Source organism: Diospyros lotus, chromosome 13, assembly GCF_014633365.1.
Source record: "Diospyros lotus cultivar Yz01 chromosome 13, ASM1463336v1, whole genome shotgun sequence".
Taxonomy (NCBI): domain Eukaryota; kingdom Viridiplantae; phylum Streptophyta; class Magnoliopsida; order Ericales; family Ebenaceae; genus Diospyros; species Diospyros lotus.
Genome location: NC_068350.1, coordinates 27,647,510 through 27,719,598, shown reverse-complemented (window position 1 = coordinate 27,719,598; position 72,089 = coordinate 27,647,510). Strand labels below are relative to the sequence as shown.

Here is a 72,089-nt window from a genome sequence, read left to right as displayed (position 1 = left end):
TCAGTATTTTTCCTTTGAAGTTTATAGCCTATGATGAATTTTTGTGGAATTAGATTTGAGAAAAAAAGTCTCGATGGTATTTATTGGGATTTTTAGAAGAAAAAATGAGAGAAAATGAAGGGAAAATAAAATAAATGGAATATTGAGGATATTTAGTGATTAAATAACATTTTGATGATTGAGGTGATCGACATAATGTGATTGATGTAACTTTTGAGAGTTGGCACGAGAATCGAGGTCGGGCACATATATTGAGGCAATGCGCACTTTTCGAGGTGTCTTGATCTTTGGGCAAAAGTGAGTTTTCCTATCCTAATTATGGTTTTGTGAGTGGTTTTCTCACAAGAACTTATATTCATGATATGTTTGTTATATATGCATGTTGTTATGAATGCAATATTCATTTTGACATATTACATGGAAAGTCATGATAATTGCATGACACGATATAATTGTTACATTGATATTTGTGCATGGGAATGGGATGTTGCCCCCAGAGTATAGTGATCGAGGCTGTCGAACCGACTAGATTAGTGTATGTATTAGGATTGGTTTGTAGCTAGGATGCTCCCCAGGTCGTCTCCCAACGAACTATCAACGAACTGTCAAAACAAGATTAAACGAGGGGGGTTGTGATGAAAATCGAACTTAAAAACGCTCAAGAATGAAACAAAGATGAATTCTGAACCAACTAAAACGTAACCCGCTACAAACCCTACCTCCTTACCACGGTAATCCCCGTCTCACTTATGAAAATAATCTGTTTGGTTTGATTTTTGAAAAACTCTTCTACAACCGTGAAAGATTAAATCAAAACGAGCAATCGCTCATACAATTTATAATATACCGTTTCTTTCTAATCAAAGCCTCAACCGAGCACGTCAATTAAACCCATAAAAGAAACATACATAAACTTACATAAACTTAGAGAAGGAAAAGAAACATACATAAACTTAGAGAAGGAAAAGAAACGAAATCATCAATAAAAACATGAGAATCAAGTTCCAAACCAGATTCGACTATATGACCGAGACTCAAACCGAGCAAGGGGTACGGGAATGTAGCAGATTACAAGCGAATTAGCCTTCCATAGCTTCTAGGTTGAAACCATGAGAATCCTCCAAAATCGGCCGCCCTAATGCCCCTTAGCTAGCTCTTATTTATAGGGTTTTGGAAAAGAAAAACCTAGGCTAAATGGGCTTAGGGTTTTTTTAATACATATGGCCCATAATTTAATTAATTAAAAAGGGTCCAATGGATTCTAAATTTGCCCATAACCCATAATGAAGTATGGTTGCCTCTTTCAGACTTGATGTCCGTCCACCTTGCGAAGCCCACTTACGCCTCTATCGAAATAGCTCAAATCTGCGACCCAAATCTGCCAAATAAGAATAAAAATAGTGTGAAGCCCAATAAAATAAAATAAACACAAGACAAATGAAATAACCTAAATAGAGTGCAATGAAGATGGAATAAGAGGGATAAATAATATAAAATATGCGCGCCATCATGTAGGCATAATTCCCCTAGGGCAACGATGGAATAACATTAGGCTTATCTTATAGAGGTTCGGGATTTGTCTAGGATTCTGTGCCGGGCTAGTGGTCCTGGGAAGTTACACTAAGGGCAAATATTGTTCATGTTATCGCATCATGCATTCATATATATGTCGTTGGACCCTCACTAGAAGTTTTATCTTCTAATGGGTTATGCCCCTAGAACATTCAACGTTCTAGTTTAGACTTGCAGCTTAGGCAAAGAGTAGGTTGAGATGAGACGGCACGTGATGGCGTGGCCAATGGACTCAGCGAGTTGATTCGGATATGTTTTAACTTATGTTTTATTGGTGATTAGTCTTGTTAGAATGTTTATGGAATCTCCATGTATTTTATATTTGAGAATATGATGTAATATATGGTACAGATTCTTTATGATATAATATAAGGTGAATTTAGGTATGTACCATATCAGGTTTTGATTATCGCTTCCGTATATTGTGAATGATTTGCTAGGGGTTTTGTTTGGAATTCGGTACTTAAGGTTTAAGTTATGTACCGAGAAAGAAAGAAAAATTATTTTATGTATATTTTGAGCCCCAGCATAGTGACACGCTCGGTAAGAGAAAAACAGGGTGTTATAATATGGTCTTGTTGCTTGCTTTGGCTTGTCTGTTTACCTGTGGGTATGCCACGGATGTCATTCTCAAATTGATTCCCCATCAATGACAAAAAGATCTGAATGCGTCCGAGTCGAATTGTGTTCCATGATTTGTGTTGAGTATACGCGGCACACCAAAACGATAAATAATATCTTTCCACACATCCCCTCCACTTTCTTTTCAGTGATGGTTGCCAAAGGTTTAGCTTCTACCCACTTCGTGAAATAATTTGTAGCTACCAGCAAGAATTTTCTTTGAGTGGATGCCACCGGGAGTGGCCCCAGTATGTCTATCCCCCATTATGCAAACGGTAGATGTTAGAATATCGATTGGATGGGGGCAAGAGGCCTTATCATCAAAGAAGCATGTTTCCGACACTTGTCACAGGTTCGAACCTTCGTGTTTGCATCTTGCCTTAGTGTGGGCCAAAAAAAACCAACTCACAAGATTTTTTTGACTAACACTGTTCCCCCAAGGTGTTCGTCACAGTCTCCCTCATGCACTTCTTCCAAGGCTTGTTGTGCTTCCTTGGGCCCCAGACATTTCAGTAGCGGTATGGAGTATCATCTTTTGTACAGTTCCTAACCGATTACTGTGAAACGAGTTACGCTGGTTTTTAATCTCCTTTCTTTTGTGGGGGTTTCTGGCAGTTCTTGATAGAGCAGATACTTCAATATCAAGCTTCTCCAATCTTCGATCCCCATAATGCAATGCACTGCAGCATTTCTCTCTCCCACGATGGGCTGTTGGAGGGCTTCCATGTGGATTAGGCGTCCGGGAATGTCTCGGGCAGAAGCTAATTTTGACAACTCGTTTACGTGCTAATTGAGGGACCTGTTAATCTGAATTAATTCAAAATACTAAAACCTGTGGGAAAGCTCTTTCACTTTCTTTAGATAACGGACTAATACCGGCTCCCTCACTTCGTAAGTGCCTTGGAACTGTTGTACCACCAACTTAGAATCGTTGTGGGCTGTCAGGCTTTTTACTTCCAATTTTCTACCAACTTCATTTCGACTAGCAAAGTCTCATACTCCGCTATGTTGTTCGTACTAGGGAAGGTGAAGCGGAGTAAGTACTCCAAGATCTCATGTTCCAGGAAATCTGCACTACCCCTGCCCCACTCCCTTTGGCATTTGAGGCCCCATCGACAAATAATATCCACTTGTTATCACAGGCTTCTTCCATTATAGGCGAGTGAGTACATTCTACTATGAAGTCTGCCAATACTTACCCCTTTATCGCCTTTCTAGGCTCGAAGCTGATATCGTACTCACTAAGTTTGATAGCCTATTTGGTTAGCCTCCCCAAACACTCAAGCTTTTGCAAGACCTACCTTAATGGTTGGTCTGTCAATACCATTACAACATGCGCTTGAAAATAGGGTCTCAATTTCCTTGCCACTCTCTCTAATGCTAGAGCTATTTTTTCAGCATAGGGGTATCATGACTTTGCCCCTAACAACACTTTGCTTACATAATAAACAGGCCTATCAGCCTACTCCCCTTGTCTGATAAGAACTGCACTTGTTGTGTGATGGTTGATTCCCAAATATAGACATAGCTTTTCTCTAGTTTCTAGTTAGGTCAATAAGGGAATCTCTTTTAGGTACTCTTTCAATTCTTGAAAGGCTTTCTCGCACTCGACAGTCCCCTAAAAATTTATGCCCTCTTTTAAGGCCTTGAAGAAGGAAAGGCTGCATTCGATATATTCCGAGAGGAATCTGCCCAAGGTCGTTAGTGTGACCAGTCAACCTCTGAACCTCATTTACTAAGGAGGGGGACTGCATATTGATTACTGCTTGTATCTTTTTCGCGTTAGTTTCTACACTCCTGTAAGTAATCATGTATCCCAGGAATTTTCCTGATTTTACCCCAAATGTGCACTTATCTGGATTTAAGCACATATTATTCTCTCTAAACACAGTAAAAACTTTTTCTAGCTACTCGACGTGTAACTCGCCTTGCTTGTTTTTTGCTATCACATCATCCACATAGGCTTTCATTACCTTCCCAAGTAAGTCTTTGAATACCTTATTGACCATTCTCTAATATGTGGCCCCTGCGTTCTTTAAACCAAAAGGCATCACCCAACAGCAGTATGTTCCATTTTCTGTGATAAAGGCCTTTTTCTCAGCATCGAGTGGATACATATTGATCTGGTGGTAACCCGAGAATACATCTAGAAAACTTAGTATGACGTACCCGGAGGTGTCAGCAACCAGCCTATCTATTCTAGGGAGTGGGTAAGAGTCTTTCAGGAAGGCCTGGTGGTAACCCAACCTGAGAATACCTTATTGAGATTGGTGAAGTCGATGCACACTCATCATTTTTCATTGGCTTTTTTTACCATCACGACATTTGCTAACCACTCGGGGTATTGGACTTTCCTAATGAATCCTGCCTCAAGGAGTTTGTCTACTTCTTCTTCCAGACACTTCAATCTCTTTGGGGCGATATGTCTCTTCTTCTGTTTGATAGGTTAGGCCTCAGGGCGAACATTCAATCAGTGGGATATGATTTTTAGGTTAATCCCCGGCATGTTGGCTAGCGTCCAAGTAAATATATCAACATAGGATCGTAGGCACCTGACGACCTCTTCTCTTTTTGGGCCCTCCAATTGGCTGCCCACATACACCTATATTTGGTCATCACCAGGAATCAAAGGGATGGCTTCAAGCGTTTCCGCTGGTTGGGGTTTGTTGGTTTCGAGAATCTACTCACTGATCATTAAGGTCTCTTTAGTCAATTTTTCCTTTCCCTTGGTGCCTTTGGTAGAGCTCACATAGCATACCCTGACTTGTTTCTGATTACCTCTCACCTGACCTACCCCACTGTGGCATGGGGAATTTCATCAATGAATACACCAAGGAAATGACTACCCTTATGGCATTAATGAGGGAGCGCCCCAGGATCACGTTGTAGGCAGGGGAAAAAGTCTTGACTACTATAAAGTTAACCTACCGGGTGATCACTTGGGGGTAGTCCCCAAGTGTAATGGGTAACTGAACCGATCCAACCATGGGTACAGCTTCTCCCATAAAGTTATACAGAGGGGATATGACTGTCTTTAGTCGGTCATGGGCAATATGCATCTTCTCAAAGCAATTCCAGTATAGTAGGTTGACAAAGCTTCCGCTATCCACCAGTATTCTCTCAATAGAGTGCTTGGTAATAACGACAGAGATAACCAAAGGATCATCGTAAGGAAACAACACACCCTTTTGGTCTTCAGGTGTGAAAATGATGGGATCCTCGTTTTCTTGGACTTTTTTTTTACCGAGTCCATGACTGCTACGCTACCTTGCACATTTATTCATCAAAACTACAACCAAATTCATCAAACGTAAATCCACTTATTAAAGCAGGTGTAGGGCGATTATACTCGCCAATGTGCGAGTGTGCGTGTAGTACAATTTTAAATTTATATTTTGATGAGTCCGAGTTGGTTCATAGGGAGATTATTTATGGATGAAAATAAAAATCATAGAATATTTGATTTTAGGAGGTGATTAAGATTATCTAAAGGCAATAATTAAAACTAAACTAACACTGAATTTAAGCAGTTTGGGTTAAGACAATTTCAGTGTCAAAATCAATTAATTCTCAATTTAATAGAAAATATCAGTAATATTCATCTGAATTAAGTTTTGCAGATCTGTCAGTAATTTTAGTTCAAGATAATGATAATTCTTGTTTAAACAATTTTCATACATGACATGGAAATTCTAAATTAAGTAATTATCATAAATTGAATTATATTCCACAGACAGAATTTATAGATACAGATTAATCATTTGGGCTTGGGTATGAAAACATTTCCAGGTCTAATAATCTGCATATGTGGCATGGAAATTCTAAGTTAAGCTTATGCTCCAATCCAAACTCAAAGATACACTATACCAACACTGCTTAAATTAAATCAAATTAATATTACATATTTGAAGTGCAGCTTTCTTTGGGAATCATTGGCTTGGACACTATCCTTGCCTTCACCCAAGATTGGATTTAGCTATTAATTTTTATTTAAAAATAAATTAGCAGGAATTTAAATGACGGGAATTAAAATTGCAGAAATTAAAAGACAGTATTTAAAAGACAATATTTAACCGACCATATAAATGGTGGGTAATTAAAAGACAGTATTTAAAAGATCATATTTAACTGACCATATAAGCAGTGGATAATAAAGAAACAGTAATTGAAAGATAATATTTAACCGACCATATAGCTAGTGGATAATAAAGAGATAGTAATTGAAAGAAAATATTTAACCGACCATATAGATGGTGGATAACAAAGAGACAGTAATTGAAAGACAATATTTTGTAACGGCTTGCTCCCACTTCCGGGCGCTACCAATGAATAATCACCCAAATTACTCACCCGACAAATCACAACTGAAGGGTTGGACTATATTTCAACAGAAAACGCCCTAGGTGGGGATTAGGCTTTGTCCTTCCCTTCGCTCCACTCGAGGAATCAGTTCTAAACACAGACAAGAAAACACAACGGACCAAGACCTGAAACCCGAGTGAGCTTCACCTTTCTTCAACTCGCCTCATAGCAAGCCAAATGTGACCCAGACACAAAGCTAATATAACAAATACTTCGCTAAGTATTGGGGATTTATGGGAACATACCTTGCTGATCTTTACGCGATCCGAACTTGACTCCAACTACTAAAGCCATATATACATCACGCAATCTCACAATCATCTATCACAGTCACACTATGATGATTACAACAACTAGATACATCTAATGCTCAATAACGCTTACATTCAATTACATGAATACATATAAGAAAATACAAGAGAATACACAACCCCACATCTTGGGCAACAAAGCTAGTTACCAAAATAGCCTCCCATCACCATCCCTGCTTGCATCTGGACTTGCATCATATACAACATAAGGTAAAACCTCATGAGTCATAGAGACTTAGTAAGGGGGCAATGCATAAGTAAATGAAGCATGAGAGAGCATGTAATGCAAAATGGAATGCAAATGGGTAGTTTTCCATGCCCTCATAACCTCCATAAGTTAAGGCATCGACCAACCCTTCCCACCATTAATCTTCCATATGGCCATAGGTACACTATAACACATATCATGTAAATGTGACCACTACATGCAACTCATTATTAAACACTTACAAATGCAAGCAAAACCCCACCACTTAGGGTCATCCCTTACCTGGCTCAAAGCCTCATTCCTGCCTCGGCACTAACTCCAGTCAGAACCTCGAACTCTTCTAGGATCACCGCCCTCCCGATCAAACCTAGATGCCACACAAACCCATTCACATCCGACATTAATCCAGAGCCTATGATTTTTCCACACACCACAAAACCACTCATCAACACTACATCCAAAACAACACCAACCACGACATAAACCAGCCATCAACAATTTCCTAACAACCCCACTCGAGGGTTCAATTCAACAACACTACACAATTCGTTATCTCACATAATGAAAATATTCTGAAAAGAATTAATTAACTTACCTCAAGACAATCTGGAAAAGAAGATCGGCTAATCGCCCACACTAGCATCGCCTATTGGACTGCCATAATGCCCTCGAATTCCCATTTCGAGCCTTCGGCATACTCTTCGAGTCTCGAATTAATTTCCAAAACTTTCCCCAATTTTTCTCCATTTTTTTCTATTTTTTTCCAAATTTTCTTTTTTTTCTTTTTTTTCTCTTCTTCTTCCCTATTTTCTTCTTCCTCGCGCGTTCGATTGTCCTTGTGCATACCCACCACTTGCGCACGTCCCTAGCCACCACCGGCTTGGCCTCCGCCGGCCCCTGGCCGGCCATCATCACCAGCGTCCCGCGCCTCCATCCCACGCGCACAGCGCCGCTGCCGCGAGCCGCTGATCAGCCGCCTTTCAAGATGCCGAAAGGCTATCGCCGAACTAGCCACCGCAGCTGCTTCAACCGCTTCCGACGTCGCCTCCCGCTGCTGCCACTATAGCTCTGCTGGCCACCACCACTGCACAGTCGTCGCCATCAGCCTCTCAGCTTCACCCGGTCTCCCTCCCTGTTGCCTTCCTCTACAACGCGTCTGCCATGGTAGCCTTCACTGCTGGCTGCTGCAACCTGTCACCACCGCGGCCTCTGATGCTGCCACCGCCATCGCCTTCTCTCGATCTCTCTTCTCCCTCTCGCGAGCTCTCTCTCGATCTCATCTCTTTCTCGGCTCTGTTCCATTATCATTTCAAATATCAAAGGGGAGGAAGTTTCCTCCCCCTTTTTGCACACACACCATATATATATATACATATATACTAATTACATATTAGCCCTTCCAAACTCTTATTAATTCCACTAGAGGAATTTAATAATTGCCATTAGACCCTCCAAGGCTTAACTAATTATCATCAAGCCACTTGCATTATTGATTTCTTCGAAAATTAATATTTGGCTTTTACTTGGAAATACCAATTTCATTCTTGCGTCTGCACGGTACCTTTATTCCATCTGAAAACACCTCAGGGTTGCCTTACTCGCAAAATCGAACCACCCCAAGGGCTGCCTCAGCTTCCCTGAGGTCCCTTGCAACCATTCAATACTGACACCCATTCGGCTTATATAGAATTCATTCCAAAAATTATTCCCGATCTAATTGCTTTCAGCGTCATTAATCTCACCTCGAGATGCTCACCAATCTCATGCCCTCTTCCTTGGACATCCAAGTCCCGAGGCACTCCCTATAATCGATTCGGCAATTTTATTAATTAATTACACGAAATCGACCCTTGGGCTTCCCGGACCACCCGAGGTTCTTCCAAAGTCACTGGAAATTATTATTTTCCAATACCATATAATATGGGGTATTACATATTTAACCGACCATATAGGCGATGGATAATAAAGATAACAAAAAGAATAACATAACACAATTATATAGAAACTAAAGTTTGAAGAATTGAGAGAGAAATTCTAAGATCACAACTATGCTTTTATTATAGAAAAATTGGATGGTTACAAATGCAACCAAGTGAGCTATTTATAGCCCACAAGATGCAATAGAGATCACACAATTATCTAATTTAATATTACAAAATATCTAATTTAAAAATACAAAGATAAACAAAATATCTAAGAAGCTTCCACAACTTGGGCCTTTACTTTTGGGTTTGGGCCTTCCTTGTTTTAGGCTTGGGCCTTCTTTGTGAAGCATGCAATCCATATATTATATATATATATATATTATATATTATATATATATTATATTCATTTCTTTATTATTATTATTATTATTTTTTTTATATATATATTTTTAAATTAATATTTTTAAACCTGCACGCAATCACAAAATACATATTAATATTCAATTTAAACCATTTTTAAGATCAAGATAAGGGTGAAATTATAATAATTTTTTTACAAAATTGATCACTAATCAGTCCACATGCAGTGCCTGGCACCCATATGCCTTTCTGGCCAAAAAAGAATCACTTGCCAAATTTTCTCCCCCTGAGATCACGTGTATCCTTTCCATAATAGGCTCTTTATTGTTTTCTCCTACACTTGGCCCTACTTCTTCTCTCCTCTGATTGTTTCTTCGTAACACCCCATGTAATACCCAAAAATTTTGTAAGTTATTGTCATTAAATAAATGAAATATCTTCTGAAAATTTAAGCGTCTCGGGATGCATATGTAATTCTTGAAAAAGAAATTTGAGAAAGGTAATGATGGTAGCCTGAATCCCAAGGGACACTTGGCGCCATGAGATGAAAATAATGATGGTGGCCAAATCCCAAGGGACACTTGGCACCATAAGATGAAAGTAATGATGACGGCCCAAATCTTGAGGGACACATTGCAATGTAGGATAAAAGCAATACGATGGCTCAAATCTCAATGACATGTGGCGAAAAACTATTCGTCGAAGGGTTTGATATGTCATGATTAGGCTCAAATCTCTAGGCCCACTTGTCACAATGGGAGAAAAGTTATGATTAGGGTACAAATCTCAAGGACAAGTGTCACCATCCTAAGGAGTTAAGTGTCACAATCCAATGGGTTTAAAGGTTCTATATAAGCATGCATTGGGCTTGGCTTTTGGTCACTAAATTAAGGGGGTAAGTAGCTCATGTAAAAGGGGAAATTCTTCTTGAAAGAATGGAGGAACCTCTGCCCGAGTTAAAGGCGAAATCAGGCCACCGATAGTGAAGAACCCGTCTCAAAATTCATGCAAAATAGTCACTAATGGGTTTAAAGTTATGATTAGGGTGCAAATCTCAAGGACAAGTGTTACCATCCTAAAGAGCCAAGTGTCACAATCCAATGGGTTTAAAGGTTCTATATAAGCATGCATTGGGCTTGGCTTTTGGGCACTAAATCAAGGGGGTAATTAGCTCATGTAAGAGGGGAAATTCTTCTTGAAAGAAGGGAGGAACCTCTGCCAGAGTTAAAGGCAAAATCAGGCCACCGGTAGTGAAGAACCCATCTCGAAATGCATGCAAAATAGTCACCAAAATTTCAAGGTAAGCTCAATTTCTTTCTGTAATCATGTAGAGGGTCGAAAGAGGAGTTTATAGGTTCAAATGGAGCTCGAATCGAAATTAAAATGAGTAAGTTATGCCATTTTTAATTTTCGATAGCGGAATCCATGGCGGCATGTGCGTCACACACGCCCAACATGGCTTGTCGTCCTAGCGCATGGCAGCCCTTTGTGGCTGCCCGTGTGGGGGCGTGAGAGCCCCTCTGGGCTTGAAATTTTGCATGGAAACTCCTATTTTTAATGGCTACCTACCTATCCAAAAATATTTCAGGTTTTATTACCAAAAAGTCTTAGTTTTTACAGAAACAACTCACTTGGAGCGATGTACGGCCCCTAAACTATGCAATCGAGAAGTGAGAAGCTTTGATGAGTGGTTTACGCATGTCTTTGGAACATATTGATCATGTTGCTTACATTTATACGAGGCTTGTGGTTGCATCTCACTTTTCCTTATGTTTCATGCATATCTTCCTTATGTTCATTTTGCTTTGCTTTATTTTGGCTGTGCCAAGTTCGGGGGATTGGCATGTATGGTTGTAGACTGTGAAATGGGATTGGTGTGATGGGCATGTCAATGCGGGGGTGATTGCAACACCCTGGCATGGGTTTCCACAGAGGGGGAAAAAAACTACATAACACCTCATTTTCTACACTTTCACACACTTAATTCTTTCACTCCACAAACCGCCTCACTTAGATATAATTATCTAACTTGAGTGTTCGTACTCTTGGGATATTCGACGTCCCAGGTAGATCTGACATTCCAGGTATCTCGAGCTCGAGTTCAGGAAAAGGAAAGAAGGTGGCAGATGTTTAGATTTTGTACTTTTAGTTTTCAATATTGTTGTGTGAGCTGTAAATTTGAATGTTGTATTATAAATAATAGTTGGGTCACTTAAATTAATATATGTACAAGACTTGTATTTTGTGGTTGTATGTGATTTATATTAAAATCATAGGAATCCTAAACACTTCAGTTTCAATCCTAGCTTCCGTATCTCAGGATTCCTTTAACACCCAAATTATGATTTCAAGCTCTCATGTATAAAAAAGCAAGGGTGTTACACCCCACTTTTCGCAGTGCATTAGAGAACATCAGATTTCAAGGATATATAATTTTTTCAACATAAATTCCACACAAATCATTCCTCGACAATCCCATTATACCTTCTCAACATACCAAAGTAAGAATCAATAAGCTAAGATAGGTAAATCATCATAAATGTGGAAGCTAGATCGAAACCTCAAACGGTACATAACTGAACCATTTTATTCATAACATGAAAATCGTATTATCGTCAAACACGACATTATCAAGATATACATCATAATCAAAAGACATGCTACGAATCACCTACTAATCTTCATCACTCCTCAGCAATCCCTTTTCCTTTCGCACTGTTGCTTTCACTTGGAATGTTTGAATATTCCAGGGACAAAGTCCAAATAAGATGCTGAATCATCTAAGTGAGAGTTCAAAACATTTTCATGAATGTATGCAAGACTATGAAACAAAACTGACATATCCCCTAACATGTCCTAGCCCAAGAGAATCCCACACAACATTTAACCCTAACTGGGGAAATGCAATCTCTCTAAAGGCAACACAACCATATCGACACATTGGCACAACACCGTCCTAGCTTAAGAGAGACAACATCAATGCATGAACCTAGGAATCACCCCATTATTATTATGTTCTCACTCAGAAGCATTCTGGACCACATCAACACAAACCCTGGCCACAAGATGATCAACACTATCCCTGAGAATCCACATCCACCTCAAAAACAATGTTACTGCTCCAAGGTGCCCCGGGGTGGTGTCCACTAGCAACCCCATCACTTAAGCCAAATTGAGGTGGTGTACACTCTCAGCCCTGCCACTTGTCGACTCACAAGGGTGGTGTCCACTCTCAGCCCCCATCACAAGTGGGAATTAATCCTTGGCACGCTTCCCTAGTGTTATCATTCAAGTGCCACATCACAAGTTAACATCCCATGTCCCACATGGACAACACAAAAACATGTTAATGCCACATACCATGAATCGATGCATCATATAAAACAACATTTCATATACATAATTTATCACACAACATTCAATGCACATGCATAAACATTTTGGGATGAACCTCCCATATGAAAATAACCATAACAGGTTAAACCATTCACATGCAATCAAACTGTTTGCATAAACTAAATCAAGTTTTGGAAGAACCAAAACCAAGTTTAAGGGTAGAACCACTCACAATAAACCAAGTTTTTAAGTAAGAACACTTATTAACCAAAACATTTATAATAAACTAAAAACCAAGTGCTAGGTCGAACCACTCACAAGTCAAAACATTTGTAATAAGCTAAAACTAAGTGTTGGATTGAACCACTCACAATAAACCAAGTTTTAACTAAGAACACTCATTAACCAAAACATTTGTAATAAAGTAAAAATCAAGTGCTGGATTGAACCACTCACCTTAAACGTCCTCAGAATGCCTCAATTTTCATTCAAATCCTCAAGTCATTTTTTGCAAAATTCTTCCCTCTTTCTTAAGAACAAGACCCTCCCATTTGTTTCCCTCAATTTGGGAGAGATTCTACTCGAAAATGTTTATAATGGTTTGTGATCAACCTAAGCCCCTATTTATGGACTTTTCCAACCAACCACATGTTGCCACCCCAAAGATCATCATGAGTCTTATTCGCCACCTCAAGGGTCATCACGAGTCTTATCTGCCACCTCAAGGGAGTCATTATGCATCATCACGAGGCCTTAACTTAGCTTCCAAGAAATCCAATGGTTGTTTGTCACGTGTCCTTAAGGATAAAATTTTGGAGACATGGAGGCTAAGCAAACTTCTATAGCCAATCATGGGTTGCCACCTTACGTGGTCATCATGAGCTTTTATCCTATCTCTAAAGTCATCATAAGTGCTCACCACATGTCCCTAGCTTGGAGACTAAGCAAACTTGGAGGCTAAGTGTAATGCCCAGCTTTTCCGAGTGTTAAATAATTTAGGAATTTCAGAAATATTTTTTTTTTCATAAACTCAATATAATCATTTCTCGACAATCTCATTCTACCTTTCCAGCATACCAAAATAAGAATCAATAAGCTAACACAGGTAATCATCATAAATGCAGAAACAATAATCGAAACCTGATATGGTACATAACCAAATTTGCTTTAATCATAACACAAGAATCTGTACCATCGTATCATCAAGTACTTAAATACATGGAGACTCATTTCTCAAAATAACTACTAAGCACCTCAAATACAATCTAATGATGCCTCAAAAATACATTAAACCGTAACAAAATATACATGATCATCAATATAGTATAATCTTGTAAACATGACTAAAAACATATCCTGAATCCTCACGAAAGTGCATATACTGGAACAACTCACCGAACCCATTGGCCACATCACCGTGTGCCGTCACATCTGAATCATCCTGTAATACCCGGTATTACATAGTGTTGAAAATAAATAATTTTTGGTTATTTTGAAAGGATCTCGGGTGGTCCGGGAAGACCAAGGGTCAATCTCGGGAAATTAATTAATAAAATTGCCGAATTTGCGGCCGATAGTGCCTCGGGACTTGGATGTCTAGGGAAGATGGCAAGGGATTGGTGAGCGTCTTGAGATGAGGATAGTGACGCTGGCAGCGATCCGATCGGGAATAGTTTTCGGAATAAATTATGTATAAGCCCGAGCGGGTGCCAATACCGAATAGTCGGAGGGAACCTCTTGGAAGCTGAGGGGACCTTAGGGGTGGTTCGATTTTCTGAGTAAGACAACCCTTAAGTGTTTTTGGGTCGAATAAAGGTCCCATGCAGGCGTAGGGACGAAGTTGGTATTCCCGAGTAACGATCGGCTATTAATTTTTGAGAAATCAATTTATTGTGGGGCTTGATGATAAATAATTTAAGGCTTGGAGGGCCCAAGTGTATTTAATAAATTCTTAAGTGAAATAATTAAGCCTTGGAGGGTCTAATGGCAATTATTAAATTCTTCTTATAGAATTAATAAGAGTTGGAGGGGTTATTATGTAATTGTATATATATGTATATATATATATAGGCGTGAGTTGTTTGCTGCCTTCCATTTTCAAAATTCAAAATCAAATCAGGGAGGGAGATTGAGAAAGCAGGGCCGAGAGAAAGCTATGGCCGAGAGGAGAGAGAGCTCGCGAGGGAGTGATGAAGAAGGCCGAAGGCAGCAAAGGCAAGCGGCCATGGCAGCAGCTTCGTTGCTGTTCCAGCCGCTGGTCAGCGTCAGGGGATGCGTGGTGGAGGCTGATGGCAAGCACGGTGGCGCGGGGAATAAATCGGAGATGGCTGGAGGCGCAGCCATGGCAGCGCGAAGCTGCTGTTGCAACAGCTAGGCGCGGCCATGGCAGCGCACAGCAACTGCAAATGGCGACGCGGGCGAGCTAAGGCAGCAGCTGAGGCGCTTGAGAAGGCCGGTCAGGGGCAGCACGGTGCGGCCGCTGGTGGCCGCCGAGGGCGGTGCTGCCAGTGGTGGCTGGCGCGAGGCTAGGCGGTGGCCGGTGTGCAGCGGGCGGCCGTGCATGAGGCTGCCTGGATGCGCGAGGAAGAAGAAGCACAGTGGCCGCGCGCGGGAGAAAGAAAGGAGAAGAGAAAGAAGAAAAAAAAAAAGAAAGAAAGAAAATAGAAAATGAGAAAAATCTGGAAAAATAAGGGAAAAATTCCGAAAAATTCCAGAAAATTGGGGAAAGGTCCTGGTAATTATATTGAGGCTCGTAGAGCATACCGGAAGCTCGAAAATGGGATTTCAGGCAAGAGATGGCAGCTCGGGAAGCAACGTCGGCGTGGGCGATTGGCCGATTCTTCCTTCCAATTGAATGAGGTAATTAATTAATTCTTTTGAATTAATTGAAGTAAATTATTTTAATTATTCTCATTATGTGAGATAATGAATTAGGTAGTATTAGTTGGATTAAACCCTATGTTCGGGTTATTTGAAATTTGTTAAGAGTGATTTTGGTGTGTGTGGCGAAGTTAAGGGCATTGGTTCAATGCCGGATGTTGATAGAATTGGGTTTGTGTGTATTTGTATCTAGGTTCGACCAGGGAGGCGATGATCCTAGAAGAGCTCGGAGTTCGGACTGGAGTCCGTGCCGAGACAGAGAGGAGGCTTCGAGCCAGGTAAGGGACGACCCCATGTGGAGGTGGCCTTGCAAGTTGGTAAATATGTCTGATAATGTTTTTATGTTGCATTGGCATGTAGTGGTTATATCTTGTGTGATGCAAGACCTAGTGGACCTATGGCCATATGGAGGACTAGTGTGGTGGGGGGCTGATAGGTTGATGCCTCAAACCTTAGTGGGTTGTGAGGATGTGTGAGCCTAGCCTCATTTGCATGCATTGGCATACATAAACATGATTATATTCATATCTACATGCATTGCACCCTTAGTGAGTCTTTATGACTCATGAGGTTTTACCTCATGTGTAGATGATGCAAGTCTGGATGCAAGCAGGGATGGTGCCGGGAGACTGTTATGGCGATTAGCTTGTTGCCTGAGATGTGTTGTGGTGTACTCTCCTGTATTTTCATTCATGTATTTATGTGATTGAATGTAAGCGCTATTGAGCTCTAGATGTGTTTAATTATTGTAATCATTATTCTCTGATAAATGATTGTGAGATTATTCATTGAATATGGCTTAGTTGGAGAAGCCGAGTTTTCGAACGAGTAAAGTTCAGCGAGGTACGTTCTCATAAATCCCCAATACTCAGCGAAGTGTTTGTATGCTAGCTTTGTGCCTGGGTCACCTCTGGCTTGCTATGGGGCGAGCTGAAGAGAGGTGAAGCTCACTCGGGTTTCGGGTCTCAGTCCGCTGTGTCTTCTTGATTGAGTTAGGACCGATTCCTGAGTGGAGCGAAGGGAAGGACGAAGCCTAGTTCCCACCTAGGGCGTTTCTCTTAAAAACATAGTCCAACCCTTCAGTTGTGATTTGATAGGTGAGTAATCTGGTCGATTATTTACCAGTAGCACCCGTAAGTGGGAGCGGGTCGTTACAGTTGGTATCAGAGCATAGCTAGCTATATGAGTGAGGAAGGCTAGCGTACTGAAGTGTCAAGTATGGTCGGTTAAGTGATTAATGTGAGTAAATGCCAAAGTTTGGAATAGAGGATGTCTGGCATGGTTGAATGCAAGTCGAAATGTCGTAACTGCTGAGTTGGGGTCGAGAACAATTGATTTGAAATTTTGAGATTTTAATGTAAGGTTGGTCCGATAACCTTGAAAGTTGGACATGTGGACCGAGGACCCTAAGGGATTGGGTCAAGTCATTGAGGCCTGCAATGGTATGTTTGGATATTCCTATTCTAGGGATGAGAAAATACCCTCGATTGAGATGATATACCTGTGAGAGGTATGCGGGTCAAGCAATGAGGAACCGAAAACCCGAGTGTGGGTGTTGGTGTCAAGAAAACTCGAATGCGGCATTTCGGGGATATGAAGTGTTTAAGGATAAGGACTCCTTGAGATTGAAGTGTTGAGGCTCGTGTGGGGACACAAAGCCGAAGCGTGACTAGTCTAGGAGGGAACTAGTGGAGCGTCCCTACGTTAGGAAATTGCCGAGCATGTTCGAGGGAATAGAGTTGTCCCTTGGAAGTGGTGCAGTAAGGCTTGTGCGCTTGAGATAAAATGAGTTAAGATGGGTGTTAGCTCGAAGCTCAAGGAAAAAGATTTGGCGTCAGGTGATGTGATCGTATTATTATTATGATGATCCCAGAGGGGATGTGCCTAGGGTATGAGTGGACCCTATTTGGTTTCGTGATGAGATGAAGTCTACCCTTGGGAATGATAGGCGTGTGGCAAGTGGACCATAGCGGGTGTTTGTATGAGATGGAAATCCCAAGTGAGTCGAGCTGGAATCCAGGAGAATCTAGATTAGGGATTAAGGAGTTGGGCGTGCGTTGATATGCGTGTGAGAGCCTTTGGGTTAGAAGTCCTAGTTGTGAAGGGCCAAAAGACCGTTCATATGATTGATGGATGAGGGGCCAATCAAAACTCTCATTATGACGCTTGGGGTCTGGTGGGACGCCTAAGGTCGGGAGATGAGAGGTGAATAGACCCTCATTATGATGCCTGGGGTCGTGATGACGCCTAAGGTCTCGAGACCCTTGATGGGAGACGAGGAGGTCACCCAATGAAGGGTATGAACGGGTATGTGGGCCTAGGGTGATGAGTTGTGGTAACAGGACATCCATAGGCAATGCGCGCAATGGAAATGCCAACTTCGGATGCCAAATGGGCAGGGGCATGGTGAGCAATGAGGAGGCCCCGAACTTTAAATTCCAAGTCATGGGAGCCTGAGCAAGGCGTGCAAGGCCAGGCCGGGCGTAGTGACTGAATGCATTCATGAGTGTGCAAGGAGAGGCGAGAGGTCTCGACTTACCTAGAGGGTAATGGTAGGTGCTCGCTGGTTATGGGTACCGGAGCTTGAGATAGGCTCAGCATGTTAGTTGTTGTTTGAGAGTCTCTTAAGCGATAAGAAATGTAGAGTCCTAAGGAGTGAGGCTTCTGGTATGAACTTGAGGTTATCAAGGCAAGGATAACCAAGTAAGTTGGCTTTGGTAAGATGGTGGCGGAACCATCGTAGCTCGGGAAGGCTTTAAGTAGCCTTGATGCTAAGGGTGCAAGGCTCGATGTGACGGATCTGATGCTATGGACCGTGTGGCAGAGGACTAATGAGTTGGCTCGCGTTGAGGGCAAGTGGCCCATGGGCCTGAGCAATTTAGTGAACTACAGGTGACGGTCAAATGCCGAAGATTCGGAGCAGTACCCTAGGAAATTTGGTCAGATGAGTCTAAGAATCTCCTACTAAGGATAGGACATCTAGAGTAGTCCTAAGGAGAAAATGTGGAACGCGGTAATGATCCGATAGATTTGTTGTCGAGTAGGACGCCTGGTAAGAATAGTGGCTGCGAGCGTAACGAGGAAGTCATGTCAAGTTCGATGTCAGAGGTGTGACTGAAAGGCTGAAAGTCACATTACGGGGTGCGAAACATATCAAAGTGGGACCTGAGCCATGCTGTTAGAAACTGTTGTTGGGCCAGTGTATGGGAGCAACACGGTAATAATGATTAGGTGTTGACTCTCTGAAGCACAGGGCAACATGATGGGGAACCAGTGTTGGGCCAGTGTATGGGAGTGACACGATGATGGTGACCAGGTGTTGGCTCGCCTAAAGCACAGGGCAACACAGTGATTATGCAGATGGTCAGGGGCTAAAGATTTGTGAAATGCGATAGGGTGACGAAAGTTGTGGCCAATTCCACAATTCAACTGCTAGTAATAAGAGTTGTCAGGGTGTGGCACCCAAGTGGGGTTTAAGCCCTTTATCTCGTTAAAGTAGTGTCAAGGCGATTTAGCGAAGTGGTTTGGCTAATGTTTGGGTGTTGTAGCGCTTCGAGATGTTTGAGAAAGAAACCCGGGGAAAAGAAACGGGTCTAGCGTGGGAATAACGCTACAGTTGATTCCTATGGTTGACGGGTCTAATGCTAAGGACCACTAGATATAGACGGTTAGTTCACGGGAGGGACTGCAGCCCTCTATGTGGAGTAACCTGTCTGCGGTGGAGACGATTAGACGTGAAGACCTGGGGTATGCTGTAAGTTATGTCTGGGCCAGACCTAAATTTCCGTGAGGGTTGAAAAAAAAAAAAATCTTCGTAGTGCCTTTTGTTGTCTTGGCAGCAGGAAGATTTGTGAATTGATTGGGTGATATCCTGTGGTATGAAAACGAGATGCGTGGCAATGCTCCCCGTTAAAGGATGCTAACGCAGTTGTGGTTGAATTTGATCAAAGTTGATCGAATAAATTGAGATGATGGACCCTGTGTGACCTTGCGGTGATGCAAGAAGATGGGTCAATTGGTGGAGTCGATAAATGACTCTAGGATGTTACGTAAGTGTCGTGAAGGGCGAGACTTACGAGTTAGAAGCCAACCATGAAATGTGAATGTTGAAGCGTGCAAAAGTTTCAAGTATGGGGATCTCTAATCCTGTGATGTGAGTTGTGGTAGGTTGAACGTGTGGCTGAGGCACGGTTTGAAAACTGTGAAGGCTTGCAATTGCACGGTCTAGTATTAGTCCTGATGTGTCGATGCGAAATTGAGGAAGTTTCTTCATGCGGCACTGGATGGGTTTCCAGTTGTCGACACAGGATTAGTTGCCAGGTGGTAGCACCTGATGGCAATGGTGAGAGCGTGAGACTCGAGGACTGTGAAGTAAAGCCTTGTTGGGTGCCGTGTATGCCTCTAATATAAAGGTTCAGCGGGTCCTGGTGGTTAGACCAGGCGAATTTTGAGAAAGAGATCCAAGGGGATAAAAGATGGTTGGTCAAGGCAAGTTGTGCCGCTTGAAGGAGTGCTACTCCGTAACGAGAGTTATAAATGGTGGAGTTGAAATGTGACCTGGGTAGAACGTGAGAGGTTCTCCCGAGAAAGGTCGAGCATAGGGCAACAACACTAGATAGACCTTCTAAGGCACTAAAACTCTATCAGAATGGATCACTTGGAGAAAGCCATCGTGATGGCAAGTGCCTGAGTAGAAAGGCAAGTCCTACAGCATCGTGTGGAAGTGTGAGTTCCATAGGAGGGACAGGGGTGATTTTCAGTGGGTGGAGTTTAAATCGAAGTCATAGTCGATGAGTGCAAGAGTAGTGCCTAGAGAAAAGTTGTGTTGGTTATGAGCCGGGCGATCCGGTTAAAGCTAATCGAGTTGATTAGATGGAAGGTGAAGGCGAATTTAAGGTGTCGCCAATGGGTGACGAGAGCTCAAAGGAAGAGCTTAGGGGACGAGATGGGTTCCTAGGAATGGTGTTTAGGTGATGAAATCACCTAATAGCTGTGAGAAATACAGCTAGAGGGATGCCTTGGAGTTTGGGCAATTAATGAGATTTAACCTCGTGGCTAAAGGTTAACGATTGTGAAAGGAAATCGGCTAGTGGAGCCGATTGGTGACTAGCTGAGGGTAGCTGATGGTGACCAAATGCGCCAATTGGTGATAGCAGCAGCGGCGAGCGGTGGCTAGCCATGGTCGTGTTGCGTCATGAGAGTAGTTGGTCAGTGGCGTTGGTGGATCTAGAGTCGCGGTTGCGGCTGGATGTGGCTCTAAGCGATGGCAAGAGATCGTCTTAGCTGATGATGATGGCGTTGAGGCTAATGTGGACACTCACTGAGTGATGTGAGCTGGTTGTAGCAAAAGTTATAAGAAACCTGGGAGAAGCCAAAGTTTCTCAGGGAATAAGCTAGCTGTTATAAGTATAGCAAAGTGATTTGTGGAAAATGGCCTAAGGGTGGGGTCGTGTTTGTTGTGATGACCAGAAAGATTCAAGGCGCAACGAGTCTTTTGAGATGACGTGGTGGTGTCATTGTCGCTGTCAGAGAATTCATTGTTGTCATGGTGTTGTCCTTACTGAGTAGGACAAAGGAAACCATTATGCATGGTTTAAATTAGGTGATTATCGCAAAATTGAGAATAAACCTGATTTTGGGATTGCCGAAAAGTTTCGTGCCTCAAGAGTAAGGGGCTCTGTCGAGGCTCTAGTGAGAATTGAAAAGTCCCAATGAAATTGAAGCTGGGCGAGTAAATTTGGCTAGAAAACCGCTACAAGAGTGGGAATGTTACCGTGTTAGCTTGTTGTGGTGCGGACCAAGGGCACGAGTCATCCTACAAGTGCGATGCAATAAGTGATTGTGCAGATGGTAATAAGCCAATCACTTGTGCCACGCACCGTGGGTGATGACGAGGTCTGATTAATGGTTTCGCGACCTTAAGCGCAATGGTAGGATCCTTGACTCGCGGTAGGGTTTAATAGCCAAGATAAGGCCTAGCATGGGGCATGATTGTGAAAGCCGAATTGGATGAAGTATTGAAGAGGGGTTACTCAGTGAAGAGTTCCCTTGTATGGGTAAGAGACCCCTACTAGCGTGCGATATCGGCTAGTAAGTATCCTTGTGTGCTTAATGCGAAGAACTCTTGGTTGGGAGATGGTTGTGGCCCGAGCATGATTAAGCTCGAGGTGAGATTGTAATAGTGCGTGCATCGCCAGGCTCGAGTTGGACTCGGGTAATGCACGTATGGTTGAAATGTGAAATTGCCTGGCATGGTGTTGGGTATGTCGATTATACATAATCGTATCGATAAACGAGGGTCGGCTGGTCAAGTAGAAGACCATGTATGAAATGGTCGAAGTTGGCAGGGTGGGCCAAATGGGTGCTTCCCATGTAGTGCTAGCGTAATAAGTTGATCGGTAATGAGGGATTGCCATGAGGATCAACTCACGCTATGCATGTGTGTGATTAATGGCGGTATGCCATGATAAATGGGTGTCTGAGTGTCTTGTGGGCGCTAAAGGAAACATTGTGGCTGATGATCAGTGCTAAAACGTTGCTAGTTGGACCAGCGTAAAATCGTGGCCATGTGTGATTGGCAGTTGGAAACGTTGTCGTGTGTGATCGGCATAAAATCGTGGTAGACTGATCAGTAATGCAATGTTAGTAAGAGTTGTTTCAGTTGATGCGAAAAAGGGGAAATGGGAAATAAACCTACAAAGCGATGCTTCGAGACAGAGAAAGTTCATCTGGAGATGAATGTCGTTGCAGTAAACATGACCAGCGACCAGTGGTGCGGTTTGGCGAGAGGCCAAAGCGGTGTTTGGTTGATAAATGTCCTCGAGAAGTGGAGGACCAAATGCCTAAGTGAAAGCTTGAGGTGAGAATGACCCGAGATAAAGGCCGAGAGATGGTTCGGTTACGAGATTCTCGAGCAGGGGATTCGGAGAGTAGCCAGAGAATGTGATTATCTTGGGTAAGAGATTTAGGTAAAGTGAATTTCGAGGACGAAATTCTTTAAGGAGGGTGGAATGTAATACCCGGTATTACATGGTGTTGAAAATAAATAATTTTTGGTTATTTTGAAAGGACCTCGGGTGGTCCGGGAAGACCAAGGGTCAATCTCGGGAAATTAATTAATAAAATTGCCGAATTTGCGGCCGAGAGTGCCTCGGGACTTGGATGTCTAGGGAAGATGGCAAGGGATTGGTGAGCGTCTTGAGATGAGGATAGTGACGCTGACAGCGATCCGACCGGGAATAGTTTTCGGAATAAATTATGTATAAGCCCGAGCGGGTGCCAATACCGAATAGTCGGAGGGAACCTCTTGGAAGCTGAGGGGACCTTAGGGGTGGTTCGGTTTTCTGAGTAAGACAACCCTTAAGTGTTTTCGGGTCGAATAAAGGTCCCATGCAGGCATAGGGACGAAGTTGGTATTCCCGAGTAACGATCGGCTATTAATTTTTGAGAAATCAATTTATTGTGGGGCTTGATGATAAATAATTTAAGGCTTGGAGGGCCCAAGTGTATTTAATAAATTCTTAAGTGAAATAATTAAGCCTTGGAGGGTCTAATGGCAATTATTAAATTCTTCTTATAGAATTAATAAGAGTTGGAGGGGTTATTATGTAATTGTATATATATGTATATATATATATAGGCGTGAGTTGTTTGCTGCCTTCCATTTTCAAAATTCAAAATCAAATCAGGGAGGGAGATTGAGAAAGCAGGGCCGAGAGAAAGCTATGGCCGAGAGGAGAGAGAGCTCGCGAGGGAGTGATGAAGAAGGCCGAAGGCAGCAAAGGCAAGCGGCCATGGCAGCAGCTTCGTTGCTGTTCCAGCCGCTGGTCAGCGTCAGGGGATACGTGGTGGAGGCTGATGGCAAGCACGGTGGCGCGGGGAATAAATCGGAGATGGCTGGAGGCGCAGCCATGGCAGCGCGAAGCTGCTGTTGCAGCAGCTAGGCGCGGCCATGGCAGCGCACAGCAACTGCAAATGGCGACGCGGGCGAGCTAAGGCAGCAGCTGAGGCGCTTGAGAAGGCCGGTCAGGGGCAGCACGGTGCGGCCGCTGGTGGCCGCCGAGGGCGGTGCTGCAAGTGGTGGCTGGCGCGAGGCTAGGCGGTGGCCGGTGTGCAGCGGGCGGCCGTGCGTGAGGCTGCCTGGATGCGCGAGGAAGAAGAAGCACAGTGGCCGCGCGCGGGAGAAAGAAAGGAGAAGAGAAAGAAGAAAAAAGAAAGAAAGAAAGAAAATAGAAAATGAGAAAAATCTGGAAAAATAAGGGAAAAATTTCGAAAAATTCCAGAAAATTGGGGAAAGGTCCTGGTAATTATATTGAGGCTCGTAGAGCATACCGGAAGCTCGAAAATGGGATTTCAGGCAAGAGATGGCAGCTCGGGAAGCAACGTCGGCGTGGGCGATTGGCCGATTCTTCCTTCCAATTGAATGAGGTAATTAATTAATTCTTTTGAATTAATTGAAGTAAATTATTTTAATTATTCTCATTATGTGAGATAATGAATTAGGTAGTATTAGTTGGATTAAACCCTATGTTCGGGTTATTTGAAATTTGTTAAGAGTGATTTTGGTGTGTGTGGCGAAGTTAAGGGCATTGGTTCAATGCCGGATGTTGATAGAATTGGGTTTGTGTGTATTTGTATCTAGGTTCGACCAGGGAGGCGATGATCCTAGAAGAGCTCGGAGTTCGGACTGGAGTCCGTGCCGAGACAGAGAGGAGGCTTCGAGCCAGGTAAGGGACGGCCCCATGTGGAGGTGGCCTTGCAAGTTGGTAAATATGTCTGATAATGTTTTTATGTTGCATTGGCATGTAGTGGTTATATCTTGTGTGATGCAAGACCTAGTGGACCTATGGCCATATGGAGGACTAGTGTGGTGGGGGGCTGATAGGTTGATGCCTCAAACCTTAGTGGGTTGTGAGGATGTGTGAGCCTAGCCTCATTTGCATGCATTGGCATACATAAACATGATTATATTCATATCTACATGCATTGCACCCTTAGTGAGTCTTTATGACTCATGAGGTTTTACCTCATGTGTAGATGATGCAAGTCTGGATGCAAGCAGGGATGGTGCCGGGAGACTGTTATGGCGATTAGCTTGTTGCCTGAGATGTGTTGTGGTGTACTCTCCTGTATTTTCATTCATGTATTTATGTGATTGAATGTAAGCGCTATTGAGCTCTAGATGTGTTTAATTATTGTAATCATTATTCTCTGATAAATGATTGTGAGATTATTCATTGAATATGGCTTAGTTGGAAAAGCTGAGTTTTCGTACGAGTAAAGTTCAGCGAGGTACGTTCTCATAAATCCCCAATACTCAGCGAAGTGTTTGTATGCTAGCTTTGTGCCTGGGTCACCTCTGGCTTGCTATGGGGCGAGCTGAAGAGAGGTGAAGCTCACTCGGGTTTCGGGTCTCAGTCCGCTGTGTCTTCTTGATTGAGTTAGGACCGATTCCTGAGTGGAGCGAAGGGAAGGACGAAGCCTAGTTCCCACCTAGGGCGTTTCTCTTAAAAACATAGTCCAACCCTTCAGTTGTGATTTGATAGGTGAGTAATCTGGTCGATTATTTACCAGTAGCACCCGTAAGTGGGAGCGGGTCGTTACACATCCCCTTGACATAACTGCAAATTCTAACTAGAACGTTTGAATGTTCTAGGGGGCATAACCCAATTAAAAAATGAATCCTTTAGTGAGGGTTTAATAATATGATACATGAGTATGTGATGCAATAACATGAACGATTACATGCCTTAGCGTAACTTCCTTGGCCCACCAGCCTGACACGAAACCCTAGGTAGAATCCCGACCTATTTTTAGGATAATCCTAATGTTGTTCCATCATTTGCCTTTAGGGAATTACGACTACACTATTAGGGTGACATCCCAATCCCATACACGAGTATCAATATGCCAATAATATCATGCTATGCAAAAACCATAATCCATCGATGCAACAATACATGTATAAATATGATAGGATGCTCATATAATACATATAACTTAGCCACTTTCATGACTATCATGCTCAATATAGGCAAAATACAACATGTATAAGCTTTTGGGGAAAAACTACTGACCTTTTGCATGAAATTCGCAGTACCTAAAAAATGCGCATCCTTTCGATTCACGTGCATGACCTTAATTTTTTGTGTGAATCCTCGATTCTTACACACCACCTCGATTCTCATGAACTACCTCAATTTTCGTGCATCGTTTAAATCCTCACGAACTACCTCGATTTTCATGCACCGCCTTAATCCTCGAAATGTGTTCCCGAACCATTTTTCTAGACAAAATCTCTGAAATATTAATAAATTTCCATATCCTATTTTTTGGGATTTTTTCTCAAATTTTCCACATTTTTTCTAATTTCTTTTTCCTTTTCCTTTATTTTCTTTTTCTTTTTCTTTTCCTTCTTCCTGTTCATCTTCTTCTCTTCTTCCTTTTCTTCTTTCCCACGGACCTGCTCCTGCGTGTGCTAACAGCGCCGCCGCCTGGCCTTCTTTTCATGCCTGCCGATCACCGTTACTCTGCCTTGCCGCCCTCGCTCCACTGTAGTTGTTGCATGTTGCCTCTTCAGGTCGCCGCAATCGGACAGCGTCGCCACCATTTTAGATTACCTCTAGGACTTCCATTGAACCCACAAATCGCGTGGCACCTCACTGCCATCACCGTGACCACTACTAGTTCGCATTAGCTTGCTCGCAGGACAGCCATGGCCACAGCTTCTCTCGTCCAACTTCCCTCTCTCGATCTCACTTTGCTCTCTCTCCCAAGCCCTTGTCTCCCTCTCTCTCATTTGCTCTAGGCCATTGTAACAGCAGCTTAAGGCTGTTACAACCACGGCCTAATTCGGCCATCTCCTTCTTTGCCATTCTCCATTGCTTCAATTTCTTCTTTATTTATAGCCAATGCATCGAATTAAATTTTCTTGGCCACCACTCTTCTCCTGACATTTCTTCCAATCTCTTATTCCAACGCCTTAATTGGTGCCAATTTGTCTCCCTCGTGCTTCACGCGCATGCCTCCACATATATATAATAATACATATTACACAATTAATCGCTCCACTTCTCATTAATTTTGCTTGAGGGTTTTATTAATTGCATTTTGACCCTCTGACGACATAATTATTTATCATCAAGCCACTCAAAACATCGATTTCCTCAAAATTAATAACCAACAATTACTTGATAAAGACTGATTTTGCCCCAGTGTCCTCACCAGGCCCTTGTTTCATCCTGAAACCACCTCAAGGTTGATCTTTACGAAAAACTGGAGCCCCCTTGGGTTTTGTTGATTTTTCAAGAGTTCCCTACGATAATTTGATTTTTCAGCCTAAATTAGAGATGTGAAATGGGTCAGGCGGCTCATGGGCCGCCTGTTAGTGTAGCAGATGGGCTAAGCCAGCCCTCCCAGCAAAATGAGGGTCATGCCAGGCCAACGATATGTGGCTCGCGGCTCGGCTCGGCTCGGCCAGGCCCACCAAAATGGCCTGTAGGTCCGCCCACCAACTAGCTCGCTAAAATGACCCGACCCGACCCACTAAAAAATAAAAAATAAATAAAAAATTATGTTTGTAATTAATAATTTTAAACATATTTTAAACATAATAATTAAAAATTATGTTAACTGTAAATATAATTTTATTGTAATGTTTGTAAACATAATTTTACTGTAATGTTTGTAAACGTAATTATGTTTGTAACAATAATGTTTATTGTAAACATTATATTTGTAAGATTATGTTTACGATAAACATAATTTTACAAACATAAAAATTATAAGTAAACAATGTTTACTTATAAACATATTTTAAAAAATATTAGTTACATTTGAGAAAAAAATAAAAAATATATTTTAAAAAATTAAAAATAAATGGCTCACGAATCGCCCAAACAGCCAGGCCCACGGGCCGGCCCGGCCCACTTTAACCCATTTATTAAGGGCCACATGGCCATGTCGGGCCACAATTTCCATTTCCCTGACCCAGTCCGTCTCCCTCGATAGCCAAATTCGGCCCAGCCCACCAAATGGGTGGGCCAAGCAAGATGCAAGCCGGGCTGGCTGGGCCCGCCCATTTCCCATCTCTAACCTAAATCATAGCTGCATTTTAGTTGTATTGAAATCGTCTCGATTCCAATTTCTTTTAATACCAAAATCCTATTTTGAGATGCTCATCGAGACCATATCTTTTTTCTTAGGCAATTACGTTCTGGGGCATTCCCTGCAATTGTTTCGATTAATTTTTTGAGTTATTTAGATACTAATCTTTCCCGAAATTTTATTTTTCTAATAAAACACTTATTCTCAAATAATCCCAATTTCTTGGGTATTACACTAAGTCTTGGACTCCAAAGTGATTCAAATGTGGATTTAATATTGTTTGAAATCTAAACCTGAATTGAAATGTAAACTCACGCACGCACCTTCTTAACTATTTACACCTTTGCCCTGCCATATCATGCTTTGATTTTTGTCCCTCATCATGACTTCTAATGGTTAGTTGGCCCAGTTCGTTACCCTAATGATCCAGTCGCGAAATTTCAAAAATTACATTTTGGCCCAAACTTTTTAGGTAATTGTATTTAGACCCTTTTCAACTTGGTCCCCGAGCTAATTTTAATTGCATTTAAGTCTTTAAAGAAAGGATTAATTATGCTAATACCCATAATTTTTAGGTAAATTACACTTTTACCCGAACCTAAAAAATTACAATTTTGCCCCTGGCTCAGAAACTGAACTTTTATCTCCAGACTTCCACAATCCCTTGAATATTCTATTTTCTAAAGTATCCAAATCTAAAAATCTCGAGTATTTTGTTCCTTTTTGACCAAAAGAGGACGATCGGAGGCGGGGTCGCAACGGAGAGCGCAGGCTCCAGCGACGGTGGGCGTCTAGGGGGCTGTTGGCACCTGCAAGCACTCCAATGCTCGAGTGAGTAAGAGAGTATGGCAAGGGTAGTGTATCAGCAGGTCAGAGGGAAGAACATACCTTGGCTCTGAGAAGAGCTGGCTGATATAGGAGGAGGAGATGTCCTCTTGCATGCATGTGTCGTGCGTTTGTAGGTGATGAGACTAACTATCCAGCATTGGTGGGGGTTCTCAAGTTGTAGCATGGTGGCGATGGGACCCTCATTAATGTGGATGGGATTCGCCATTAATGAGGATGGGATATGAGGCGATCGCGCGGATACCCAACGGAGGTTGCAATGATGCCATGATAGGTTGGTGCGGGACCAAGAGATGGGCCGAGATTGGGCCCGGATGGTGGGCTGAGATTGGGCCCCTACTATCCACAACCCCCCAAATCAGATGCTTGAGAAGTGAGCGTTCGAGTTAGAGAAGGGAAAGTTTAGGTGATTCGGCGTGCCTGTCTGATATGAGGCACGACTTTGGAAGTCGGACTGAGGTAGACTTGAGGTTCGACGTGCCTGTCTGATACAAGGCATGACTTTGGAATCGGATCAAGATAAACTTGAGGTTCGGACCGAGGTAGACTCAAAGTCCAGCATGCATTTCTAACACAAGGCAAGACTTGACAAGGCCGAGGCAGACTCGAAAGTCGGATTGAGGTAGACTTGAGGTCCGGTGTGCCTGTCTGATATAAGGCACGACTTTGGAATCGAACTGAGGTAAACTTGAGGTCCAACGTGCTTGTCTGATATGAGGCACGACTTGATAGGGCCAAGGCAGACTCGGAAGTTGGACCAAGGTAGACTCGAGGTCTGGCGTGCCTGTCTGATACAAGGCACGACTTTGGAATCAGACCGAGGTAAACTCGAGATTCAGACCGAGGTAGTCTCAAGGTCCGGCGTGCCTGTTTGATACAAGGCACAACTTTGGAATCAGACCAAGATAAACTCAAGGTTCGGACCGAGGTAGACTCGAGGTTTAGCGTGCTTGTCTGATATAAGGCATGACTTTGGAATGGGATCGAGGTAAACTCGAGAATCAGACCGAGGTAGACTCGAGGTCTGGCGTGCTTGTCTAATACAAGGCATGACTTTTGAATCTAACTGAGGTAAACTCGAGAGTCAGACCGAGGTAGACTCGAGGTCCGGTGTGCCTATCTGATACAAGGCACGACTTAACAGGGCCAAGGCGGACTCGGGAGTCGAACCGAGGTAAACTCAAGGTCCTGAGTGAACTGCGTCAGTCTGGGTCATGAGCGTAGCTTGTGGAGGATCGAGGTAACTCGAAGTCCTAAGCAAACTACGTCGGTTTGGGTCCCAAGCGCTGTTGGTGGAGGACCGAGGTAACTCGAAGTCCTGAGTGGACCGTGTCGGTCTGGGTCCCGAGCACGACTGATGGATGACGGAGGTAACTCGAGGTCTTGAGCGCTTATCCGATACAAGGCGTGGCTCGATAAGGCTGAGGCACCTAGAGTAGTGACGGGGCTGTGCCCGTGGTCCACGCTCATGTCTGCTAATACTTTTATGGAATAAGTTATTAGTAAAATGAGGGATTTTTTACTACCTTGTAGCTTTTGTCTGTTGGTTTTGCCAATGTTTTGCTTGAACGTGGTCAGGCCTATTTGATACAAGGCAGGTTAAGGCGATGCCGAGGTAACCCAAAGTCGAGGTTATACCGAGGAAGCTCGGAGTCTACCATAAAAAGAACTTAGGCTTGGACCCACGTAAAGACATAATGAGTAATAAGTGGAAGCAACTGTCTTGATTGAATGAAGCATATTTTGATTAAATGAAACAAGAAAATAATTGTTTAGCTATAGTATTTCTACAGATTGGCCACGTTCTATGATTTGGGTAGTGGTTGTCCTAGGGGTTCGATCAAGTGGTAAGTTTCGCTATCGAGGCTGTTAGTGACTCAGTAAGGTAAGGCTGTTGTGAATGACCTATTCTGGGTGGGGACCCTGGCTTACTAGACGAAGCTCTTCTGTGGGTTGGGGACGTCTATAGAGTAGGGGTGTGGGTAGCTTTGTAGTGTTGGTGGCGACTACCTTCTGCATCACAGTCAACCTGCTCATTGGGTTGGTTGTGTTGATGGCTTCGGGTCAACTCAGTAACTTGGTTATGGAGTTGTTGGACAGTTTGGAGGAGAACTTTTATGACAGTTGGATGTGGGAGATGGTTAGTGTCATTTTATTCCTAGGTGGGGGTGCTTCTGGTTCGCACCATGGCACAACGATGGGTTGGCTTGAAAGACTCTAGTGAAATTATGGGGTAGGTAAGTTTTACCAAGCCCCACGGTGAGCGCCAGATGTTCCTTCCTGACCAAAAGAAGCGAGGTCGTGACGGCAGGGCGCGGGCTTCGGCGATGATGGGCATCTGGGGGGCAGCTGGCACCTGCAAGTACTCTGATACTCGAGTAAGTAAGAGAGTAAGGAAATGACAATATATCAGTAGATTAGAGGACATAACATACCTTGGCTCTGAGAAGAGCTGACTGATATATGAGGAGGAGACATTCTCCTACATGCATGCATAGTGCATTTGCAAGTGATTAGACTGACTATCCAACACTAGTTGAGGTTCCCAGGTGGTAGTATAGTGGCGACGGGACCCTCATTAATGTGGATGAGATTTGACCTTTAATGAGGATGAGATCTGAGGCAACCATGCTGATACCTAGCGGGGATTACAATGATGCCTTGGTAAGCTAGCGTGGGCCAACAGATGGGCCAAGATTGGGCCAAGAGAGAGGGCCAAGAGATGGATCGAGATTGGGCCCAGATAGTCCAACATCCCTTATGATCATTCGATTTTTTAGGCTGAAAATTAGCTGTACCGAAAAATTGTCTCTATTTTGATTGTTTTCAATGTCATAAATCTCGTTTCAAGTCACTCATCAATGACATACCTTTTTCCTTAGATATTTACGTTTCAGGGTATTCCTTTCCATCGATTCGGCAATTACTTAACTAAATTCTCAAATCGATTTTCAATTCCTTGAACTTACTTAACATTACACAATATGGGGTATTACATTCTTTCTCCTTCTCTCTGTCAGGGCTATTAGTTCTCCTTCCCACCGTCTTCCCTACTTTATTGGTTTTTCGGCTTATCCAGTATAAATTGATCAAGCTTTCCATCTCTGATCAGTTGTTTAATCTGGTTAAGTAACTCCCATCACTGCTCTATAATGTGCCCTGGGGACTCGTGAAATTTGCAAAAAATCATTCATGTTCTTGCCCATAGGTTGGTTAGAATGTGGGGGAAAGTTAATGAGCCCTATGTGTGCGATGGAGGAAATAATAGTTACTTTCGGTTCAATAAGGGGGTAAAACTTCGAAATTGCATATTTAGGTGCTTTTCTCTCCTCTGTATCCTTACTACCCTGTTTGACCCAGCATTATTTGGTCTTCCTCTTCTTTTACCTTCTCATGCTTCTAGAATTTTCATTTAGATGATGAATTGTTCTGTTTGGGCAAACAATTCGGTCATCGAGTCTGGCTCGAAAAAGGCTAGGGATCTTCTGAGTGGGGTGTATGTAGTTTTGTTAAGCAGGGCTGATGCTGCTAACCTGATCGGGAGATCCGTTACTTCCTGCGTTGTGACTCTGAACCACTCGATATATTGCTTCAAGGATTCATTAGGCCTCTACTGCATGCTCATCAAATACATAACACTCTTTTTCTTTGGGATGTAGGCGGAGAACTCCTCTAGGAATTCTTTCTTCAACTGTTCGAATGACCAGGTATGTCTTGCTAGTAATTCAGTGAACCACTACTGAGCCTATCTTAATAGGGAAAGTGGGAAAGCCCTGCACCTAGTGACGTCATTCCACCCATGTAACATAACCACTACGACGAAGTGTTGCAGGTGCTTCTCGGGGTCCTCCTTTCCCAAGTACACCGAAAGCTGCGGCAGTTTGAACCCTAGTTGCACTGGTTACCTTTGGAGTTCTTCAGACAGAGGAAACCCCTTCGTGGGCACTTCCCTTGGTACCATCATAACTTGCTTTTGCTCCAGCACTTCTTCTATGAGACTTTTGATGTCAGACGCCTTGAGTGTTTCTTTTTCTATTTCGTTTTTGCAAGGAGATGGGACGTGAAGAGCTCTTGAATAGGTGCTTTTTGCAATCTCCTCATATATGGGACCTTTCCTGCCCGTCCATCACATTCCCCTCTCGGGTCTGCCATTTCTGGAACTTGGTTGTCTGGCCTTGGAGTTCCGATCCTTATCCCCTGTCGGGTGGTCCTTGAAGGGTAGTCTTAGGATCTCCGGTGTTCTCCCACGGTGTCTATTTATCCTATGCGAGGGATGTGGATGTCAGGCATTATTTCATGTAACAAGGCAATGATTCCATGTAGTCTTCTTATACTCTTCTCATTATTCATCATGAGCTCATCATTATGGTGTTTTAGCTCCTCAAAATTTTTCTGCAACTATTCATAATCTGAGAGTGGGATTGTGGGTGGAGCTATCCTAGAAGGGTCCAGAGGTACTAAAGTCGCCATGAGGTTTCTCTTTGGGATTGAAAACTGTCAGAGTGAGTGTTGCACCTGATTTGCGGGCACTACAGGCGGGGCTTGCCTTCCTCGCCTCGTCGTATGTCTCTTTAATCCTACTACATCTCCCTGTTCCGAATGTTCCATACCCCCCAAGTTTGATAGTTTGATTGCCTTCAAGCGTAGGAATGTTTCTCGAGTGTACCTCATTATCTAAGTGATCTTCCAAAAGTCTAGGTATTGTAGGGTGCACCTGGATGGGGTCTCTTGTGGTTCCTGTTCTGATACGAGCGCTCATTCGGGTAGAGTTAGGCAGGTTCACCAAATCGACTGATCTGTCCCTCTCGGCATCTTGTTCTAAGATTGGCTTTTAGTTTCGATTCCCATAGATGACGCCAAATTGTTATTGCAAAAAATATAATAATTAAATTTTATGATATGGGACCTACTTGAGCTCGGTGTTGGGGGAAATAAGGTTGATGTAAGTAATGTTGTCGCAAGGGAGTTTGCTATAAGGATGCTCGCCATAAGGATGTTTGCCTCAAGGACCTTTCCACAAGGATCTATCTCGTTATAAGGATCTGTCTCGCCATAAGGATCTTGCCTCAAGCACCTTCGAATTAAGACTCTCATTGCAAGGATCTGTCTCGCCATAAGGATCTTGCCTTAAGTACTTTTGCCTTAAGCCTCTCGCCGTAAAGATTTCGCCGCAAAGATTTGTCTCGCCACAAGAATCTTGCCATAAGTACCTATGCCTTAAGCCTCTCGTCATAAGGATTTCGCCGCAAGGATCTGTCTCACCACAAGGATCTTGCCTCAAACACCTTTGCCTTAAGACCTTCGCTACAAGAATTTCGTTTCATGGATACGACCCTATTGACACTCAAAAGTGAGTTAGAAAGCTCACGAGAATCCTCGCCTGAGATGAACCTTTGATGCCTAAATCAGTACTAGATTTAGATAATTGTTCACAAAAGTAGTAAAAATATAGTTAATGTATCAAAATTTTATTGAATTCGAAAGCCCCTTCCAGTTTCATGTAGCTGAGTATTTATAGGGTGCAATTCTCCAGGATTCCTGATACTAACACGTGGTGCATGTTGAATGTGACTCTTGATCTCTCCTAGAGGAAGTTCCTTGTCACGAGGCCCATGGCGTTGCAAGGATAACCACGCATGAGGTGCATGGCCACGAATCTAGATCGTCACGAGTATTTTGCCGAAAGCCCCTTTCTACTGTGAGGGCCATTGCTATGAGACCCTTATTGGAAAGCCCTTTGCCGCGAGACCTTGATGCTTGCCTCAAGGGCATAAGCTCTTGCAAAACTTATAAAGATGTAGCAAAAACATATCAAACTCTTGCATGACTAGCGTAGTGTAGGCACAGCTTCCAAGAAGAAGCTCAAGTTGGATGCGGGAGGAAGACGGAGTTTTACTATTTTCATTCTAATTTTTCAAAATAAAATAAAAACTAAAAATGACATCGTCTTTAAAGAGGGTTGCGGACTAATCTATTTGCAACCTTAGCCTTGCGGCATGGGCTGGCCGGCCCTAGCGGTTCAGTTTGGGAAGGCGGCCCAGAGCCAGCAGCGCTGTGGCTATGGGTTCAAGGTGGGGCCATTTATTTATATTTATTTATTTATATATAAAAGTAATCTCAACATTTCCTCCTTTTCCTTCCGTCTTGATGGTTTCCTCTCTCTCTCTCTTATCTTTCTTACATTGCAGCATATTTCTCTCTCATCGAATCCTCATCGTCATCGTCAAAATCACCGTCGCCCTCGTCGCCTCTGCTTCCTCGCCGGCAGCCGCCAGCGTCTCCCAGCGGATTCCGCCAAGAATCGGCCCCCCGAATCTGTGATATTGCGGTCCATGGACGTTCAATTTCTTGTAAGTCCTCTCATACCCATTCGATTGTTTTTTCGCTCCGTCTTCGTCCACCTCCTTGCAACGGCAGCGGCTCTACAACTGCTACTGGTCAATCTTTCTGTTCAAGCTCGCTTTTTCTGATCAATTTCGATTGGGAATTAGTCCTCGTTAGGGTTTGGAGGGTTGTCTTCTCTTGGAATTCGGTTGGGGGAAGAGTGTAGGATTTAGGGCTTTTCCGTTACTTTATCAGATTTCGTAGCTGTAATTTTCGATTTGGTTTTTAGGGCTTGTACAATTCGATCCGTTTCCATACGAGAGAAGTAGGTGTGGCTTAGAGGATAATGTGTATACTGTGTGTAATTCAGAAGTGGTCTCGACGGGTTGCTACCATGCTTCCATGGCTAGTGATTCCACTGATTGGCCTGTGGGCCTTGTCTCAACTGTTGCCTCCCGCTTTCCGGTTCGAAATCACATCGCCTAGGTTGGCATGTCTGGCTGTGTTGTTGGTCACCCTGTTCTGGTACGAGGTTTTGATGCCGCGCCTGTCGGCTTGGCGAGTGCGGAGGAACGCCCGGCTTAGAGAGAGGAAGAGATTTGAGGCAATTGAAATGCAGAAACTTCGGAAGACAGCCACAAGGAAGTGTAGGAACTGTCTGACTCCATATCGCGATCAGAACCCTGGTGGGGGACGGTTTATGTGTTCCTATTGTGGGCATGTTTCAAAGAGACCCGTTCTGGACCTCCCTGTCCCCCCTGGATTGGGGCTCTCAAATTCTGGGGTCTTGAAGGACTTGGTTGGTAAAGGTGGGAAGATGTTGAATGCAAAGGTGTGGTCTGACAATGGCTGGATATGTGGTCAGGATTGGTTGGAGAATGGTAATTGGGTCGGGGGTTCTTTTGCCGGGAAGTCTAGTCATTGGCGGAAGAATGGAGGAGTGTTTTTTAGTAATGACAACAATTGTATGGAAGAGAAGTCTTACTCAGGAGTTGTTATTTTTGCCTGCAAGGTATTGACAGCTTTTTTCTTGAGCATTGGATGGCTTTGGAGAAAAATAACAAAGATTGGTTCTAGAGACGGTGCTTCATCAGATGCAGATAACAATGGAATGTCAAGTAAACGAGGAGAAATTGGGGAAAATTTTCATGAGAGTAAAGGGGAGAAAGCTCGCAGAAAAGCTGAAGAAAAGAGGCAGGCTAGGCTGGAGAGGGAGCTATTAGAAGAGGAGGAGAGAAAGCAGAGGGAGGAGGTAGCAAGACTGGTGGAGGAACGCAGGAGACTGAGGGATGAGAAGATGGAAGCTGAAAAAGATCATGGCAGGGATTTTACAGCTGCCAGGGAAAAAGACAGTAAGAAAGAATCAGAGAAAAAGCGCCAAGAAAAAAGGAAGGAAAAAGATAAGGCATCTAGTAAAAGCAACTCAGATGCAGAGGAAGTGGAAAAAAGATCGAGCAAAGAAACCGAGCGGAAATGGGAGTTTGACAGGAAGAGTGATACTGATCGACGAGAGCATCATAAGCCTGGCGTTGAAAATGCCAAGAACTACAGCACAGAAATGGCTACTGGGGTCAAGGGTGTTAGTGCAAGCAATCATAGCCGGGGAAATCCAGGAACACGATACCTGGATCGTATGAGGGGAACCTTTTTGTCTTCTTCTAAAGCATTTACTGGAGGTAGTTTTTTTGGGAAGGGTGTTACTAATGCTGCTCCCTTTTCAAGAGAAAACAAATCTAATGTTTCTGTGGATCATGTCCATACTGCTAATAGGAGAGAGTTATCTCAGCCTGGAAAATCAAATATGAATGGGGATGATAAGATCATCAACCGCCCGGTAAGTTATCTTGCTGCACAACACTGTTTATATATATTTTTTAATTAATCACGTATTGCATGTGTGCGTCAGTTATCTTAAATAGGTATGGAAATGATTAAATTGATTGATTTTTTTTTTTTTTTAAATCAGAGATTATATAATGGATGGCATGTATATTTTTCTGAAATATGTGCAATTACGAATATAATGGTAGGAATCTAAGTCTTTTACATTGGCAACATGCAGTCGTATATTTGGCTATTTTGAATTTAAAAACCCAAGATTTAGCACTCTGGGTAACCTATATTTTGCTACTGCCTGAGTTTGAGATGATACTCTCTTCGCATTCCAGGATCTATGGGCTGATAGACTACATTATATCGTGGCTTGTTTATGTACAGCACTTTAAGCATTCTTCTTTGTGTTTGGATGTTTGCTGCAGGTGCCTATTGAACCACAGCCAACAACGGCTCCTAAAAAATCTTGGCAACAATTATTTACTCGTACATCAGGTGTTCCTCCCACCACTAACTCAAATGTCATAAGCAGACCAAATGGAAAGTCCCAGCCAGAAGTTCAAAGCCCTGCTATTACTAGTCACCCATCTTCAGCACCATTGTATGATAATCCCATTAATTTTGGATTGCCATCACCATTTACTTTACCCACATTTTCTTATGTGTCAACAAGTAGTAGTATGGTTCCTCCATTGACATCTGAAGCCATATTTCCTCGCATTGGAGAAGTACCTCGTGACTTTTTACCAGAAGAGTCTGAAATTTTTGAAGACCCATGCTATGTTCCTGACCCAGTATCTTTGCTTGGGCCTGTTTCTGAGTCACTGGATAACTTTCAGTTAGACCTTGGCAGCGCTGGATTTGCAACAGACACGGAATTGAGAAACCCATGTCCTTTAAAGAATGTTTCTGCTGCTGACGTGAACAAGCCATCACCAATTGAGTCTCCAGTGTCACGGATGCGTGTCTTTGATGAAAGGCATTTGAATTCTACTAGATTCCCAAATACACCTAAAGCCCAGGATATGCAGAGTTTGCCAATGGATGATACAAATACTGGAAATGAGAAAGGGTCATGGAATTTATGGAGTGCTTCTCCTCTTGGTCAAGATGGTCTAGGTTTGGTGAGTGGCCCAGCTAGTTGGGTGTTACCTCCAGAACTAAATGCATTAAACAAGGATGATATGGCGCATCCTTCGTCTCAAAAGACTATGGCATCACTTTTCACAAAAGATGATCAACTTCTTTCTGGCACTCATTCTCCTCAGAAGGTTTTTCTGGGAAATTGCCAAAATGCTGGAACCTTTGCTCCTGTTCCTGGTTCTGCTGGTGATCCGTGGTTACCAAAATCTTTTTTTGGACCCCATCCAGGAGAAGCCCATTTCTCATTTAATCCACAGGAGGAAACATCTCAGAATGAAATGATTTATGGGAGTCCCAACTCATCTGCAACTAACCATCCATTTGAATTTTCTCCAGCCAATTCTTGGTCCAAGTAAGTGAACCGCTTAATACTGTGCCTGTTTGAATCTGTAAATTTCTAAGTATGGGTGGCTCCAATTCATGGTATGGGTAGGTATGGCGTGAGTCTACATTTGCACCCATGCTATTTGCTAGAATCTGCAATGTGGATTATGGGGACAAGACAATTCTCTACTGAAGGGGAAAAAAAAAAAACTGTGATATTTTTTTCAGAAGTAGCATATTCCTTCTTGTAGTGTTTGTTAGCTTGCTTGACATGGATTTGTTGATTTCAGCTAAATAGTTTATAAATTACCAAAAATTTCCTTGTGCTGTTAAATTGACTATACAGACCTTGAAAAGGATACCATAATTATCATGACATCATATAAATTGTCCAGCATTCTAATACAATAATTTTGTTCATGATTTGGAAATATACTAATGATATTAACTTCTAAATAATAACTTGTCATGTTCTTTGAAATTCTGACACAAAATTTAATGCAAGTAAACAGGAAACATACTAAACTTTGTGTAACTAAGACCTATATGAACTATATAAAATTCTAAACTTCTAATTGCTTTTTATAGAAGGTAATAAAGTATTAATAAAAATACTTTGGAAGGGAGTTCCTAGTGCCTGAAGCTTAACAAGGATTGAGGGAATTATGTTTTTGAACAGAATTTACCCTTACCCTTATTTTTTTTCTTTTTGCAAAGTTTTCATGATTTAAGCACATGATTTTCCGCTAATAAAAATTTACTAAATGATAATATTAATCTAAAATTATTTGTAGTTGTGAGCTGGGAACATGGTAGGCATCAAGCATACAGGGATTGCTAAAACAAGAAGCAAGATATTTAGGGAATCACTAGAGAGAGAGTGGTAATGGAGAGAGAATCTTATTTGTATAACGTTGTGTTTCATCTATATATAATGCTTGGTTGCTAAAATCTTATTTGTATAATGTTGTGGTTCATCTATATAATGTTTGGTTGCCTTACTTTGTAGAGGTCATAACCTTTAATGCTAACGTCCAAGGGATATGGGGAATTAGACAGAACAAAGATAGGGATAGAATTAGAGAGAGTTGGGTGAGAAATCAGAGAAGTTGAGAGAGAAACAACATTCAATTATCATTCAACAATATCCTTAATTCTCTAGGTTACAGTCTATTTATAGGCTTTCTAGGTAAAGGTACAAACCAACAAAGCTGTAAAGTACAACACCTAACAATACATGTAATCTTCTATTATTAATATGCCCTTGGGGGAGAGAGTTAGTCCCCAAGAACTCACAGCTATTGGCCCTACACTCCACCGTCTGATTGATTCTTCTTTCTTTCTCCTTCTAGGCCTATTCCTCTTCGCTCATACGTTCCTTTGCTTTTGCTTTCCTTGCAGACATAAACTGTAGACCTCAAGGATCTTCATGTCAAAGCTCCTTTTTCCAGTGTCAAAACTCCTGAACCATATGGAGCAACCTGCTTTTCCATCGTCTTCCGGACCATATGGTTGTTCTCATGTTTAGTCAGTTTCAATTGCTCCTTTTCTGCTAGAGCTAGCACCCGTAACTGGTATACACCATTTGAATAGTAGCAAGAGTGTCATATTGTTCAAGATAAAAAATGCTGTCCTCGTTGCATGCCTGTCTCTCATCAGCAGCATAGAAGTTATCTTCGTTGCCATTCTAATCCTCCAATGCTACTTCATCAGCTTCCTACAAATATAAACTGTGATCCTCATTGATATCCTTGTCCAATCTCTTAGCTGCTGGTGTTTATAGTTACAACTGGCCAGTCCAACTCTGATTTTTCCTCAAATTCCTGCTTTACTTGATTTGCAAACCTTAGAAGTTCCTTCAATCTGTTAGATGCTCCTAAGATAATTTTTAGGCAGCAGCCCATGCTTTCTATAAATGGCTTCCAGTGCCAATTCTTGCAGCCTCGCCTTCTCAACTACTTATTCTACTGGGGCAGGACACATCATTTTCACAGAAGGCTTCAATGCATCATTAAACCATTAATGAATTTGACCTTATAATCCATTACAGAGTCTTCTTGTGTTAGGTTATTGAATTCTTTGTTGCAACTCTCGTTTCCAATCCTATCCTTTGCAGGTAGTTCATCCACTTCTTGTAAATCAGAGGTCCTAGGATGGATTCCAGCTCCTGCTGGATCTGTTCTGCAGTGAATCTTGAATAAAAATCCACTGGCATTCTAACCTGAAAGACCCGTGACATCATATCTAGTAAGTTGTCCATCATTTGATCAAATTTAACGAATTTTGTCACGAATTTGTACTCCATCTCCACAGATCAGTTCCTTTGAAAATTTGCCTCCGAAATAGCCTCTTGATAATCGATTTAATTTTGCTTTGCCTACAGAATTAGCTTAACTGAAACCACCTCCTAATGTCAGCAACCTAAATTCACCGAAACCTTAATTCGATAAACCTAGTTCGCCTTTGTGGAATTGTTGTAGCTTCCTTCTTGATAGCTCGCCTGGATCACTGGAGATTGCTTCAATTTGTCAGCTTTGCTCCGCTAGATTAGTGGCAAAATTTGATAGGCGACAAAAATTAACAACTTACAAACGTAGGAAATCAATGAGTAGGAGAAGTCTAGGCCCAAGGACTGTTCGATAGTCTCTTGTGATTTAATCGGCTCTATTACAGTTACGAGACGTCATCGAAATTTTGCCAGCCTGACCGCTTCGCCTTTCAATTTCGAACAAGAATTGTCTTCACCAAAATCATAGTCGAGGATTGATCGACTTTGATACCAAATGTCATGACTTAGGGTTTAGATGGGAAATTTGAAGAATCTGAGGGAGAATTAGGACAAAAATGAAGGGGGAAACAAACACAAATGGAGGAGGATTCAGATAGAACAAGGATAGGGAGAGAATCAAAGGGAATCGTGAGAGAAATCAGAGAAGTTGAGAGAGAAACAACATTCAATTATCATTCAACAATATTCCTATTTCTCTAGGTTATAGCCTATTTATAGGTTTTCTAGATAAAGGTACAACCCAGGAAAGCAATAAAGTACGACATCTAACAATACATGTAATCTACTATTACTAATATGCCATTGGGGTCGTGACATTAACCGACTACTAGCAATTCTCTAAACCACCAATATTATGATCTCATCAAGCACGCCATACTCGGCATTTCTAGCACTGCCATTAACCCCTTATAGATAGAAGAATGAGATTTTTGTTTTTTACCATTGAATTTGAGTGTCTTGTGTTGTTCTAAAGACCGCCACACACACAGCAAACTATCCCTCCAAGAACTCACTGATTATACCCCAAATAACCAGATACACAACACTCGACAGAAAGCACAAGAAAACAGGAACACAACACAGCAACAATCCACACAAGAGACACGATTTTATCTTAGTTCAGTCTCATAAGTGAGACCTACATCCAGACTGTCTTGGGCCCATGAAAAACTCCACTATCTTGAATCCTTACAGCGATTACATGCACTAGGAAATACCTCTCTTTCCCTCAGTCTAAAACCCTAGACTAAATAGAGAAGAACACCCCAAGAGAAAATACAAATCAACTCTCCTCTCGGCCTAGCAAGTTCTCGCTCAACTCTCTAAAGACAACTCAATGTTTTTCATGCTATTTTCGAGCCCCTCCTAGCCCCTATTTATAGATCATAGAGGCGGGCAGGACAGTTACAACCAACTGCCCACCCTGACCGAAATAAACCCCATCGGGTCAGCTTTAAGACAAAGTAACAAACACCTATTACATTAGGGAAAAACGCTAACAGATTTATCAACAAGAAAAAAAAACTAAGTACAGAAACTAATCTAAAACAAATGTCTTCACAATTCTCCACCCATTTGAATTAGATTCACTACACTTTAGCTCCTTGCACCCCTGCTCCACCTTCAATTCTGATCTGGAATAATATTCAGTAGCTTGACATGTTGCTGAAGTTTTAAAACTGGAACAACTTTAGTAAATATATCTGCAACATTATTTTCACCTGCAACTTTGATTAGATCAACAAGTTTATTTTCAATGATATTCCTAATAAAATGATACCGAATGTCTATGTGTTTTGTCCTCTCATGATGAGCTTTATTCTTTGATAAATGTATAACACTTTGACTATCACACATCAAAGAGACTTTAACCTCTAAACCTAGAAGCTCTCCCACTATCCCTCTAAGCCACATAGCCTCTTTAATTGCATCAGCAATTGCTATATATTCAGCCTCGGTAGTAGATAAAGCTACCACATGTTGGAGACTAGACTTCCAACTAATAGAGGAATTCCACAACTTAAACACATAACAAGTTATGGGTCTACGCTTATCAAGATCAGCAGCATAATCTGCATCTGAGAAGCCTAGAATGCTAGGTTTTTCTCCTATCTTAGCTCCACCATAAGACAATACATTCTTGTTAGTTCCCCTTAGATATCTAAGCATCCATTTTACAGTCATCCAATGGGGTCTACCTGGGTTTGCCATGAAGCGGCTGACTACACTCATTGCATGAGCTAGATCAAGTTGGGTACACACCATTCCATACATCAGGCTGCCAACAGCACTTGAGTATGGAATTCTCTCCACCTCATCTTTAGGGGATTGCTTTGAAGATAGCTTAAAATGAGGTGCAAATGGCACACTCACTGGTTTTGAAACAGCCATACCAAACCTAGATAACAGCTTTTCTATATAGGATTTTTGAGATAAGAATATTTTTCTATGCTATCTCTCCCTAGAGATTTCCATCCCTATAATTTTTCTAGCCTCACCTAGCTCCTTCATTTCAAATTCAGCTTTTAATTTCTGCTTAAGTTGCTGAATTTCTCTAAAGGATTGACTTGCAATAAGCATGTCATCCACATATAGTAGTAAATATATAGAAATGCTAGGTGAAATGTGCATAAGATACACACAACAGTCATAGGAGCATCTTGAATATCCTTGGCCTATCATAACAGTATCAAACCGGTGATACCATTGCCTCTAGGAGATTGTTTTAGTCCATAGTGAGACTTTTTGAGCAAACAAACTTTCTCCACCTTATCCTTGACTTCAAAACCTCTAGGTTGGTTCATATATATCTTCTTCTCCAACTCTCCATGAAGGAAAGCTGTAGTAACATCCATCTTCTCTAATTTCAAGTCTAATTGAGCAGTGATGGCCAGCAGAACCCTTATTGATGTATGCCTTACAACTGGGGAGAAAACTTCATTATAATTGACCCCTTGGACTTGAGTAAACCCTCTAGCAACTAGTCTAGCTTTGAATCTAGGCTTAGAATTTTCATCAGCCCCTTTTTTTATTTTGTACAGCCATTTATAGCTTACAATTCTTTTCCCTTTAGGTTTCTCTACCAATTCCTAGGTTTGGTTTTTCTTAAGGGAAGATATTTCTGATTTCATGGCTTCTATCCATTTTTGGGAATCATTGGATGCTATAGCTTGGTCATAGGATTGAGGCTCTTCTTCAGAAATTTCGGAGGCACTATTTAGAGCATAGGCTACTAAATCTAAGTAGCCAAACCTTAGAGGTAGCCTATGGACTCTAGGCTGCCTATCCCTAGCCACACCATACCTATCAGGGTTTGGCAGATCTCCAATGCTAGAATCAGCATCACTGTCAGTCTCTTCTTCCTCATATTGAGATGTTTCAGCATTCTGCTCTTCATCTTGAAACTGATCATTTTGATCTAAGTCTGGTTTAGGCTCTATTTCATTTATTTTAGACTCTATTCCATGAATGTCTACCTTCATTGAGTCCTTCTTTTCACCTAGATCCTTTTGGGTTTCATTTTTGCTTAGGCTTATGGTAGTTGACTCATAAAATGTTACATCCCTTGTGATTATGGTCCTAGGTCCTTCTTGTTCAAGTTTCCATAGCTTATACCCCTTCACTCCGGTTGGGTAACCTATAAAGAGACATTTCTTAGCCCTAGGTTCAAGCTTGCCTTGCTTCATATGAGCATAGGCTAAGCACCCAAATACCCTAAGGTGGGCAAGACTAGGCTTATGGCTAGTCCATTTCTCATAAGGGGTTTGTAAATTTATGGCTTTAGAAGGGGTCCTGCTGAGAATATGGGCTGCAGTGGATACTGCTTCACCCCAGAAGATTTTTGGCAAATGTGCATGAAACAATATGCATCTTACCCTTTCTAAAAGGGCCCGGTTCATTCTCTCAGCCACCCCATTTTGTTGGGGATTTCAAGGCACTGTTAAGTGCCTAATTATGCCATTTTCATTGCACATTTCACTGAATTCCTTATTGCAGAATTCCAGCCCATTATCTGTCCTAATGGCTTTAATTTTCTTGCCCATTTGAGCTTCTACCATTGTCTTCCAATTTCTAAAGGTCCCATAAGTTTGATCTTTAGTTTTTAGCACATAAACCCACAACATTCTAGAATAGTCATCTATGATAGAAAGGAAATATTTAGAGCCTCCATGGGTTGGGGTATGGGCTGGACCCCACAAATCCGAGTGAATGTAATCCAAGATAGACTTAGATGAGTGAATGGCAGTCTTATTAAACCTAAGTTTTGCTGCCTTTCCATAAATGCAAGACTCATATTTGGACAAAACTGAGACTTGGCTATTTTCTAGAATCCCTTGCTTGGCTAACTCCTTGAGCCCTTGTTCACTTATGTGTGACATCCTTAGATGCCACAACTTTGCCAAATCTTGGGATTTACTACTCACTGTTGCAGCCTCACAACATAAGGTAGAGGCTTGCAAGATATAAATGCCATTCTGCAGTCTAGCCTTCATGCAGATAAGTGTCCCCTTTGTCACTATTATGTCTTCACCTTCTCCTTTGAACTTTAGGCCATTTCTTGCCAATTCTCCAAGGGAAACCATGTTCCTCTTGAGATCGGGCACATGCCTAACTATTGTGAGGGTCCTATAGGTGCCATCATACATTTTAAGCCTCACATCACCCACTCCAACAACACTACACTCATGGTCATTGCCTAGCAAGACCTTACCCCCATTTATTTCTCTATAATTTTGCAGCCAATGCTTCCTAGGGGTCATGTGGTATGAACAGCCTAAATCCATCACCCAACTATTATTACTAGCCATTTCTGTGACAGTCAAGGCCTTCGAACTATCATAACCAAGATCAACTAGGTTAGCTTCACCATCGGGTGATTTCTTTTCAGCCATGTCTTTCTTTCTTTTAGGGCAGTATCTCTTGATACGCCCCTCCACCTGGCAGTAATAACATTTAATAGGGCCCTTACCATTCCTAGACTTTGATCTAGACTTTCCCTTTTTCCCTTTTGAGTCCTTTTTGGTACTCCTAGACTTTACAGTTAGGGCATCACTAGGGGTGGATTTTACATCCATTTTTTAGGGCTCCTATTACATCTTCTAAAGATAGCTTGTCCCTGCTGTGTTGTAGAATATCTACAAAGTTTTCATAAGACTTAGGCAATGAATAAAGAAGAACTAGGGCTTTATCTTCATCCTCATAGTTTACTCCTATATTCTCTAAGTCAAGACATAGCTTATTGAATTCATCTAGATGCTCTTGAAGTTTTTGATTTTCTTGCATCTTATATGTGAAGAATTTGGCCTTCAAATACAACCTACTGGATAAAGTCTTCTTTAAGTAAAGAGACTCCAGTTTCATCCATATTTCAGCGGCTGATTTTAATTTTGATACTTCTCGGAGAACTTTGTCTCCAAGACTCAAGATAAGCATGCTGTATACTTTCTTATTGATTTCCTTATCCTCTAAAGATATGGTTTTAGGATTCTTACCTTCAAAGCTTCCCTCGGTAGTTACCTCTTGTTCGATTGCCTTCTCCAATCCAAGACTGCACATCAGTGCTTCCATTTTGATCCGCCAGAGACCAAAGTCATTGCTGCCGTCAAACTTCTCCACATCATATCAAGTAGCCGATGAGGGTGCCATAATTGCCTACCAAAGATGGCTTTGGTTTCTTGAGAATCTTGGAAAAATCTTGATAGGATTGCTGGAGCTGATACCCGGTGCTCTGATACCAAATTGTTGTTCTAAAGACCGCCACACACACAACAAACTATCCCTCCAAGAACTCACTGATTATACCCCAAATAACAAGATACACAACACTCGACAAAAAGCACAAGAAAACAGGAACATAACACAACAATCCACACAAGAGACACACGATTTTATCTTGGTTCGGTCTCATAAGTGAGACCTACATCCAGACTGCCTTGGGCCCATGAAAAACTCCACTATCTTGAATCCTTACAGCGATTATATGCACTAGGAAATACCTCTTTTTCCCTCAGTCTAAAACCCTAGACTAAACAGAGAAGAACACCCCAAGAGAAAATACAAATCAACCCTCCTCCCGGCCTAGCAAGTTCTTGCTCAACTCTCTAAAGACAATTCAATGTTTTTCATGCTATTTCCAAGCCCCTCCCAGCCCCTATTTATAGATCATAGAGGCGGGCAGGACAGTTACAACCAACTGTCCACCCTGACCGAAATAAACCCCATCCGATCAGCTTTAAAACAAACTAACAAACACCTATTACATTAGGAAAAAATGCTAATAGATTTATCAACAAGAAAAAAAACTAAGTACAGAAACTAATCTAAAACAAATGTCTTCACATCTTGTGTTAAAGGCTACCCAAGACTACAACAATGAGTTGGGCATTACCAATGGACATTGTATTGGTCCATTCTTGGATGACTGTTGAACTGTTGAAAACGGAACCTCTTGTTTTATTTTCTTGATTCATCTAAAGAGCATTACTTGTCCTCTTATAGAGATGTGGATTTTACAACATAGGAAAGAGTACAAAAAAATTAAGGAAAGAACTAATCTTGTACAATTAGCTAAAATAGAATAAGAAAGAATTGACTATATACAATTAGGAAACTTCCTAAACGGGAATAGGAAATCTCCAAAAGGAGAATTGTCGCCAATTAGCCAAGATGATCAAGATAATTAACTCCAAACTGTGTGGCCAAAATATGATACTTTGACTACATGGGAATCCACAGAATTCATCACTCCCCCTCAAGCTGGTGAATGGATACCAACCATTCCTAGCTTGCATACCAAGTCTTCAAACCGTTTAGTAAGGCAACCCCTTTGTTAAAAGGTCAACTACCTACTGTTCTGAGGGCACATGGGGAATGCAAATTAATTCAATATCGAGCTTCTCTTTAATAAAATGTCTATCTATCTCCACATGTTTAGTTCGATTGTGCTAGACAGAGTTATGTTCTATACTTATGGCTGACTTATTATCACAACATAATTTGAGCGGCCCATGGCTAGAAATTCTTAAGTCTTCCAAAATGATCTTCAGCCATAACAATTCACATAGATTGAGTGCTAGTGCTTGAAACTCAGCCCCAACACTAAATCTAGCTACTACTTCCTGCTTCTTGCTTCTCCATGACACTAGATTTCTCTCAAGAAACACACAATAACTAGTTGTGGAGCGTCTATCAATCAAGGACCCTCCATAATCTGCATTAATGTATTCGGTAACATCTAATTCAGTCCCCGATTTAAACAAGATCCTTTTACTAAGAGTAGTCTTTAAATAGCACAAAATTTTTCTCACAGCTTACATATGTTCTTTCGTAAGACTATGCATGAACTGACTGACCAAGCTTACTGCAAAAGCAATATTTGGTTTGGTATGAGAAATAAATCAATCTTCTAACCAATCTTTAGTATCTCCCTTTGTCCACTGGCTAACAATTGGAATTGTCAGTCAAACAATTCCCAAAAAATACTTCAAGACCCCAAGGTCCTTGATCTCAAATGCTTAGGATAGGTTTTCTTTAAGCTGTGTTTGTTCTTCAAAGTCATTTCTGGTGACTATAATGTCATCAACATAGACCAAAAGTATTGTCACCCTTCCTCCACTTGAGTGCTTATAGAAAATAGTATGATCACCTTTATTTCGAAAATAGCCCATTTGCCTCATAGCTATAGAGAATTTATCAAACCATGCTCGCAGTGACTGTTTAAGCCCATAAAGAGCTTTCTTTAGTTTTCATACCCTACCTGAAAAACCTGTCAAAACCGGGTGGTGGTTCCATAAATACTTCTTCCTCTAAATCCCCATGCAAGAAAGCATTCGTCACATCAAATTGCAAGCCTGCCTCCATGGGATGGCCCTGACAATGTTTGCTAAGAAGCATAGGTTATCCCCTAAGGGAAATTGGGAGGAGACTTCTTACAATGGAATGAGTTGGGGAGGTAACTAGCCATGGCAGAGGAGTGGACCAATGGGAAGGAACCAATCAACCCCACTTCTATTTAAGGCCTTGACCTTGGATCTGAAGAGGCAAATGGGGCTCTGTTTCTGTTGTGGTGAAAAATTTGGCCCGGGATATTAGTGTAAGAGGATGTTGTTAACTATGGAGGGCCAAGGAGAAGAGGAAGAAGAGGAAATTGAAGAAGGGGGAGAAGGAGGGGAGATTTCCATGCATGCCTTGTAAGGCTGTGCTTCGGGCAAGGTATTGAAGGTCAGAGGAATGGTGAGAAAAAGGAGGTTGGTAGTATTCATTGACAATGGAAGCACCTATAGTTTCTTAGATGAAGAAATAGTGACTGCCCTGCAATGTGAATTGCATGAGACTCCTCCCCTGTCTATTTTGATTGCTAATGGGAGTAAGATGGGTGAATCAATTCAAATGCAAGGGATTTCAATGGGTGATGAATGGATAGGATTTTTTAGTCGATTTGAGAATTCTCAGATTGGGAGGCTAGGGATTTCAATGGGTGATGAATGGACAGGAGTTTTTAGCTGATTTTAGAATTCTCAGATTGGGAGGTTGCCATATCATGCTAGGGGTGGATTGAATGAGGACAGTGAGCCCCCTAGTATTAGAGTTTAACACTCTAGAAGTCACCTTTGAGATGGGGGGACATAAGGTCATTCTTAGGGGCTATCCGAAGAAAGGGGAATACAAAGCAATGTCAGCGAAGAAACTACAGAAGTTGCTAGAGTAAGGGGGAACCTCACTTGGGCAATTACACTCCTTATATGCCATGGAGATAGAAAGAGATTTGAAGGAGGACCAAAAAGAAATCCGGCAAGGGAAAGGATGTCAACCCCTACCTCGAGCCATGATATCAACCACCTCACAGGTACACTCCTATGAACCAATTCATAAATTGTTGATGGAGTTTGAGGAAATCTTTACCAATCCCACAACCCTTCCCCCACATCGGTTCCTTGATCATTCCATTCAACTTAAGCCCAACAGTGAACCGGTAAACCTAAAAGACTATCGATACTCCCCTATCCAAAAGGCTGAGATTGAAAAATTGATGGACATGTTGAACAAATCACTAATCCAATCCAACCAAGCCAAAGCCCATTTGCTTCACTAGTCCTCCTAGTTAAGAAAAAAGATGGATCATGGAGATTTTATGGATTACCAACAACTAAACTCCATAACCATCGAAAACAAATTTCCAATCTCTATTATTGAGGACCTTCTCGATGAACTCACTAGAGCCTCTATTTTTTCTAAATTAAACCTTACCTCGGGGTATCATCAAATTAGGATGAACCCAAATGATTGCCCTAAAATAGCTTTCTAGACCCACCAAGGACATTGTAAGTTCTTGGTTCTGCCTTAATGAATCACATTTTTACCCCTACCTTGAAAATTTGTGTTGGTATTCTTTGACGATATCTTAGTTTGTAGCCCTAACTTAGACCAACGTTTGATTCACCTTAAAAAGGCCTTTGAGATTCTCAAAACCCATCAACTTTATGTGAAAAGGTCTAAGTGTACTTTTGCAAAAACTAGGGTGAAATATCTTGGCCACATTATCACGGGGCAAGGAGTGATTCCTGACCCTCAGAAGGTTGCAACTATGGAGCAATGGTCCACACTCAAAACACGTAAGGAGTTGAGGGGGTTCCTAGGGCTTAATGGTTACTACCAAAGATTTATCAAGGGGTATGGAGTGATAAGCAAGGCTTTCACCGACCTGTTGAAGAAGAATAGCTTCCATTGGGAAGCTAAGGTTGAGAAGGTGTTTGAGGCACTTAAGAGAGCTATGACTCAAGCCCCAATTTTGGCTTTACCTAACTTTTCCAAGGAATTTATCCTTGAGGCAAATGCCTGTGATACAGGGATAGGGGTTGTTTTAATGCAAGAGGGCAGACCTGTGACTTATATGAGCCAAGCCCTAGCCCCAAGGCATCTAGGTCTGATTTTTTATGACAAAGAGTTGTTAGCTGTGTTGATGGCCATAAAAAAATGGAGGTACTATTTGGAAGGAAGGCAGTTCATCATTAGGACAAACCAATGAGAGTTTGAAGTTCCTCTCTCAACAGAGAGCCCATAACCAGTTGCAATGGAAGGGAATTACCAAGCTGATGGGGTTTGACTACAGCATTCAATATAGAAAGGGGAAGGAAAATTTGGTGGCAGACGCACTGTCAAGGAGGGAGAACACAGCTAGCTGCCATGCTATATCAGCCGTGGTTCCTGATTGGGTGCAAGGCATCACAACCAATTATGAGGGGACTACATGGATAAAGGAAATACTAACCAGGGTGGCAGTGTATTCTCAAGAGGATTTAGGATATACTTTCAAGGGGGGGATTGCTAAGATATCAAGGCGGGGTGGTCATTGGGGAGGATGAACAACTCAGGACACGTATTCTACAATCCTTGCATGACTCCCCTATTGGAGGGCATTCTAGGCTTAATGTGACATATCATCAGATAAGACAAGTTTTTTATTGGCCAAGGCTTAAAAGGGATGTGACCAAATATGTGTTCTAGTGCAACCTTTGTCAACAGTGCAAACATGAACAAATACCCTATCCGGGTCTCCTACAACCTTTGGAGATACCTTCCCAAGCTTGGGAACAAATTTCTATGGATTTTGTTGAAGGACTGCCCAAATCCGAGGGATTTGACTCTATCTTAGTGGTAGCGGACAGAATGACAAAATTCAGTCACTTCATCACTTTGGCACACCCATTCACTACTACAGAAATGGCAAGGAAACTGATGGATTCGGTGTTTAAGCTACATGGGCTGCCAAGGGCCGTGGTCTCTGATAAGGACAAGATATTCACCTGTCAGTTTTGGAAGACCTTGTTCCAAGGGCTGGGGATAGGGCTGTGGTTGTCATCAGCCTATCACCCATAGACTAATGGACAAACAGAGCAGATAAATCAGTACTTAGGGACATACCTAAGGTGCTTATGTTTTACAAAATCGAGGAGTTGGAGTAGGTGTATGGCACTAGCCCAATGGTGGGTACAACACCAATTACCACACAACCCATAAGAGAACTCCCTTTGAAGCACTCTTTGGTTACCCACTCCCTATGATCCTGGCCGTCATGCATTACACACCAGCTGAAACTTCAACTGATCAGTACTTGCAGGCAAGGCAGGAGGCGCTGCAAATAATAAAGGAGGAGCTTACTATGGCACAACAGAGGATGAATCATATGGCTGATAGACATCGCTCAGAGAGGACTTTTGAGGTAGGGGAAGAAGTCTACTTGAAGGTAAAAAGGTTCCAACAGCATCTCTTTTGTAATGGCCCTACATCTAAAATCAGTCCTAAGTACCATGGACCCCTCAGAATCATTGCCAAGATAGGGCCAGTGGCCTATCGGGTACAACTTCCTGAAGATGTAGGGTTGCACCCAGTGTTCCATGTATCACTCTTGAAGAAAGCAGTAGGAACTGCTGAAGGAGTTAGCAAGGTGGTCCCTGAATTGGTGGAAGATAAAATTGTGGAAGTGGAACCCCAAGGAGTGCTGGATAAAAGAGTGATTTACAAGGATACCGTGCCCCTCACACAAGTTTTGATACAGTGGACACACTTACTGTCACATCCTGAGAGATGAGCTAGGGTATGAAAGGAAAATCGGGAATATTAAGAGGAGAATTTGGGGGAGAGATCCGTTGGGAGGGAGAGAACAGCAAGGAGTATGAGAGAGAGAGAGAGAGAGGAAGAACATAAGGGAGAAATTAGAGAACATTCATCTATTCATTTCTCCTTCTCCTTACAGCAGAGGCTTAATATATAGCCTCTCAATCAGCAACTGTCTAAGCTACAAGACAATAAAGGAAAAGACAAAATGTAACCACCTAAGCTACGGGACAACAAAGGGAAAAAACAAAAGAGAGATTATCCTAACAGACTTATAGATTTCTCCTTCTCCCTACAGCAGAGGCTTAATATATAGCCTCTCAATCAGCAACTGTCTAAGCTACAAGACAATAAAGGAAAAAACAAAATGTAACCACCTAAGCTACAGGACAACAAAGGGAAAAAACAAAAGAGAAAGTATCCTAACAGACTATAGGAACATAATTACCTAGTTACCCTTGGCCATGTGACAAACAGAAAACCAAAAATGCCCCTGGAATGTGACACTTACATCTTGACCACACAACTTGGAAGTATCTACCAGATCTTCTCCAGCAATATCCCAAGGTGGCCAGACTCCTTTGATTTCTTGGGGACAAGAAATAATTCATGGGGAGGGGAGTTGTCACAGCCCGAGGGCTCTACCGTAATTAGGGAGCGGGATATGATTGTAATTAGGAGTGGTAGATGGGTAATTACAGCCCAAGCACACATGGCCACTCGGGTCATAACTAACCGAGAGTTGGGGGGAATTCTCTAGAATATAATTCTCCTATAAATAAGATCACTAGAGGATGGGGATCATGTTAGTATTATTTCACTGGTCTTTTCCCCCCAGTTCTCCCATTTCTCTCTCTCTCTCTCTCATTTTCACGTGTTCTTTCTCTCCCGCCAATTCTCTGTTCTTCCTCAACTATGGAAGAACCTCCGTCAGATTGCAGATCTGACAAACGGAACTGAATTCTGAGAACATACTTGTAAAACAGTGACATCCCTGTTGTGTTTATTTTGGATAAACTCTGATATATGGATAGTTGGTATAAGTTTTTACATGTCTAGTGTAGTTTGGTATGAACTTTTGATTTTATGGTTCATCAATGTATTTTATCTAATGATCCATGTGAGAGCAAAGGGAATTAGTTTCTTTTATAGTTACTTATTTGTACGAGAAAGCAATCCCCTTGATAGATATGGTACTGATGGTATTACTTCTTATCACAGTTGATCCTAAATTTGGATAGAAGAGGCTTCAGTAAATAGCTGACAACCTGTGTAATCATCATCAGAGCTAGAATCCATGTAACTGACCCACTTAATTGGTTTAAGGCTTGAATGATATATTTTTTTTTCGAAAGAGTTATATGTTGTTTTATATTACTTTCTAATTTTAGTTGCTCATTATCTTTACTTTTACTTTCAACCTTAACTTCCATGATGAAAGAAGACACTGTAGTATTTTGTTGGGACCGGCAGTGGATAATATCCCTTGGCGGAGTAACCCACATAGAAGTTTAGAATTCATGTAGCCAACCCCACATAGTGGGATAACGGCTGGATATATTGTTGTTTATATGCATGAACAAATGGCCATTCCAACTTCATCTCTTTAGATGAAATACACATCTTATGGTAGGCTTCCTATAATGGTAAATAAAATGGTTTTTTTATTATCTTTCTTTTTTCGTATATCTTTTTTACAGTCATTCAAGTGGAGTGATCAGATGAGTTTGTTGGACTTATGACTACATTCTTGTTACTGAAGTACCATTAATGCAAACTCTTAGAAGACATTTTTCATGCCCCCAAAGCAATATTTGTTATGGATATGGTACTCTGACCATGTCGGAACCCACATGTTTGTGTTTCCATGTTTTATTTCTAAATCATTGTGTTGAAATATGAAGTCCTCCAACAATCATACAAACAGTACATGCTTTCATGGATGGTAATCCATATCTGTCTGATATGGTTGGTTATGATAGGATTGTACTATGGACAGCAGTGTTAGTTTTTGAAAGTCTGAACAATATTCTGCTTACAGTTAGACAATAAAGGAAGAATAATATGCTACTCTCCAAATTGATCATCTCAAAACTCATTTTTAGGAACATTGGGCCAATTTGATTTCATTTTTGTCTTACAAAATTTCAGTTTTAGCTACTAATTCTTGTACTTAATTTTTCCCCTCAAGCAAAATGTGGAAGAAAAGGAAAGAGAGAAATTCTTGGGCCACGTGGGATTTTAAATTCACCTATTTGGGTCAAACGTGTGCTAATCTTTGGGTTTATGCATTTTTGTTATCTGCATAAATCGACAAATATCTGAATTTATATGCATGTTGCTAATGCTTACTCCTGAAAGTGATTGAAAATGTGTGCGACATGGTGTATGCAATTGTTGAATGGATGCAATGCTTATTTGTACCGGAAGAAGAAAGTTACATATGCGTGTTTTGCGATTTGGAATATGCTCGCCTTTTATATCCTGAACTTGCCTTGCTTATCCTTTATTATGTGAAAGTGCACCTGTTGAAGTTGATAAATTTTGTCATATATAGGCACAAGAGCATATATCTCTTCATTGTTTTTGGTTATGGTTTTGGATCTTCACGATTGCAGTTGCTTTTGATGTTTTTGCGTGTTATATATATATATTATCAGTATGATGAAATGCTAGTAGTGCTATTGGATGCTTGGATCAATTTGTTTAGGTTCCGCGCATCTGAATCTGGAATCTTCTGCCTGTTGTGATGAATTAATTGGTTGAGAGTCGTGCCGTTAACTGATGGTGCTTGTGTTGGAATTTGATTGACAGGAAGGAGTTGGATGGGCGGGTTACAGGGGATGGGATCGGGAACCCAGCAACGACGATGAGGCCACCGCACGTAGGAGGGCTGTATTCGACGCCAGATGTACAATCACTCTGGTCATATGAATGAGAAAGTGAGAGAAATGAATTTAATATATGAATGATGAGATGAGGGACTCAAAAATACAGAGGTAGCTGTTGTTCTGAGAGGAGGGAAAGAGCCTCTTTTGAACGAGTTTTAGAATACTTGTTGATCAATGTATCTTCACCATCACGATCACCATCACCATCACCATGATCATCATCCTTCTCATCATCTTTACAGGGCAGAGGAATTTACATGCCAACCATACCAATACCGTACCGTACTCTTAATTAGATAAAGATAGTTGATAGCTGCATCATCATCATCATCATCATCATCATCATAATCATAATACTAACTACTACTACTACTACCACAGCCTACGGGGGTGATCATCACTAGTAGTAAAAGTAAAAATGGGAATCATGTTCTTTTGTTTTTGCTTTTATGTTGAATAATCCGTCTCCTTTTTTAGCTCCGTAGTGGAGATTTAGTTAGCGTGATAGAAATACGAGTGAACTGGGGATATGGGGAAATCTTACATTGGAATATGCGCACACCTTATGGGTAACCAGTAATACTGTTTTTTGAGTTAATAGTTGTTACTCCTTGTTACTGCTGGTGTTATAGTTTTGCTTCTTTCTTTCAAGCACATAAATTAATTTATCCTTTTCCCTGTTTAACTTAAATTAAATTAAATTAAAAAAAATAAAAACTAGTTCTTTTGATGAAAAAGGTTTCGGTAAAGGTAAATTCAGGGATTTGTTGCCTTTCTTTCTCCACCAATTATATTGATCCAATTCAGGCAGGCTTGTCTTATTTTTTTTAATTAACTGGAGTTTCTTCTTATGTCAATTATGTGACTTCATCTAATAAGCCTATATTCTGGAGACGTCCGCACCCACTTTAATGTCAATGTTACAAACACATGATGACTTTATTAAACTATACTTGTGAACTTCAATAAGAAAAATAAAAAATAAAACAATAATAATAATAATAAAAATAAGACCTTCCATAAATACTGTGTTCACCTTCCCCCTGTATTCCAGTTTCCATTTTTATTTATTGTCTTCAAAAGCCTCTCCCAAGTTGGGGAGAATAAATGGAACAAAATTGGGTAAACGTAGTCATTTTCTGTTAATGAAATTAGCTTTAATTACTTTATTACAATTGAAATTTCTCATGGCAAAACTTTAACTTTTATTCATTCATTTTCTCTATATTTCTATTTCAAAAATATTATTTAAATATTCAATTGTGACACTTTTATTGTACTTCTATCTCATATCAATATGAATATATAATATATTTATATAAAGATATCAAAATTAAATGCCTAAATAATATTTTTGAATCTAAATAAATGTAGTTTATATTTATTGTGTGTGTGTATATATATATATATATATTTTATTTCATTCATTTTCTCTATTCTCTTGGACAAATGGAACAATCAGCATTACTTTTATTCTTAATTTATTCTTAAATGGGACAAAAATATTTTAGGATAGTATTAAATAGCTCATTATACTTTGACTTGAGAATTAAATTAGTTATTATACTTTTTAAAAACGACCAATAAGTCATTGCTCTTACAAAATAACTAAATAAGTCACTGTACCTTTAAATAAAAAAGCCATGTAATGTAAGCTATTATAGTAAATGACATCTTAATGTTTTTAATGTTGTTTTACTTTTATCGTCAACTTCAGCTCTATCCCCAATCAAACAAACCTTATTCAATTGCAAACGTCAACTTTCAAATTTTATGGAGGCGACGAGGAGATTTTTATGTAAATATTTTAATATTTAAATTAGACATTAAAAATGTTAAAAACTATAGAATAGAGTTTTTACAAATATTAGAGATGTATTTTTTTTTTGAAATAATTCTATCTTAGTTTAAGATTTTTAATAAATGACGTTTATCCCAATATTCTAATACCTTATCATAATTATGATTTTTAATAAATAATATATATATATTTTTTACTAAAAATAATATCTATCTTTTTTGTGGATCTTAGGAGTTTTGTAAATATCAAATTTATCTAATTTGAGTATTGCATAAGACCCCTCCAACGTACGGAAAAAAATTATATAGGCCATAGATGACACTTTGCTGTGGGCTTTTGGGCTGACCCAATTTCTTGGGTTGACCCACTTTTTTTATTTTTATCATAATTAATTTTATTTTTATATAATAATATATTAATTATTCCTCACTCTTTTTCTTAATTTTTTGTTAAAAAAAGAGTAGATTTTTTCTAATGTTTGTTCTATGCATTTTTTTTTTTCTGGGGCTTATTATTTTTTGGCAGTTACCCTCCTGTTGGCGGTTAATCCCATGGATAATGCTACACGGACTTACAACTTGACGCACGGGTTGACGAACCCAAGTTATCACGAGATTTTAGTGTCAAAATCTCGTGATAATCTCAATTTCAATTTGAGTAAATTTTATATTTGCCCGCCCATTTTCAAGCCCATTTTCAAACCCTCTTTCTCTCTCAAAACCATCATCTCACTCTGTCTCTCCCACACTCTTTCTCTCTCAAAACTGCCCCCCCCAACCCACCCCCGCGGGTGCAGCATCCGCCCCCCACATCGCTCTCGCACCTCCGTGGTCGTTAACCCCGCCACCACTGCTCGCACCGTCGTCGTCTAAAGATGGCGCCACCACCGTCTCCCCGCCAAGTACACCGCCTGTCGTCGCCCCTTGCTTGCACAGGCCGTCTCCCCTGCCAACACCCCAAACACCGCCTGCCATCGCTATCGCTATCGCTATCGCTATCGCCGTCGCCATCACCCCCCCGGCCACTGACCACCGTCGCCCGCCCCCCACACCCCCTCTCGCATCGTCTCGCCCCCACCCGCCATCGCGAACAACTGCTGCCCAAACTTCACCTTCTTTCTCTCTCTCATCCTCGGTCTTGAGGGAGGAACGCGCCACCGCTGCTCCCATCACAGTCGCCCAAGGATGGCGTCGCCACCGTAGCCTCCCTCCAACGGCTGCGCTAGTCGAACCGGCCAAACTTCACCCACTCTCTGTTATGTTTTTTTTTTATTTAAGAAATGTAATTTTAATATAAAAGAAGAGATGATTTTAAGATATAATTGATACTATTGCAAAAAATTGGTATTTAAAGTGATCTTAAATGAGAATAAATTATTTAATTACTTGTGTGATCTTATGATATATATATTAATATTAACATTTTTAATGACAACTATCAAGATTGTTGTTGCTATATCTGATTGCAAAATAAAAAAATTATTGTTATATTTAATTGTAAAATAATAAAAAATATATCTAATTATATTAGATTTGATCTTAAAAATATTAATTTTATTCCAATCTTATTTTGCACTGATTTAAATAATTTTATCAAGTTATAATTTTACCAATCTTATTTTACACTGGTTTACACTACTCCAAAATTTTATCAAGTAATTTTACTCCAATCTAATTTAAGTAAAATATTAATCTTATTTTACACTTATTTTACACAAATGTTATAATTTTACAAGTAAATAATTTAAATTAAGTAATTTAATTAATACCCTCAAATTGAAGAAAAATTAATAACAGATGAAATAAACGAAAATAACACAACTAATATTTTTTACTCAATTGTTAAATATACAATCAAAATAAATTATGTTCTTTCATAATTCAAAATAAATTATATTTTTTAATTTTTATTTCAACAACTAAATCAGCATAAAGAAAACAACAGAAGCTAAAAAAATAACAGTAGAAAAAAAGAAAATATATAAATATATATATGTTCATGTAAAAATATAGAAAATATAACTATATATATAACATGTATATATAAACGTTGTCTTTTACAGCTCTGATAGGGCCTGACAGTGGCGGTTCGAGCGACGTAGGGGGGTTGACGGCGGGCAACGATGGTGGGGCCATCCTTGGGTGACGACGGTGCGAGAGCAGTGTACTGGGGAGGAGGGGACACTGCAACGCTGGGGTTTGAGAAAGAAAATGGGGGGAGATAAAGTGGGTTTGAAAAAGGGTGGGAGGGGGGAGACACTGCAAGGGTTTGAGAGAGAGATAGAGTGAGTTTGAGAGGGGGGAGAGACACTGCAAGTTTGAGAGAGAGAATGGGGGAGAGATAGAGTGGGTTTGAGAGAGGGTGGTTTTGAGAGAGAAAGAGAGTGAGAAGAACTGAGAGTAACAGAGAGAGTGAAAGCTGAGGGTTAATTTGTAATTTTGATTGAAGGGTTAATTTGTAATTTAAAAGGGTTTGTCAATCCGTTAGTCAAGTTGTTCGTCCGCGTAGCATTATCCTAATCCCATTACGCATAGGCTCTTCCTATAAAATGAGGTGAGCCATTTTGTTTTTTTATTTTACTGTTTTTGTCTTCTTGTGCATTCTTTCTCTGGAGACTTCTTGGAGAGATCTTGGCTTTGGTCTCCTGCCTGCTTCTTTTTCTTCATCCTTGCCTTCCTTGCTGCCGAGCACGCCATCGCCGTCGCTAGATATCGCTGCCGTCAGTCGGCCGTTCGCGCACGTCCATCGGTCTTCTGCGACCTCGCCATCGCCATCGTCGGGCTTCCGCCGCCGACCGCTTCTTATTCCTTCTTTGTTCTGTCATCGATCGATTCGACAGTCTTGGTTTTCCGCCATTACCGCCGATCTTCATTCTCTGGCGTCGCTCGCGTTTGTCGCTCGATCTTTCCGCCATTGCTGCCATCGTTGTCGATCTTGGTCATCCGCCATCGCCGCTGATCTTCATCCTCCGGCATCGCTTCGACGGTCGCTCACGTTCGTGGGAGTCCCTTGCCTTGCTTGATCCTTCGCCGGTCGTCCTTCCGCTGCCGCTGTCACCCGCGGCCGACCGTTTCCCACGTCTGGTTTTCCTTCAGTTCTTCTGTCTTCCGCTGTATAATTTTTAGGCTGTTTGGCTTACCGTTTTTAATTGAAGCTTTTAAGTTAGTTAGCGATTAGTATAAAAGTTGTGTAGTGTTTAACTTAATAGTGTGTTTGGATAAATATGCTTTTAAGCTGTTAGTTAATAGTTATGTGTTTGGTTTGTAAAAGCTGATAAGTTGTCAAAACTTGACAAAAAGACTAAAATAGACATAATGCTAAATAATACAAATAAAAATTACAAAAATATTATTTTTAATAAAAAATAGATAAATTATAATTACTTATTAAAAAATATATCACTATAATATACATACATCCTTTATTTTTTTTCTACCATTAATATATATACAATATATATATATACTTGTAAGTGTATATACAATTACAGGTTGGGGACGCCACTGGAGAAGGCGGCGATTGAAGCTGAAGGCGGCGCCTGATGAGGCGATGGCGATGGCTGGAACTAGATGAGGCGATGGCGCAACCCACCAGCTGAGGCGATGGCTCGATCGAGGTTGGAACCAGATGAGGCGATGGCGGTATGGAGGAGGGGCAACGGCAGCAGCGACGGTAATGGCAGAGCACAGCTTCGGAGAAGATAATGGAGAAGAGAGCTTGGTATGTAGGATATTTTGGTATTTTTGTTGGTCAACGATGGAGCGTTTTCTAGCAAAGCTGGGGGTACCAGCTTTTGCTAAATGCTGCTATAGTAGCGTTTCAGTGGATAGCGTATAAGTTGAAACGCCAAGTCAAACACTTAATCATCAAACGCACCATAGCGGATCAGCTGCACAAATGGCTTATATGCGGTCAAACCGCTAAGCCAAACAGCCTCTTTGTCTTATGCTCCTTGACTTTTAAGTCTTCGTTATTTTATTATTAATTAATTAATTTATTTTCAAAAAGTTCAAATTCTCTCCTGGCATCCTGTTGGCTTCGTTTCACTTCTCCGTGACTTTTTCAGCCTCCAGAATTGTATTTTCCCAAGCCCCTAGTTGTATTTTCTGCTCCAATTATCAAGCAGTGTAAAAAGGTCTCTAGGGAGGTTCCTCATCCTACGGCGAATAGGGCTCTTGGGAAGCCTTCTTGTCTGGGAGAAGGTGACCTAATGAGAATCGTCCCATCATTCTCTTTTCCCCCCAACTATGAGGTGAAATTGCCTACTCTGGAAGAGTTTTCCTCCCTATGCTTACAGCGATTGGATAGCCTTATATGAGGCTTTTGTAGTAGTGAGTCTTAGATTTCCTTTGTCGAGCTTCGATCAACGATGCCTACTAGAGTTTCATCTTGCTCCCGCTTAGATTCACCCCAACGGATTGTTTTTTTTTATTGCCTTTTCGATCCTATGTAAGCAAAGAGGAGTGTTGGTGTCCCCGAAGCTTTTTAGTTGTTTTTATAGGATTTGAAGAGTGAAGGAACATCATTTTTTTCACCTTTTAGAGAGTTCCTGGTATGGAGAGATTATTCCTCAACTCTTTCATGACTTTGACAAGTGGTTTGTGTTGATGCCTCCTTATGGCTCTGTGTCCCCTCACCAATGGTGTTGGGACTTGGATTGTGAGAGATGCTACCAAGTATCCTCGTTCCACTATTCTTCGAGCTTATTTGGAGTTTGATATCCAGAGTCTTATGGAGTTTCGAGCGCTGATATATATATATATATCCCTTCGCTAATGATATTCAAGTTGCTCCGACATGATATTCAGGTCAGCCAAGTATCCTCGTTCCACTGTCCCCTTTTCGTCTTCGAGATATCATGTCGGAGAAAAACATTGCCACTACAGGTTGGGGTGTCTCACTGAGCAACTTGGCTGACCTTTCTAGGATTTTTCATGTTATATCTATAGTCGACTCTCGTAATGGTATTGACGGCATTGATGAAACTCATGCTTTAGCGGATGGGTTGAGTGAGGGGTATCGAGCGCTTGTATCTCCCCTTTCCCCCCCACTCTCCCCAACTGGGAGGAAGTTTTTTTCGAGGGTATTTTTTGGTCTTTTTTAGCTCGCATTGCAGTTTCTTTGCTTTTGCTTCTTTGACTGTCTTTTTGTGTATGTATATTTTGCAGGGGTGGGGCGTTTTGCCGACGCGATCAAGAGGAAGAAAGCAGTGATGGGGAGCCTGGAGATAGCTCCGTTAGTTGACCGCGGGGGCTCCAGCAAGCGCCCCCAGTCTTTTGAGACATTGCTCCAGCAAGCGCCCTCGGTTTCAGAGGCTCTTCTTTTGGAGGCTCCACCCTGATTTCCCTTTCCTTTGCTTCTACCACGCTCTTGACGTCTAGGGTTCCACTTCTAAGTATCTTGGGCTCCTTAGTGCTTCATGTTGTCAAGCTTTGTCACTTGCGAGATTCTTAGCACTCTTTTGGTGGCGTTCTTCCCAGTTCTTCTCCCGGCCGCCCTTGCGGGGCTCGTGCTAGACGTAACAGGCCTCCCTCACCTTGCTGCTAGGAATGTGCGAAGCTCAGGTTGGAGAGTAGTTCTCGTCCTCCTATTCTCCCAGAGGTTCGACCGTTGCAGCCACTTACTTGATTGGAGGATAGTCTCCATCTACGTGGCGACAACTTTCTCCCAAAGTGGGCAATTTTCATTCAGTGACGGAGCTTGGAATAGGCATTCGTCTCATTTATTCTACTATTCTCCCTCGAGACGAGAGGGACATGTTTGCTGGAGTTTTCCCAACTTTCTAGACAGTTCAGAATGCGAGCTCATACATACATGTCTTGTGTTTCTTTCCATTACTTAAAGACCAAGCACATATATGCGCCTGACTCGCGCATATAGGTGTTTGGTTTTCAAAGGTTGAGAATTTGATTTTAAGTTGCAGTATTTGGGATTATTGTTGGAATTATTATCACAACACTATTACGTGGCAAGAAAAGGCACACCCATGCGACACTCTCATGAGGGAAAGGCGGGCGCGTGCGAGGGCTAGTGCGCGTGTAGGAAGGCTGGTGTTATTTTTTGATTTTGTGAGCATGCGCTGAATTTAGCTATGGAAATACATCCATTGCTAAATCGCTGATTTTAGTGAAAAAAATTTTCCTATCGCTAAATTTAATCCGTTGTTAAAATTTAGTGACGAAAATTTAACATTTAGCTGTGGAATTTTTCATCACTAAATGTTGAATTTTTTATAGTGAGAGATGCAATCATTAGAGGAGGCAACCCCCATCTTTGCATCCAAAGACAATGGAATTATCTCGCAGATTGTGTCCTAGGCCTAAATGAGAGAGAATATTAGGTGGAAAGGACAGGGGCCCATCTACCTACTAGCACGGAGTGTACCTGGAGGCACTCTATTTTGATGATGCAGTTCGCTAATCTACATTCATGGATCTATTTTGTTTCAGTGGTTCGACTATTCAGTGTAATGCCTACATCCGCAATCAGAATATCCATATTTTGTTATGGCGATTCGACAGAGCTCCTACTCAAGACACTTACATCAGCAACCAGATAAGAGGAAAAATATTTTGTTTTAGCGGTTCAGTGAAATGTCTGCTTTCACAATCAGATGAAGGGATATATATATATATATATATTTGTTTTAGCGGATCAATGAAACACCTACATCTGCGCCCATGTAAATGAGTAATAGATGTTTTGATCTTGGCAGCTTAGTTTGTGGCCCACAATAACAATGTTTTTGTTTTAGTGGTTTGGAAGGCTTCTTACATCTGCTATCATGTAGAATACCAATGTTTTTGTTTCCACGGTTCGACGGAGTTCCTACTTAAGACTCCTACGTCCACAATCAAACAAAAGGATAGATATTTTTGTTTATGCGGTTTAGCAATACTCTTACATCCACAATTAAAGAGGATATCTAGATTTTGTTTTGGCGGTTCGACGTGATTTCTAAATCCGTAATTAAAATAGTTGTCCTCACGACCACGTTAGGATGACCCTTATAATGTAAAAGTCACGATACGATTGTTGTGCCTTTTCGACCTATCATAGGATATCGGGACACTAGAGAATCTTTCACAAACATAAGGATCTATCCACACTTGGGATTTCCTCCTCAAATACTTTTGTCCAATTTATTCATAATTTTTCTAATTCTGAATTTTGAATTACAAGAGATCGATGTTGGATGGAACCTAATGGTTTCTATTCCTTCCTGACCAAAGGGAGCGATCAGAGGTGGGATCGTAACGGTAGGGCCCGGGCTCTGGCGACGAGTCTATCTAGGGGGCGGTTGGCACCTGTAAGCATTCCAATGTTCGAGTAAGAGAGTAAGGAAAATGTAGTGTATCAATAGGTCAGAGGGCATAACATACCTTAGCTCTAAAAAGAGTTGGTTAATATAAGAGGAGGAGATGCCTTCTTGCATGCATGTGTCGTTCGTCTGTAGGTGATGGGATTGAGTATTCGGTGCTGGTAAAGGTTCCCAAGTAGCAATATGATGGTGACGGGACCTTCATTAACGTGGATGAGATCCGTTATTAATGAGGATGTGATCTAAGGTGGCCGCGTGGATACCTAGTTGGGGTTGCAATGATGCTGCGACAGGCTAGTGCGGGACTAAGAGATGGGTCGAGAGAGGGCCAAGAAATGGGTTGAGATTGGGCTAAGAGGGAGGGCCAAGAGATGGGCCGAGATTTGGGCCAAGAGATGGGTGGGATACCTAATGGGGGTTGCAATGATGCTATGGTAGGCTGGCGCGAGACTAAGAGATGGCCTGAGATTGGGCCCGGACAGTTCACAGCACCCTAGGTCGTATGCTCGAGAAACGAGCGTTCAAGCTAGAGAAGGAAGGCCTGGGTAATTTTGCTGCATATGCTAGTTTTGGAGAGTTGGATTGTCATTATGATTTGACAGAGGCGAACGACCGAGTTGACTTTGGTTTTGTTCGAATAGATGTTGGCTTTGGAGTTGTCTAAAGTCGGCCTGACCTCCAAGGTAAAGTAGTTTTCTTCGTGTGTTAATGTAACGACCCGCTCTCATTTACGGGCGTCACTGGTAAATAATCGACCAGATTACTCACCCGACGAACCACAACTGAAGGGTTGGACTATGTTTCAACAGGAAACGCCCTAGGTGTGAACTAGGTTTCGTCCTTCCCTTCACTCCACTCAAGAATCAGTCTCAATTCAAACAAGAGAAACTCAGCAGACTGAGACCCGAAACCCGAGTGAGCTTCACCTCTCTTTAGCTCGCCCCATAGCAAGCCAGAGGTGACCCCAGGCATAAAGCTAGCATAACAACCACTTCGCTGAGTATTGGGGATTTATGATAACATACCTCGTTGGACTTTACTCGATCCGAACTTGGCTTTAACAACTCAAGCCACACGCGACAAGCAATCTCACAATCATCTTTCACACTATGATGATTCCAACAATTAAATACCACTAGTGCTCAATATCGCTTACATTCAAACCCATGAATACACATAAAAGAATACAGGAGATTACATAACAACACATCTCAGAGAACAAGCTAATTGCCACAACAGCCTCCCGGCACCATCCCTGCTTGCATCTGGACTTGTATCATCTACACATGAGGTAAAACCTCATGAGTCATAAAGACTCAGTAAGGGTGCAATGCTTGTAAATATGAATATAATCATGTTTATGTATGACAAATGCATGCAAATGAGACTAGGCCCACTCATCCTCACAACCCACTAAGGTTTGAGGCATCAACCTATCAACCCCTACCACACTAGTCCTCCATATGGCCACAGGTCCACTAGATCTCACATCACGCAAGTGTTAACCACTACATGCAAATGCAACATAAAAACATTATCAAACACATTTACCAACTTGCAAGGCCACCTCCACATGGGGCCGTCCCTTACCTGGCTCGAAGCCTCATCTCTGCCTCGGCACAAATTCCAGCCCGAATTCCGAGCTCTTCTAGGATCACTGCCTTCCCGGTCGAACCTAGAGGCAAACACACAAAACCCAACTCCATTAACATCTGGCATTAAACCAATGCCCTCAACTTCGCCATACACACTATCTGAACTATCCATTAACAACTCAACATAAACAATACCAACCACAGTATAAACCAGACATCAACAACTTTCCAAACAACCCCAATATAGGGTTTAATCCAACAATTAATTATTCTACATTAACTTGCTTAATACAAGTAATTTGGGAAGGAAACATTAATTTACCTCGACTCATCTGAAGAGAAATTCGAAAAACGTCCACTCCGATGTTGCCTCCCAAGCTGCCATTTGCGCCCAAAATCTTATTTTCGAGCTTCCGACACGCTCCACAAGCCCCAATTTAATTTCCAGAACTTTTTCCCATTTTTCTGGAATTTTTTAGAATTTCTCCCTATTTCCAGAATTTTCCATATTTTCTATTTTCTTTTTCTCTTTTTCTTTTTTTTCTTTTTATTTTCCTTTCTCTTCTTCCCTGGCTTCTCCCGCACGCGCACTGTGCTTCTTCCATGGCCGACCTACGTCAGCTCCTCCAACCGCCCGCCGCCTGCCGTTGCTACTGCTCGCACCGTTGCTGCCGGCCCTGTATTGGCCGCCGTTGGCGGCCAGCACCATCGCGCGCCCTACCTATGCGCAACCAGCCCCCGCTGCAACCAGCGGCCATTGGCGGCCACTAGAGCTTCCAATGCCGCGGCTAAAGCCTCTTGAAGCTGCTGGAACCGCTGATCCATGCTGCTGCTACAACGCTGGCCTTGATCACAGCCATCGGCCTTCATCGCAAAGCCTTGACGCGAGCCTCCCGATCGCTGCTGTCTCCCTCGCGCGTCGGCCATGGTTGCACTCGATCGGCCATCTTCCAGCCGCCGGCCATCACTGCATCTCTCTCTTGCGATCACTCTCTTCCTCGCTCAGCCTCTCGTGAACTCAGCCTCCCCTGCTTTCGGCTCCTCCCTCTCAAGCTCTCTCTCCCTCTGGTTTGCTTCCTCTCGGTCATTTCAAAAATGGCAGAGGCGTACACGAGGAAGCTTCCTCACGCCTATATATATATATATGTATATACATACATAATTTAATTACACATTAATCCCTCAACTATTCTATAATTCCATTTAGAAATTTATAATTACACTTGGGGATTTCTACAATAGCACTTGGACCCTCCAAGGCTTAATTTAATTATTCTTAAACCACACCAAGACTTAATTTCTTCAAAAAATTAATAATTGACTTTACTCGATAAAGCCGATTTCATCCCTGCACCTGCACGGGACTTTAATTTGACCCGAAAACACTTAAGGGTTGCCATATTCGAAAAATCGGACAACCCCTAGGGTCCCCTCAGCTTCCAGGAGGTCCCCTCCGACTATTCAGTATTGGCGCCCACTCGGGCTTATACAGAATTTATTCCAAAAATTATTACCGGTCAGACCTCTTCCAGCGTCACTATCCTCATCTCGAGACGCTTATCAATCTCTTGCCCTCTTCCTTGGACATCCAAGTCCCGATGCACTCCCAACTGCCAATTCGGCAATTTTTATTAATTAATTTATCGAGATTGACCATTGGGATTTCTGGACCACCCGAGGTCCTGACAAAATAATTCAAAAATTATTTATTTTCAATACCATGTAATACCGGGTATTACATTCCACCCTCCTTAAAGAATTTCGCCCTCGAAATTCACTTTACCTTACTCTTGCCCAAGATAATCACGTTCTTAGGCTACTATCTGAATCCTCTGCTCGAGAATCTCATAGCCGAACCATTTCTCTGCCTTTATCTCGGGTTATACCCACCTCAAGGCTTTCCTTAGGCATTTGGTCCTCTGTCTCTCGAGGACATTCACCAACCAAATACCGCCTTGGCTTCTAGCCAAATCGCACCACTGGTTGCTAGTCATGCTTACTGCAACGATATCCATCTCCTGATAGATTTTCTCTGCCTCGAAGCATCACTTTGCAGTCCACTTCCCATTTTCCCATCAATCGCAACAAACACTCTCTAACATTGCATCACTAATCAGTCTACTACGATTTTACGCCGATCACACACGGCAACGTTTCTCACTGCCAATCACACATGGCCACGATTTTATGCTGGTCCAACCAGTAACGTCTTAGCACTGATCATTAGCCGCAATGTCTCCTCTAGTGCCCACAAGATACTCTAACACCTATTCCACCATGGCACACCGCCATTTATCACACGCATGCTTAGCTTGAGTTGATCCTCATGGAAACTTTTCATTACCGATCAACTAACCATGTTAACACTGCACGGGAAACAACCATTTGGCCTACCCAGCCAACTTTGACCATTTCATTCATGGTCTACTACCTTGACCAGCCAACCCTCATTTATCGGTATAATTATGCATAATCGACATACCCAACACCATGCCAGACTATTTCACATTTCAAACACACGTGCACTACTCGAGACCACCACGAGTTTGGCGATGCATGCTGTAATACTCGAAAAACTTTCGAGTAAGAAATATGTGGTTTCAAAGAAAATCGGTATTAGAATAGCTCAAGAAAATGTCCGAATCGACTAGAGGGAATGCCCAGGGGCTTATATGCCTAAAGAAGTAGGCATATACCTATTAAGAATCTCAAGAAATGATTTTTAGCATCGAGAGAAATTGGATCAGGAATGATTTTTGGTACAGCTAAAATACAGCTATGATTCTGGCTGAAAAACCGAATTATCGCAGGATGTAACGCCCCGCTCCCACTTACGGGTGTTACTCGTGAACAATTACCCGAATTGTCCACCTGCCCGGTCTTTGTTGAAGGGCGGACTATGTTTCAAGAAGAAACGCCCTAGGTGGGAACTAGGCTCGTCCTTCCCTTCCCTTATCCCCAGGATTCATTAGCGAAATTGGGCTTTAACCACATGCATTTGATTAAAAGAAACTCATGAACATGCCCAACCGCCATTCCTTATTTATATTTAATTCCTTTCCATACAAGAATTTTACCGGGCTCCATAAATCACCATTTAAACCAATCCACTGATTGATTACCAATTTTGGAGGAAAAACTCAAATTTTTAATTTTCCAAAATTTCGGCATTTTCTCCAAATATACTCGAAAATCTTTTTATTTTGAAAATTCTTCCGGGGCCCCAATTCAATTAAGAAATTCCCCCAAATTCCCCAATTTTTTAAAAAAATTGGTCGGCGGGGTCCGCTGGCGCGCCTGGGGCCCGCGCGCCCGCGCGCTCCTAGACGCGCGCGCGGCCGCCTGCGGCTGCTGCCAGCAGCCACTTCCACCTTTTTTTCCTTCTTTTTTTTTTCTCTCTTTTTTTTTTCTTTGGGCTTTTAAAACCCAAATTTTTCAGAAAAATAAATTAACAAAATACTTCACTTTCATCCAAATTTTGCCTTTATTTCTCCAAAATTAAGGCTTGAACCAATCTCTTGATGCTTCCACAACATACTCATACCAAAGTGAGATTTTTGCCTAGGCTTCAACATGCCATAAGCCTCAATCTCATTCACTTAAAAAAATCAACACTTCAAAGGAATATACACTCATAGTCTTAGGCTTTAATAAGCCATTACCAACCCAATAAAATTTACCTCTCATAAATCAAACACAACAACATAGGCTTCCATAAGCCATACATTTACAACACAAATAAATAAACACCATGAGCTTCCACCCACAAGCTTGCCACTTTTTCTTCTCTCTTTTGACATAAGAATAACCTACAAGGGGAGGATAAAACCTCATGAGCTCAAAAGCTCAGTAAGGGTGCATATGCAAAGTAAATACAAGCATAACAAGTCTATGTAATGCAAATGCATGCAAGCATGGTTAGGTCATTCCATCCTCACAACCCAACATGGTTTGAGGCATCAACCTACCATTTCTTTCCCACCCCCATGGCCATAGGTCTCATGAACAAATAAAGCATGCGAAGAGATACATAAAAGTTTATGCAACCTACTTACAATGCAATGCAAGGCCACCTCTACATGGGGCCATCCCTTACCTTATTCTTGAACCTCCCAATCTTTATTTCAAGAGAGCTTCCAACACCATTTTCTCCCACCTAAAATGGCATTTCAACTTGTTTCTCACTTTGCATACAAGAATACTAAATAGAGAAGAGAAGAATGGAACATACCTTGATTTGATCTTCATTTCTTCTCTATTCTTTCATTTTCTCCCTTTCTTCTTCTTGGAAGACAACTCTTCCTTCCTCTCATTTTCTTTCTCTCTTTGAAATGGAAAAACTTGAGACAAGGGCTTACTTTCCCTTTAAATACTACTCTTGTCTTGAAATCTCAATTTCAAGACTTAATCTTAGCCCTTGATTTCCATTTGCTTTTTGAAAGAAAATCCCAACCACATAAGAAAGCACAATCCATGTGCTTTGGTCTTGATTACTCTCATCCATTGGATTTTATTCACTTTTCAAGAGAAGATCTCAACCTTCAAGTAAAAGCACAATCCAAGTGCTTTTGAAAGATTTAATCTCAACCACTCATCTCTTAATATTTGGCAATCCATGCCATTTCTTCTCTTTGAATCCCCACCTTTGGATTCATTTTATTTCTCAAGAATGCATCTAAGCCCTTAGATCACTGGCATTTTTCATTTATTTCTCATTTACTTAAATGAGACTATTTTCATAACCATCACACTTGAGAGACATAATTAATTTCTTTCCCATTTAATTTAATGGGACAATTTTCCACTATCACATGAGAGACCACTTGAAAGACATAAATCCCTCATTTTCCATTTAAATAAATCCCACCATTTTCCAAGCATTAATGGGTGACCATTTTCCCATTTTCCATTCCATTTATTTAATTCACCATAATTTCAATATTAATGGTGACTATTTTCCCATTTCATTTGGATTTTCTTTAATCCAACACCATAATGTCTCTCATTAAATGCTTGAAAGACCAATTATCCTTTCTTTTTGCATTTAATTAAATCTCCCATTTATACTTGAACCACAAAATGCCAAGTGTCACAACATGACACTAACCTTGGCTTCCAAGTTTAATCTCATCTCTCCAAGTGGCATTACCACATTAATTCACAACTTAGGGAAAATATAATTATTCTCCTCAAATAATTTAATATCCACCATTTTCCCTATTTTCAAAATTAAATTTCCTTTATGGAATTAAATTCCAAATTTCCCAAATACTCTTTGTGAATTTATTAATCCCATATATCTCACATAAATACCAAATTGGGATTTTTATTCACTTACACACCTAATTCCACATAGGAATTATTTTTAATTTATCAAAATACCCTTTATTGGATTTCTCTATCCAAATTACCAAAATACCCCTCTCATAGGGCACCCTCAATCTCAAGGATCCAACACCTTCTCAAGGGTATTTTTTGGAATTTTCTCACTTTCTTTCTCATTCTTTTAACACCTGTAACACTGGGTGTTACACAAGAGACTTTTGAGAAGTCAAAATAACCCCAATAAAGTTCATATTTAACATATAGAACAACCCTTTAGCGGTTTCAAGAAGAAACAAAAGGATTTTCGACCAAAATGAAGATTCGAGCCTAAGTGCAATTTCTTGAATTTGCCTGAGGGAGGTCGAAATGACATTTTTTCGGAATCTTAGAGAAAGAAATGAAGATTTCAAGGCTTGAGGGACTTAATGGAAGTTATAGAAAGTTCAGGGGCTTCATGGAAATGCCAAAATATAAAGAAGCCAAAATAAAGGGGCAAAAGTGCAATTTCCAAAACTTGGAAGCTGCCATGGCAGACTAAGCTTCTGGCCAGTCTTCCTATCACCAAATTCGGTGGCGAAAGACCCAAGAAATTGGCAAGGAACGTCGGGGCAAGGCCCTAGAATCAATATTGGCCGACAATTGGCTTCGGTTTGGTCGAAAATGGCCAAATTTTCGATCGAAAGCAACCATAATTTACCCTAAGTAAATCGGATTTTGGGCAACTTTCGGTGCATTTTGGACAGATCTAGGGCACGGGAAGGCCTTAGTGGCTTTGGGTGAAGCAAGATCCGTCGTTTTGGGGTTCAAATTTGGCTATAAATAGAGGATGTAGTGGTAGAGAGTTTTGCAAGATTTAATCTTTAAATCGACCTCATTTTTAAACGAATTGAGGCACCAAACCATAGGGCTTCTGTTGCCCATGATGTGAGGATCATTTCTGAAAATTTTGGAGTTCATTTGAGGGGTGATCGGAGCTTCGCCGGAAAAATCGGATCTCGTCGGAATCAGACTGAATTTTGCTTAGAGTGAGGTCTTCCAAGTGTTCTTTCAAGCTCAAATTTGGCCAGAGTGATCGAGTCAAGATAAGCTATCTTCTCGTATAG

The 72,089-nt window shown here is 41.5% G+C and overlaps 1 protein-coding gene across 2 annotated transcripts; it reads left to right on the top strand.

Annotated features, from left to right (window-relative positions):
- The first annotated feature begins 34,656 nt into the window (after positions 1–34,656).
- On the top strand, positions 34,657–55,245 carry LOC127788572 (uncharacterized). 2 transcript variants are annotated; one of them, XM_052317027.1, is made up of 4 exons: positions 34,657–34,876; positions 35,140–36,684; positions 37,109–38,178; positions 54,868–55,245. In XM_052317027.1, exons 2-4 carry the CDS (start codon positions 35,197–35,199, stop codon positions 54,989–54,991), a joined length of 2,682 nt encoding a protein of 893 aa, XP_052172987.1. In that variant the 5' UTR covers positions 34,657–34,876; positions 35,140–35,196; the 3' UTR covers positions 54,992–55,245. The 2 variants fall into 2 exon arrangements, with proteins under 2 accessions (XP_052172987.1, XP_052172986.1); XM_052317026.1 differs by having other exon boundaries at positions 34,657–36,684.
- Positions 55,246–72,089: the final 16,844 nt, after the last annotated feature.

Bases quoted from the DNA above. Each gene is read 5' to 3' on its own strand.
- LOC127788572 (XM_052317027.1), top strand. From the start codon at position 35,197: ATGTGTATACTGTGTGTAATTCAGAAGTGGTCTCGACGGGTTGCTACC. The intron at 36,685-37,108 runs GTAAGTTATCTT...TGTTTGCTGCAG, and splicing joins ATAAGATCATCAACCGCCCG to GTGCCTATTGAACCACAGCC. The intron at 38,179-54,867 runs GTAAGTGAACCG...TTTGATTGACAG, and splicing joins CCAGCCAATTCTTGGTCCAA to GAAGGAGTTGGATGGGCGGG.